The 72,089-nt window shown below is 36.6% G+C and overlaps 4 protein-coding genes across 4 annotated transcripts in view; all 4 read left to right on the top strand.

Annotated features, from left to right (window-relative positions):
- Positions 1–9,130, top strand: part of LOC117323032 (neuronal PAS domain-containing protein 4B-like) — a 10,596-nt gene extending 1,466 nt beyond the window's left edge. Inside the window, exons 2-10 of the mRNA XM_033878023.1 lie at positions 1–92; positions 477–526; positions 1,961–2,050; positions 2,268–2,447; positions 4,904–5,091; positions 5,336–5,442; positions 5,660–5,816; positions 5,943–7,411; positions 7,726–9,130. The exon at positions 1–92 is cut by the window's left edge and continues 75 nt beyond it. Coding sequence (XP_033733914.1) covers positions 1–92; positions 477–526; positions 1,961–2,050; positions 2,268–2,447; positions 4,904–5,091; positions 5,336–5,442; positions 5,660–5,816; positions 5,943–7,411; positions 7,726–7,757 — 2,365 coding nt within the window. The 3' untranslated portion in view covers positions 7,758–9,130. The remainder of the gene's footprint in view (positions 93–476; positions 527–1,960; positions 2,051–2,267; positions 2,448–4,903; positions 5,092–5,335; positions 5,443–5,659; positions 5,817–5,942; positions 7,412–7,725) is intronic.
- Positions 9,131–46,012: 36,882 nt separating this feature from the next.
- LOC117323031 (perlucin-like) lies at positions 46,013–53,751 on the top strand. Its single transcript, XM_033878022.1, has 5 exons — positions 46,013–46,434; positions 47,161–47,249; positions 49,061–49,154; positions 49,792–50,011; positions 53,593–53,751. The coding sequence occupies exons 1-5, from the start codon at positions 46,395–46,397 to the stop codon at positions 53,663–53,665; spliced, it is 516 nt and encodes a 171-aa protein (XP_033733913.1). The 5' UTR covers positions 46,013–46,394; the 3' UTR covers positions 53,666–53,751.
- Positions 53,752–55,944: 2,193 nt separating this feature from the next.
- LOC117322828 lies at positions 55,945–59,344 on the top strand. Its single transcript, XM_033877771.1, has 4 exons — positions 55,945–56,071; positions 56,815–57,042; positions 58,693–58,775; positions 59,238–59,344. Exons 1-4 carry the CDS (start codon positions 56,023–56,025, stop codon positions 59,283–59,285), a joined length of 408 nt encoding a protein of 135 aa, XP_033733662.1. The 5' UTR covers positions 55,945–56,022; the 3' UTR covers positions 59,286–59,344.
- A 1,795-nt stretch (positions 59,345–61,139) lies between these two features.
- On the top strand, positions 61,140–63,445 carry LOC117322826. The gene is made up of 4 exons (XM_033877770.1): positions 61,140–61,276; positions 61,735–61,950; positions 62,516–62,598; positions 63,316–63,445. Exons 1-4 carry the CDS (start codon positions 61,192–61,194, stop codon positions 63,361–63,363), a joined length of 432 nt encoding a protein of 143 aa, XP_033733661.1. The 5' UTR covers positions 61,140–61,191; the 3' UTR covers positions 63,364–63,445.
- The last annotated feature ends 8,644 nt before the right edge of the window (positions 63,446–72,089 follow it).

Raw genomic sequence — 72,089 nt, 5'->3', positions numbered from 1 at the left:
CCTTCCCGAGAGTTCACGACAGAGGTTGTCCCAACTTCAGGTCATGTCTTTGAGTTGTGTATTCATCAGGAAATGTAACATTCTCCAGAAAAGTAAGTTATATTCTTTTTCAGTTTACTTTTCCAAATGAGAATAGGGACATGGATAATTAAGTTTTTATTAACAAAGCTATTTAGATTTCCTTATTTATGTTGAAGTTTAAATATAATTGAACTTGATTATTTTGAACCGTTTTACCGCCAATATTGTTAACACATGTCATTCTATATTGGATCTTCCTGTTCTGTTCTTTAATTTTTACTATTTTTTTTCCCTTATATATGATAAATTCAGGATTTTCCAGTGTTTTTGATACTTCCCTGTACGTAAATGGAATATCCGGTTTTTAAGGGTAAAAACACCATGAATAATTCGTAGCTCATATACCTCATGTCCACTTAGACAGACTTTTTCAATGATTTAAATTCATTTTTCAGTGATACAATCACAGGCCTGTCCTAACGATGCCCCATGCGAGTTTTCTCAGGTAAGAAACACATGATATGTACAGTGTAACTCATGAAAAACAGCTTTAGGTATGCTGATCACGCGAGTGTCGAGTGATCGGGGTCACCAGTGACGTAAGAAAAAGGTCATGTTTGTTCAGCGGTCTAGATCAGTTTCCCGTATTTACTTACTGTTCCGCTCTATTGACTCCGGTGACCTTATTTCAACTGAACAGTTTATGAGATGTCTTATTTAAGTGATGTTCGTATGTCATTTAAATGTCATTTCACCCAGGAGTTCTCAAATAAAATATTCAAATGAACGTTATGAATATACATTTAAAGGGCGCCTTTGTTATAAAGCTTTTACACACTGTGTAGTTCTCACTTGAACTTGAGGTTAAATTTAGAAATAGATTGACGTCATCTAGTACTTCATTTATTGTGTACCGTGGTTTAAAGGCGATTTAATACCATGTTTGAATAGCTGATTGTCATAGGTCGCGAGCCGATATGCCATTGTTTATGTATGCTTTGGTGACGGAATCAAAACGATCTGTCCTCGCATTACCTCAGTGCTACCAGTACTTAGTCAACTTTAGTCGATATCTAAGTAGTCATTATTATAATCGCTTAGGTCAGAAAACAGAACTGTTTTATAATTCTTTGGGTGAGAATATAGGACATGAATTGACGGCAAAGTTTAACCCATTATGCCATTTGCGCTATTGCCGTTTCTTGAGAAAAAAAATTAATGGAAAGCTCAAGTAGATCTTGCCACTGAATAAACATTTTCTTCTGACATGAGCACGTGATTGCATGCTGTATACATGAGAGAATGCTTTTACTGTTGCTTTGAGTGTGTGAGATAACACTTGTTACAGACGCAATGTATTTCTGTAGTATGTAACCCACATCGAGGGAGAGTCCTGGGAAGGCGCCAATTTTTATGTTGCAGGCGAGTGTGTTCTGTCGGGAGGGTTAAATACAGGTCTGTCCCAGACATTAAACTGTAGGAACACTACCCTAGTTTAGACTAACGAGAAAAGGTTCTATTAAGATATTGGCAGATTTCGGAGTTTCTTTACTTTTTATTAGAGAAAAGTCGGCCACATTTGCTCATTAGTATAGTCCTTATGACTCCTTCTACGATAGCACTGCCAAAATGTGAACTCGTATAAAACAATGATAACATAGCAATGGTAGACTGCATGTCTTCGGTGAGAGAGTGGTAGAGAGTATGGGTGGGAACACGTGCATGTACCTACTGTGCCCCTGGTATCAGTGTGTGTACTTATCTCTCTGATACAATGTCTGACCTGTAACCCAGGCATACCAAAATAAATGTGTAATGTAAGTGAATGCGCTGTATTATGTCGTTGCGTATCTTTTAGATGACATGTTTATGATCCTTATTGGCAGTGAGCGTCACACCCTGGACAACTTGCTTGATAAACTCCTTTTTATTGTTACAGTCCCTTACTGGGTTTCTTCTCGTGACAACCCGAGATGGCAAGCTGGTCTACATCTCAGAAAATGTTACAGAGTACCTGGGGCACTCAATGGTAGGTTTTACGGTGTTATCAGCTTTTAAGCAGAATTAATCAAAGAAAATCAAAAATCAAAAAGGAGACTGTTAAAATAAAGATATATTGTTTGCATCGCCGTTATAATTATCTTTTTTGGATTTTAGAAAATATTATTTTCATTCCAAGTGAAAGACTTTGGCATGCATAACACGTGGGCGCGTGATACTAATTTCACCATTTCATATAATTTTAGGTTGATATGAAGACGCAAGGGGACAGTTTATTTGACATCGTGGACAAACGGGACCATGGCACTGTGCAGGCGCAGTTGATGCATGGAGGAGAAGCCGACAAGAAACAGCCAATCAGCTTCTTCTGTCGGATGAACATGTCAAGAACTCTCAAACGTCAAGCTGGCTTCGGTGATGTCAAGGTAGGCACAGTTCTTTACCTCTGTTTCTGGGTTAGTTTTGTGTTCTTGTGACCTTCTATGCAGGGTGAGGGAGTGTTCAACAAGTGTTTATTTGAACATGTTTCTCAGGTTAAGGTGATTCAGGAAACTGGACTTGGCTAAATGTAAACAAACCCGCACAAAAACCGATAAGAAGTTGATCTAGTTTGGTCAGTATCGCGGAAATTGCTGTTACCTAAAGTACCACATCCGGGCAGGAGATTAGAACACATATTGTTATTTCCACAAGTATGATATATCTCAAACACAAACACCCAATACGCATTAAAATTCATGAGGGGATGAAATTTGATCTGGCCTTTTGGATCAAAGAACTTAAATTTTAATATGATCCATTAGGAAACGATATATCATCTTTTTGAATCGGATTATATAAATGGATTTCAAGATTTTGAGCCATAATAAATTAATCAAAACTAAAAAGTTTTATTGATATAATATATTATTTTTACGATAATAGGAGTAGCATGTGAAAATAAACCGAAATCATAGGAAACATTACGAATTGCTCATCAATTTAATCGGAAATATCACCTGTGTAAGTTTAATCAATAGATAATAGATATTTACACCAAAACCAGAATCAATATCTGGCTGTGAAATGATACGAGCGAATACAATATACAATAGACAATAATTGATGAAACTATTGGATCTTTCGTAGACGCTATTTCCTCTGGATCACTTATTGAGAACATTAGCGATTGCCATTTTACCTGAGCTTGGCAGAGTGCCAATTAGCTGTGATTCTATTCGGTGGTCGACTGGTGTACATTGACATAGCGCAGACATTGATGGATAGCCTCTTCCTGACGAAATCCATTACTCATATCAACTGACATATTAATTCTTGTTCGGCGCTGGAGTACTTTGTCAAGAGCTATTGAAACGCTTAATGAGGATACATTCAGGTCAAATTACCGACAATAACACTTTACCTGGTTAAGGTTTACAAATGAAAGGCTCATTTTTCTGAAATGTCTTTCGGAAGCTATAACTTCTGTCAAATAATGCATGCGAAGCCTTCCAATTTATTGAAAACTAAATAGAATTTTAGACGGGAATTATTTTCTTAGCAAATAGCAAATGATTAACCTACCGGGTCTTGTCTGCTTTTTTTTTTTTTTTTTTTTAAATAACAGTCATTGAGTACTCTTCATAAATTTGATTGATTTATAGCTTTTCATAAAACAATGTAATTTAGTATTGAAACAATTGATCAATGTTATTTGTATATAATGTGCTATGGCGATCAGTAGCAGGTTATGCAAAGGGTGTATTTATTTAGATAACTAGACCTTAGTTCGGGCTTTTATTCATATATGATTATCTAAAGACCAACTCGGAGAAAAAGCCACAAAGGTATCGCATACTGCTATTCCGCAATCCGGTCGCGATAGGACTTACATACCGTATATCAGACCTACACTGAGTGAGCCTGAGGCAGTGACTTCATGCTTGGGTGATTTCCCATAATGGAGTCATTGTTGTGTTGGATGATAGGCATCTGTAGGGCTGAATCATCACCGAGTGTCTACATACTGTGTATGACGTATATAACTGGCGGAAATAAAGGCGCAATAGCCTGGTTAAACATATATATTTTGTATAAAGTACACTACCATATTAGAACCTACTTAGCGTGTTGACTCTAATTTATAAATACACGTGACATCTGTGTAGCAGTTTTATGTTACATATATTTCGCAATATCAAGCTCCTTTCTTTATTAAAAACATTATGTTAACGGAAAGGTTCTCGACCATATAATATTAGAAATTCATTTATATTTAGAAATTTAAAGTGCAACGGAATATCAGAATTTAAGATATGAAAAAAACACGCATGCCAGCCAACACTGGGCTGTATAAGAATTACAATTCTCACGGTAGACATCCGAGGCAAAGTTATGAAATACTTTACAAGCTTATCAGCGACTGCCCTGCTAGCTATCTACACTGGTGAGGTCGACATCAAACTCACTTTATAGCCTAAACACCAGCCACATCCTCGCCCACAGTTATTCTATACTGTCTCTCCCGCGCTGGGAAAGTGCCCAGGGAATGTATGCGGGCTGATTTGATAAGTAATGTGTTTCTCTATCACAAACACATAAAAGTTAAATGTGTTTGGCCAAAATAAAAACATTTCCCTTTAAATTGTTTTACTGACAATTTGATATGTGTCTTAATGCACGACTGATGACAAAATGTACATTTCCATAATTTATTCGGTAAAGTACTTCTTGAAATTACTATTTTGAAACAAATTATTTCTTTTTAAATTTAGGTTTTGTTAAACATTAAAAGAATTGTCCTTTTGATATGTTTTTGGTGTAAAAGAGGGAAACGAAATATGATATATAATCCACAGGTTTAAATTGCTTTCTTACCTTTTCTCTATCTTGTCTGTTTTAGGTGATGCACGTGCGTGGGCACTTTGTGTCGGTACCAGGGCAGGACTCTGGTAGCGAACAACAGGTCTTCATTTCCGTGTGCTCGCCTCTGATCACCCCGGACGTAAAAGAAACGCTTATTCAGAACAACACCATGGTATTCAAAAGCATCCATCATCTCGACATGAATTTCCTGGAAATTTCTCAAAAGTAAGTATCTTACGTTTTTATCGGAATTGTAGGATCATGTAATATTGAAATATAAAACTGTAGTTTCAGATAATATTCATAGTTGTAATGAGAATTTGCCAAACAAGGGTCTGGGAAATGATCTGACAATGACCCACTTAAGTATTGACATAGTTTGACTGACTGCCTGGTTACCCAGCTGGCCAACAGTTATTGATTGAATATTTCTTGTTACACACTTTAACTAATTACCTTTTATTTGTAGTGGCGAACATCACCTTGGTCTCACGACTGATGCAATTAAGGGGAAATCCTGGTACTCCTGTCTGCATCCAGAGGATATTCACGAGGCCAGAGAGAAACACATCCAATGTAAGTTTTTTACTTACATAAACAAGTATTTAGATGCTACATAGCCAGTAGCTTATACACAGTTTTTCACAAACAGGCATAAAGTGGCACCCGCGGCATAGACATGTATATAATCGACGCCACATATACGTTCCATTATCACGAGTCTTCCGAAATATTTTGTTTAATTTGTCAGGGATCTTATTCACGGTAATAATGCTACCTTTCTATTATCTAGTGGTGAAATCAAGACATGAGATGGGTTCTATGATGACGGTACGCATGCTCACTGAAGACAATCAGGTCATCTGGGTCAACATCGTGATGCACGTGCGTCAAGCTTTGCTTTCCAACAGTGACGAGCCCGTGATTTTCTGCATCAATCAAGTTATCAGGTAAGGATTCATGGTAGACTGAGAATCTTTGTAACTTTTGTTAGTAGTTCTTCAATATTCTTCGTTATTGTTTTATCTCTTCAATTACTGTACATGTACTTAATAGCAAAACATTTTGTCTTACAGTGAACAGGAAGCCTACCAATTCAAGATCCAGGGTCAACTTTTCGCTCTCTACGCAACTCGTGCTTCTGACTTCTTCTTTGGATCTGCATTTTGCGCACCAGTCTCACAAGCCTTGGAGGCCGGGATGATTTCTCAGCAACAGCAAAGTTCTACAAACAACTTTGCTCCGTCGACATTTTTCGCAGGACAAACAGTTTTCGATACACCGACTCCCACGTCACAAGGGTTTAGCCCACCCCCGATGTTTTCCTCACAGACAAACTTGTGCATGAGAAACAATGTCCCCGGTCAGGCTATAGGACGCCAAGGTCAAGGACATACAAATACACTGAAAGCATTGAAAAGAAAGTTACAAGAGAACTTCAGCTCCACATGTAAGCCTGTCAAAGTCGCGAGAATGGTTCAAGACAGATCTTCCGGAAACGGCTTCATTGTTTCTGGTGGAACACCTCTGCCATCATCGTTTGAAAGCAACTCGTATCGCAATGCCCTCGGAGCTAGCTTAGCCCCTCAGCATGCGGTTACTACTGGGCCTGTGCAAATGATGTACTGCCTCAACAGCAACAGCAACCCGATCAACACCAAACAGAAGTCGATTGTGTCCGACCCCTTGTCACCATTTGTAGAGTCGAAGAGGCTGATGCAAAAGAATGCACCACTGGAACAAGTAGTTCCTGAATTATCAATTCCCGCCTGCTACCCTACACCAGAACCATCCCCAGTATCATCTCCTCAACCGCAGATGAAACAGGAACCAGTCATTGGTGGTGTAGACCCGATCCTTGTCGCAAAGCATCTATGTGTCATCCGACAGAAGCACGATTCTGCGTCGCAACAATGCACCAAGATATCGAATCCAGAACCCCAAAAGAAACTGTTACCTAGCTTGGACGTGTCGTTTGTTGACTCTTTCTTTGACGAAATTGGAACTGTGAACGGTCAGCCAATGTCTATCAAAGGGCTTCTCCAACGTGTGAAACAGGAACCCGTAGACAACACCGACTACAACTGCCTTCAAACTCAAGAAAAACAACAGATTCCTGAATTTGAACAGTTCGACATCGATGAGTTGTTCGAGGCAAGTGGAGTGCAATTGAACAACACTTGCAACAACTTCATGGGCATGAAGATGGAAATGGAGGACCAACGGCTTCCAATATGTGAAAGCCAACCGAGTCCAACACCTTCATCTCCTCGCTCGACTACCGAAGACAAGCTTTCCTGTGACGATATCATGTCAAGCGTGGTGCTGACTCCAGAGTCTGACTTCGATACGGATCCATGCGATGATCTGGACCCTGACTCTTGGATGCTGGAGACGTGTAATATTGATATGTCAACCAAAGGTCTCGACTTGTTTGCCGAACCAAAGCTCCAAACTGACTTTTGTCTGAAACAGGCTGGTCCTTGCTCAGATGAAACCGGGTTGTATCAACTCAAACAACTTATTTCGTCATGGACGCCAAGTGGTAAGCATACATTCAGATATGAAGATACATATTTCAATAAAAAATAAGTGTACTATTCTTAGTTTTGAAAATGATACAGAGATCAATATAGAAAATAATATAAAAGATGCTGAAAGACCGATGGTATGAAGTTCTTAGTAAAAAAAATCCATCCTTTTCCAATCACATTTTTTACTGGAGGATAGAATAAATTTGATCACATAGAAACAAGTATCAAGAAAGCAGGATACTATTAATAAATGGCAAGCGAACAAACATATTACAAACTTAAATAAATAAAACTAATGTTTCTCTCTCTTTCTTGTGTTTTCCAGGTGTCTCTGAATTAACCGAAGAATCCCAGTAGGCCGACGTGTAAGTTTCGACTTACGATTTATCAACTGTATGGCATATTGCCATTGGGACGGTTCCTTCGCTCAACCGCTGGACGGATGGACAGAAGGACGTCTTCATATCTCCCGCTGGTCGGGGGAAACTGTTTTTCTACATTTAGAAATGTTTAATCTTATTATATTCATGACCCGTTTTATATAAAATCCAACGTGCTTTATCCCCCAAGTTCCGCTGGTCGGACTTTGTTTTGGATAACAAACATCGGTTCCGGAGGTACTTCCGGTTCCGTTGTGTACGACGTCTTACTGGCTAAGACTTGTACTTATCCATACATGTATATATATTTTCGGATTTTGAAAGAAACTTTGTGACGTTATATATATATAGATATGTGATGAATTATAGATTTCTATATTTTCATTGATGTTGGTTATAGTAACAAGAGTGTTTATCTGTTATGCAACGCCTTCGAAACATATGCTATTGATAAAGTTTTTTTCCTTATCTCGTACCATGTCTTTAGATAGAGCTATGGTTTTCATTTCTTGAATGTCTTTTGTTTTTCATTAACACATCAAACGTATCTCGCTGGTCGAGAACGTATTCACCTTAACTATATAAGATAGGAAACTTGTTCTCGGAATGAAGGAAGAAAAGTAGGCTGAAACTCGTTGATCGGGAATCCATCCTTCATTATTTTAATATATTTACACAATTTCATTATTCTTTACTTATCTTCCAATACACACCGTCAACATTTTTTCTCTGATCAGTACGATCAAAGCGAGGCTAGTCCTCGAACATCATCATTCATTAATTTTCATAACGAGGCTGGCCCTTGTTCGCACAAATAGTTTCCATGATAATGAAATTGTCGTAAATATTATTTGTGTACTTTTTGTCGCTTTTGGGCTTAAAATGAACGTCATAGGTAGAGAGTTATAAGACAAGTTAAATTTCTTGCAAATGTCTATGCAAGGAGGAATACTAGTAGTAGCAAAATACCTTAAATCGCGAAGGCAGCAATGTCACGTTGCACGCCATGTGGCTGTTCACGTGACTATGAGAATAGATTAATTATCTGATATACAGGTGACACGGACTATCCAGCAGTACAGGTAAATGTGCTTTAGTCTGATCCTTATGTCAGTCCGGTTTTAGCAAGAAGGTGACGTTTATTTCATAACCGTTGTTAAATTTCATACACTTTGTACCTTGTTATTATATAAAATGAACTTGTTGTCATGACGATCATTCCTCACCCGCTGGTCGGTAGATAGGTATTGTCATTACAATGATTTTGTATCCATGGTGACCGTTGAGAGGTTAACCCTGTATGACTAAGCTTCTCAGTTGTGTTATTATAATAAACGAAAGAAAAAAAAAAAGTATTGTTTGTGTTTTCCATTGTTTGTCATTTCATATTACCCAACCGATCGATCAATCGGAGTGATGGTTCGTATAGCAGATCGTTATCTATCAAACATCTAGTTCTTCCGGAAATTAATTTACCAGGAAGGTAATAGGTTTATTGTAGCAATTATTGCCAAAAAATATACATAGAAAAGCTATGTTTTGAACGAGGCATGAACATCACACGATTACTGAAAATCACTCATTTTTGCGATGTTAATGGGTTTTTTTTTTATGATGGTCCGCATAATGAAATATCTCGATGGAAACGTATTTATTTCTTCACACGAATATTTTATATGTGTATATAAGATCATTTCAATTGATACACTGATCGAAGCGAACTAAAATGTTTTATTATAAATTATCAGTGAAACAGACACATTTTATTTTATATTACTAAACACTAACTATCAACAATGATAGCAGGCAGCAACATATGAAAAGGAATAACTAGGTTTAAATTCACAGCATTTACTGAATATACAAAACTCGTTATGATAAATAGACAAGACATCATCTTTTTTATATTAATGGATTTAAGCAGTAGCTAATTTTACTCTTTAATTAATTAGTAAATGGCTGGATGCCTGCTGTTTCTCCTCGGTTCTTGTCGCCCCGTCTTGATGTCACACTAAGTAATGAGGGGTTCGTGCTATTTTTAGAATATTAATGTAAATTCTTGGTTATGTAATTCTTATGAGATGGATGAAAGGCGTTTCAAACCTATGTTTTACCTAGACAAGTGTACCTTGCAGATGGACAGGTACACCTTTTGGTAATTACCTGTCAGCTGGACAAGTCTGCATTACATTTGAGCAGTACAAATCTCAGTGCAATATCAGACAGTAACGAAGTGAGGATATCTTACTCATTACACAGATATTTCTGGGCAACTTCAACAAAATGTATTCCTTCCTTTAAAACGGGAAGCCCTGTAAATAGTAAGTATATCAGTAAATCTATACCGTAAATAAATTAACAGTGTAAAATCGTTCACATGAAAATCACATCACAAATGTTCATTTAAAATAATTATTGCTTCCTTTAATGCGGGAAACCCTGCAAATAGTATATCAGTAAATTTATACCGTAAAGAAATCACCAGTGTAAAATCGTTCACATGGAAATCATATTACAAATGTTTACCAGTATAATGTAGAACACAAGGCAGTTATAATGGACGCGGACATATCTTCTGGTCCTTCCCATTCGTAGTTTACGTGGGCCGCAAACATCTTCACTCCTTTTTCATGGGCGCTTTTTGTGATATATTTGAAACTCTGTTGTTGCGTAATATGTTTCTGTCTATATACTTAAGTCTGGCAGACGATGATGTACTTGTTGTACATGTACGAAATACCCTATGACAATAGAGCAGGTGATCACATGTCATCATAGCGTGTTGTCGAGACGAACCCTATAACCATAGTGAAATATAACTCTGGCATTTACGGGTATATTGAATGTCGGTTGAGTCATCGCTTAGGCGTGGCCACACCTGAAATTTAAATGTTCTTATTTAAGACATGACAACACTCTAGTAAACGTGGTGAATTTGTCTTAAAATATAATTAGGGAGTCTTATTGATTTTATATCATTTAAAACTATAGTCATGTGGAGTCACAGCTTCATACTTATGGACAATCACGTAACGATGTCATGATTCAAACATTTACAGGACTATAAATGCCATTCAACGCGCGTTCGTTATGACCTTGCAATTGTAGCCATGGGTATGTCAAAATGGTTTTCCCATCGAAAGGATTCCCATGACGGTGATGATAACTTGTTCCATGTAATGATTGATAAACTCTACAAACGACAGCAAAGGAACTGTACATATGGAATTAATATTTAGGTACGATGGAATGATAGCCTGCAAATATCTGTCTGTCTGTGTGTCTGTCTGTGTGTCTCTGTGTCAGTCTGTATGTCTGTCTCTGTATCTGTGTGTCTGTCTGACTGACTGTCTGTGTGTCTGTCTGTGTGTGTGTGTCTGTGTGAGAGTGTGTGTGTGTGTGTCTGTCTGTCTCTGTATGTCTCTGTATGTCTCTGTATGTCTGTCTGGTTGTCCTTGCCTGTCTGTCTGTTTGTCTCCGTATGTCTGTCTGTCTGCCTTTGTCTCTCTCTGTCTCTCTGTCTCTCTGTCTCTCTATCTCTCTCTCTCTCTCTCTCTCTCTCGCACACAACGACGACAACAAGGACGACGACAAGGACGACGTCAAGAACGGCGACCCCTGAGGCGCCGACGACGAAATCATTTCACTTTTCAGATGGATGTTTTCATGTGGAAATCGCTTAATTATAACTTAATTACGCATTCATATTGTTTACACATGGGATTTAACATTGTCGTATGCTGATTTTAATTATAATGATATACATCAACAACAACAAACAAACGAGACATATTAATTTTATTCATACCTCCTAGTAACAGGATGTAATTACAGCCTGCGTACAATATATACACAGGGGAAGCAACTTGTTATTAAATCATGTTTTGTGTCAATGTTAAATTAAATTCTACAGTCCACCGGGAAAATCTATAGTAATATGTATTGTCGGTAAGATACGTTTACTTGTCGACATAATGCATTGTTGAGCTTTGACAATAGCGCTGACGTAGTTCGAGGACAAGGAAGTCTCGAGGTGACGATGACAATACCAGTTACTGACGGTGATGGTATTGGTACCAATCGCACCGCACATCTCCGCTTACCGCTCTGCAGGCTTTGATTACATTCGAGCTAATTAGACACCCACATGGTAATTAATTTTGCATGTGGTTTTCAACCACTGTCAGGACTGTTACAAACACACACATTATAGATACTATCGATATGCATGGTCTGCTTGATAGGATTCCCGTATGTAATAAAAGAAGTCATTTAAAATTAATTAAATCTGGATACAAATACAGTAAGGATTGTCATATTACAACCAGGAAACAAAGCGGTTATCGAGGTATGCTTGCTATGCCTTCATTTTCCTGGTAGTTGACGGAGTGTATGAAGCCGATCAGAATAACTTTGATTGTATTTCCCTTCCTCTTTGAAAGGCATCTAGTTGTTTTCCAGTTTGTTTCCGCGTTCTTTTTCTTCCTGGCGTTTTCTGTTATATCAACTGTGATTATCCTCGCTTTCTCTTGATTTTTTTCCCTTTCTTCCCGTTTTTCATGATCAGAATAACTTTGATTGTATTTCCCTTCCTCTTTGAAAGGCATCTAGTTGTTTTCCAGTTAGTTTCCGCGTTGTTTCTCTTCCTAGCGTTTTCTGTTATATCAACTGTGATTGCTTATCATCGCTTTCTCTTTATTTTTTTCCCCATTTCTTCCCGTTTTGCATGGTCAGAATAACATTGATTACGTTTCCCTTCCTCTTTGAAAGGCATCTAGTTGTTTTCCAGTTTGTTTCCGCGTTGCTTTTCTTCCCAGCGTTTTGTTTTCTATTATATTAACTGTGATTGTTTTCTCTTTCCTTTTTTTTCATTTCTTCCCGTTTCGCATATTACTTATATGATTCTAATCCCTGCAAGAAGCAAATCTGTTCAGAGCATTATTGCAATCAAAACACGTCAAAATAACATCAAAAGTAGCCGCTTACCCTGCCTACACATTGTTTCATTATAAATGTTCTTATTATATTCCGGTGTAACCTTACTTTCTTTTGCTTAATAAATGAATGCATTTTTTTGTTATTCAACACGGCAGGTTTCATGCCTTAGCTAATAGGTATATATATCGCAAATTAGGCTAGTTTGTATCTAATGATGATTGAGTTCGAAATTTGGTTACAGTAATCTTCTGCTTTTTTTATGGAATGAAACTTATATAAAAAAAAAATGATTTAGATAATTAGTTTTCTTGATAGTGCATCTTGCTTTTCGTAATTCTGAATTTTGCCTCCCTTTAAATTCGTCCATTGTGTAAACATTCACATTATCATCAACAAATGTGATGGCACGAAAGCATTAACGCATATTTGATAAACATGGGTTGTCCTGTCGGTAAGGCATAGACATTGCTGTCCACATCAACTTTTTCTCTTCTTTTCTTTTCTTTTTCTTTTCAATATCTCCCCTTACGCAACCTCACATTTGACCATCGTTTAAGCTATCACCAATGGGGTAATGACATGTTTTTTTTGTTTCCTGGCTGACAGCAGAAACATTTTTTTTATCTTAGATATTGTCCGATTTTCAACAATTCTCACTGGCTAAAACATGGTCACACGGAGGTTGATATTTTGAGATATTACTATGATGTTTTTACAGACACCGCGGGTCAATATTGTGTTTATGACATAATTAGCATTGTGAAGTCACAAATCCTCAATGTAGACTTCTTGTTATCCAGGTAAATATAATGCAATAATTCTAACCTTTTGCAAACATATTTCATACCTAATATGAAAGTTAGATACCTGTTAATATGGCGTTTTCTAACATAGTTAAATCTAAACTATTGGCCTTTGCCTTCGGCCTCAATCAATATTTGATTATACCAGGTTGACATAACTCCATCGTGACATCACCAAGATGCAGGTGTTTGTAAATGTATACTTAGGACCAGTCGGAATATGTATATATGGACTTAGGACCAGTCGAAATATGTATGTGTGTACCTAGGACCAGTAAATGTGTGTATATGTGTACCTAGGACCAGTAAGTATATGTATAGGTGTACTAAGGACCAGTAAGTGTGTGTATATGTGTACTTAGGACCAGTAAGTGTGTGTATATGTGTACTTATGACCGGTAAGTATATGTATATGTGTACTTAGGACCAGTAAGTATATGTATATGTGTATCTAGGACCAGTAAGTATATTTATATGTGTACTTAGGACCAGTAATTTATAAGTGTGTATGTGTACTTAGGACCAGTAAGTGTGTGTATATGTGTACTAAGGACCAGTAAGTGTGTATATGTGTACTAAGGACCAGTAAGTGTGTGTATATGTGTACTAAGGACCAGTAAGTGTGTGTATATGTGTACTTAGGACCAGTAAGTGTGTATATGTGTTCCTAGGACCAGTAAGTGTGTATATGTATACTTATGACCGGTTAGTGTGTGTAAATGTGTACTTAGGACCAGTAAGTGTGTGTATATGTGTACTAAGGACCAGTAAGTGTGTGTATATGTGTACTTAGGACCAGTAAGTGTGTATATGTGTTCCTAGGACCAGTAAGTGTGTATATGTATACTTATGACCGGTTAGTGTGTAAATGTGTACTTAGGACCAGTAAGTGTGTGTATATGTGTACTTAGGACCAGTAAGTGTGTGTAGATGTGTATCTAGGACCTGTAAGTGTGTGTATATGTGTACTTAGGACCAGTAAGTGTATGTATATGTGTACCTAGGACCAGTAAGTGTGTGTATATGTGTACTTAGGACCAGTAAGTGTGTGTATATGTGTACTTAGGACCAGTAAGTATATGTATATGTGTAGTTAGGACCAGTAAGTGTATGTATATGTGTACTTAGGACCAGTAAGTATATGTATATGTGTACTTAGGACCAGTATGTGTGTGTATATGTGTACTTAGGACCAGTAAGTGTATGTATATGTGTACTAAGGACCAGTAAGTGTGTGTATATGTGTACTAAGGACCAGTAAATGTATGTATATGTGTACTTAGGACCAGTAAGTATATGTATATGTGTACTTAGGACCAGTAAGTATATGTATATGTGTACCTAGGACCAGTAAGTGTGTGTAGATGTGTACCTATGACCGGTAAGTATATGTATATGTGTACTTAGGACCAGTAAGTGTGTGTAGATGTGTACTTAGGACCAGTAAGTATATGTATATGTGTACTTAGGACCAGTAAGTGTGTGTGTATGTGTACCTAGGACCAGTAAGTGTGTGTAGATGTGTACCTATGACCGGTAAGTGTGTGCATATGTGTACTTATGGCCAGTAAGTGTGTATATATGTGTACTTAGGACCAGTAAGTGTGTATATATGTGTACTTATGACCGATTAGTGTGTGTATATGTGTTCCTAGGCGCAGTATAATATATACGTGAATATGTTGTTTCTGTCTCCTGTAAATTGTAATGTTAGACTTTAGATGTAAAGTATCAGATATATTTTAATGTGATAAGGAACACCGAGACTTTCTTGATATAAAACAGACTCGCACAACGTTTAGTGAAAGATTACGTGACATCTGGACTAGGAGTCCTCATCATGCAGTTTAATCTGGACAGGAATTGAAATTGATTACTGAAATATGATTACACGGATTTCTACATAGTAAAGATATAGCTATACAGACGTTTATCTATCCAGAATTTGTCTCAAATCTTAAGCTTCTAGTTTACAATGGTGGGTGTAGAACCGTGATAAAAAATCACCTGGTTCTCGAGAAGACCTTATATAAATAAATAACGCAGAGACGACGAAGATTAAGTGTTTAAGAATACATAATGAAGCTCATAGCAATTTTTACATGGGAATGACGTCATACCTTGACATTTGCTATTTTAGTGATGTATCGGGGTCGTTTCTTTCTCCACAAGGTTAAACTAACGAAAGTAAAAATAAATTTTGAAATGATCATTTATCTGAATTCCTAGAATATTGTAATGATGATTATTCGTGACTTCAAGTCGCTGATACACTCCCTTTATCATCTATTTAAACGAAATGTAGTGGTTTTTTTTTGCGACCAGCCTTGAAAACGTCATGCAGTTTGAATAATGCTAGTTTATATAATAATATTACATATATAAAGAACAGGGAAAAAAATCAACAGCTAGACATGTAGCCAAATTTTCTTAATAAATATACATCTATATATATAATGTTACAAACGTTTTAGATTTTTTACAATATTAGTCGCAGAAGAGTGGGCGAAAGTATTACTGTCGCTACAAGAACGTCAATACAGGTAGCAAATGTTATAACCTCCTGTGTGACCATAATTCATTCCTCAAATTCGTCGGCTGTCTGTATATGAACCAACGTGATGCGGGTGACTAATCCAGATGTTAAGTAATCATTCAGTAAAGTGATACAAAAACAATGTCATTTTAGTGTATTTCACCATGTCTTCAATTTTCTCGGATGTAATGCTTCGTTCAAATGTTCCTATTACGACCATATAGCACCTGTGACGTTTTAGGCATTGTTTATTGACGTATTGTGAAAGTGATATCTTTGTCAACATCATCTGCCTGATGTAATGGAATCAAGATCGGTAGCTTCTTTGTTTTTGTTCGTCAGGTAATGCTTTTGTTGGTTGGTTGGAAAGTTAGACTTAATAACGTCCTTTTAGCCGGAAAGATTGTGGCCAACAGGATGATTTTACAGTGTTGTCTCACCGAAATACCTTGCATGTCTGGAGGTCCATTATATCGGTATCCTATTAACACGGCTAGATCACAAGATAGTGTCTACCTAAAATATGACCAAATAAAAGGGTGATTGTATACTGTCGTCTCGCTGAAATTATTCATCATCATCATCATCATCATCATCGTCATCATCATCATCGTCGTCGTCGTCGTCGTCGTCATCATCATCATCATCAGTGCTGAACATCAAGCTCGGACCAAAGAACATTCTATATTAAGACAGAATTCACAGCCTTAATAACAAAGGCGAATACTCAACCAATCCATGTGTACAACTGAACGAAAAGAAGAAACAAGATTCACGATTTAGTCATTTTTTGCGAATCATGCAACGAGGACAGCATGTACATTTTACACTCAGTCCAAATCTACAGTATAGTAGATATAGAATATGTGTTAGTCCTTTATCCGTCAAGTTGATTAATTTGCAGACATCCTCTTAAGAATGTTTTCATCATTTTTTGAAAACCAGAATAGGCTGTTATATATATATATAAAAAAAAAAAAAAAAGTTACATTCTTTAAGCCATTGTCGCTCTCCAAGAGTCCATGCTTCTCTTCAATCCCTTTTTTCCGATGAAATTTTATTCATCTTTACCTCTAAAACCAGTAAGTAACCCTCGGTCATAAAAACTATCTAACTTTAGGTCATTATTATCATAATTTTCTATTTTCATTGTTAATTTGGTCACTATTATCATAATGTTTTTAATTTGTTAGTGTTAATTGTGTCACTATCGTCATAATTTTCTATTTGTTAGTGTTAATTAGGTCACAGTTATTTTTTTGTTAAGTGTTAATTAGGTCACTGATATCATTATTTTTTTTATTTGTTAGTATTAATTAGGTCACTATCATTAATATTTTTTATTTGTTAGTGTGAATTAGGTCACTGTTATTATCTTGTTTTATTTTCTAGTGTTTATTAGGTCACTGTTGTTATGTTTTATTTGTTAGTGTTTATTAGGTCACTATTATTAATATTTTCTCTTTGTTCGTGGTAATTAGGTCACTGTTTTTATAATTTTTACTTGTTAGTACCAATCAGATATACATTTGTACAATGTATTTATATAGATCGGGTGCCATTTTATGCATTTTTAAAGCGAGTAGTGAATATGCTGTCTGCGGTGTAGTCTTTTTAAGCTGTGTAACATTGGTTCCACCTAACAATCCATTGTGAATGTGCATGATTTGCAACAAAGAAAGCAGATACCCTCTTTTATCTAGATATCAGGCCATAATGACGTACACAAGATAACATCAATCCTATGGAATTTCAATACAGATACCTGGAATACACGGATATTGTATTACTATGAAAAACCAAACTTTGAAATCTACCTTTTTATTACATAAAGGAATGTCTCTGGTAGGTGTCAAAATACCATCCTATTTGAAGCATATTAATACATATTTTATGCAGTCACATTAAATGAATTAATATTGTTTACAACATTTTTGTAAGGGATGAGTAAATTCAAACGCCCCATATGACTAAAAAAACATGGATATTGTATTAACTGGTTTATTTAATGCGAAACTACATCATTTACCCTCTAATAACCTAAAATTACGTGCTGTAGGGTTTTAAATGATCACCATCAAATTGAAGTATCTTAAAACCTGTTTTGTGTATTTCCATTAAATGATCTGATTTTAATTATTAAAGCATCGTTATAAGTAATATTGTCCGTGCCAGGGTGTGTTACGTATTACAGAAATATCAGTAAGAAATATAGCACGTGCTTATATAATACCTCTCAGCATGATCGACGTTAGTGCAGCGTGAAGACAAAACCCATGTACACCACTCTCCCGACATGCTATTTCAGTGTTTTGTGTGGGCGTTTTATGTGTTTGTATTGTTTGTCAAAATATATCGGTATGGTTGGGATTATGGCTGTTCAAATCGGATCTTCATCTTCCCTATGCGACCTTCAGACATTACTAGTGAGAATGCTTTTAACTCCAAATTTACTGTGTTACTGTAAAAAAAATAATATCATACATAGATACAATTGGAAGAATACTTAAATGTTTGTAGTATATTCATTTTGACATTTTCGTATTATTTCATTCACTGTATCAATTTACAGAGCAATAGGAGAAAAGAGTTCCACTGGGAAATAGCAGTGTGAGTGCGTTTTGAACTTCGACCTAGGATTTGATAACGAGGCGGTGACGTGAGTTTCCCGGCTCAGGCGGTGATGGAGATAGTGTGTATGTATGTCGCAATGTACTGCGCGACCCAAAGGCGCTTTGTGGTGGTTCGGAAGGCTGTATGATGATTTTTCAATTAAACACAGAAATACTAAAGCATGTATAATTGTTAGATGTAGCAACACAGAGTGTAATTCGGGGTACCGCTTGAGAGTCATAAACAAACACCAAACACAGCTCACGTTAAAGGCACGCGATATCAAAACGGAAAATGTCTTTTGATTGGACTAGTATTAATTTTGATATATTAGCTGTACCGGTGTAAGCTTGATATATAAATGGTATATGTTATATATAGTAATATATCACTACCTGGTGTAATTACAACAGTTCAGACTGATAGTTTATGTCATCTCCTTGAGTGTAGACAACCTGACAGTGTTGTGTAATTCCTAAAATCACGCCATTAGCTGTGACTCGCCATGTAGTACAACCCACTGTTAATCCGGAAGTGGGTTTAAAATAGGAAAATCCGAACATAGAGGGAAAACCATTCAATAAATGGCTGAGAGAGCATAATTTTACATATCAATAGAACATTTCTTATAAAGGATAGTGATCCCGGACTCAAACAACTGATTTGCAACCGTAATAAAACCCGAAATGTTTGCTGACTTCATGACGGATGTCAAAATGCACCTGTCTGTATTTAAACCACCATGTACTTGATTCAGACGCGTTACCCAGATGTCTTCTAGATATTCTATATTCATGGGAGAATTATGATAAAATATGTGACTTTTAATTGTGCATGGTATATTTATGTAATCCGAGAACAATAGATATTAATATAATGTATTCACAGCAGTAAGATCTGGGCTAAATTTAGATACAATGTATGTCGTGGAATGAATTCGAATATGAATGATACATATGTTTAGTTTTTATATTACCCATCGGTGTTGATAGAGATCAAAGGGACATCCACCAGGGAAATAAGACAGAAACACTTGCCCTGTTTATTTAAGCGTTATTTTGGAGGCATGATGGTCTAATGATAGGACATAGGGCTAAGTGACCGAGGGATCGCTAGTTCGAGTCCTAGCAGGGCGCCGTGTTGTATCCTTGAACTACATACTTTATCAAGTTGTGTTCTAGTCAACTCAGCTGTAACTGAGTATGCGGTAGTGCAATACAAGAAATGTACTCCGTAAGCTGCTGGCGTCAAAATGGCAGCTCCGGCTGCATTTAATATTTCAACAATTGCAAAACAAGTGTTATCAACTTATATTGGTCACGCTTGTTTGACCGGAAGGTAGCGCGCGATGGGTCTTAGTAGGGGAGGAAACCCCCGTGGTCGGTCAGGTGACCCCTAACATTTTCACGTCCAATCGGGGTATCGAACCCTGGACATCTAGATGAAATGCAAGGATGTTTTCACTGTGCCACCCTACCACCCGACTGCATATTCCTCAGGGAGTGGAGAAAGACTTTGGCTGGTTGCTATAGGCCCAATAACCACGGATACTAAATCCTGAACCTGTCTGAGACGGCTATGTTACTGTGATATACATGTAGCAGTACAGTATATAAAACTCCAAATTATCTAAATTATCATTACAATGGTTCATATAAGCATATTTATCATTTATAATTCTGAAATCCATTGCAGTGTCTCCGACCGCAGGGAAGTGATAGAAATTCCTGACCCACAATAATACATGTATTATTTATCACACACAATAAAATAATATGGGCTGCATGTAGGGACTTTTGCCAAGTCCCTGTGCGTACGACCACGTGCAATCCTAAATCACAAACCATTTCAACCTAAACAGCACATGTTTGGATTATTCTCCGACAAAAATGTGTTCGGTTTACGTACCAAGTCGCATACCTGTGGCGTTATCGCTTCATATGCCTGAATCCTCTTTATTCCAGGACAACATTTAAATCATTACTTTTATTTTAAATGATACAATTTCGAACATTTACCTAATGGCCTGAATCAGATCTTCTATGGTTACATTTGTTAAGGCCCATTTGGTTTCCTTTTGTCTCCGAGCATCATATATGACTTTGGAAGGACCAAACATTTTCATGACACAGTTATATATTCTTTGCTAGTTTGTAAAAATGAAATATAATATTACTGAAAGGAGTGTCTAGGGACTAAATAAAAATAAAAATAAAAGTTGGCTTATTGCCAAATGATGAAAGGATTTGAAAAAAAGGATTAGAAAATATTCGCAAATATGTTAGTGAGAGTAGATACAATGGCATCAACACCGGGGATTATCAACGGTTCCTCGGTGTTTCTTCACCTTCTCGAGGATTTTGTATTGTTGAACCGTTCTGCCCACGGACGTTTAAAGTACAAAAGGATAATATCCTACGTTTTTCTCGTTGACCATTTCACCAACTTTAACAAAAAAAAAAAAAAAAAAAAAAAAATTAATCATCACAAGCCCAACAGTAACTGAAAACAATGATATATATATGCTTGAACTAAGTTCACTTGCACTATATATTACTTTTAGTAATCGGCATTATATAGATATTAGTTTGTACACTTCCCCTGTTTTCAATCACGATGATCCTTAACTACGTTACACCTAAACGCTAATTAAAATCATATTCGCGAACTCTTTGACGACAAATTATTAATCAAATCAGAAATATCTTTCACAGTGAACAAAGTACACCTGAACTATTAGTTACGTCATCGATATCACACTCCAATACTTCCGGTTAACAGCCGGAAGTAGTTCATTAACAATGACCGTTATTCGGTACTAAGCTTACCACTTACTGCTAACTTCGTATAACCCTGTGGCTATCATATAGATATGATTTATAACGTATTCGCGTTTTTTTTTTTTAAATATAAGCTACGTAAAACAACAATACTGACGTTTACACGAATTAATCCTAACACGAAAATGAGTATGACGGATTTGCTCACGAAATCGCAATCCTATCTAAAAAAATCGCTAAAACGAGAGAAAAAAGATAAAGATTTATTCGCAACCCCCCCCCCCCCCCAAAAAAAGAAAACAACAACAAAAAACAAAAACAAAAAGGTTACCAACAACACGTGTTCCGGAAGTGAAAGCGTCGTCAGCTACTTTGAAGAATCCCGCTATATACATTTAAGTTAGATTAAGATATATGATGTAGTTTGGTTATTTCTTTACTCAACTATACATCTGACTCTCAACATAGCTAATATAAACACAATGACTTAGGTTAAATACATCATCATTTTACCAGAATGGTAGCACGATAGTTACACAATGATCTGGCGCATGCGCATGCGCATATTTTGAATATAGAAATAATAAACAGTAGTTGTGATTTGTGTCGTTATAATTTAGCGCAAAAGGCCCAAGAACGAAAATCGCGAAAACAAAAGAGAAAACTTTCGTGACATATCAACATTTTCAGTATTCACGTACATTAATCATGATATTCGTCACTTATGGCTGTTGAGTGCAAAACTGGATATAATCGCAGTTTATATGACAACATATTAGCCCTAAAACCTACCATACAGTAAATCTGCAGTGGGATACTTAGCTTTAGATTACACAGGAAATTGTACAGAATTTTATCTATGTTAATAATGCTTGATTGTTGTTTGATCTTCGCACAAACAATCTGAAAATCAGATGAGAAATCAGATTTGGAAGTTTATGTTTTATATAAAACTGAAGGGAATTTACTGATAGAAGAGATCATATACCCGCGGTATTTGGAAAATTTAGCTCCTACGCAGTAGGTTTTCCCAGGTCTAGAATATTGGATGATTGTCATAAAATTAGAGATTTCGTTAAAGATTTGAAAGTGTTAATATTTTCTTGCCGACTTTCCAACCACTTTACGCCACATCAATAAATGTTACCGTTGCTAATGCAAATAATCAACATATGTTTCCTGCAGTTAATGAAAAAAAGAAAGAGGGAGAGAGGGAGAGAGAAAGGAAAAGAAAGACAGACATATTATAAAATATGGTACTGATTCCGTGGTCATTTTCCGTGTAGTTGCTCACAACATTTGAAATCAAGCAGACATGATTGTGTGATTTTTAATTTTTTTTTTTCTACCATAAATCTATACTCTCCCATTCACCATTTCAACTTAAGGAACGCCTTCGTTCTCTCGTCATGAGAGCTTTCTTTTCAAGAAAGGCGAACAATGTTACACATACGTAGCTCGGGACCAGTAGTAGAGAGTATTTCATTAAACGTACAACTAAGGGCGTTATAAAATACACTGAGTATTAGACAGTTATCACGTTGTTATCTTCGCTTTGTGTTTAGTGATACGATCTTCTGACATGCTATTGATTTAACCATAGAAACAGACCGTGAAAGTCTCTCTGCCAAATTGTTTTTTTCTTTCCATAAGACGGACCTTTCAAAGCCCTTCAATATAACCTATATATATATATATATATATATATATTGCCGGTGTGTTGAAAGTAAATAAAACTTAATTGGCCAAGTCAATCAGATAATCCTTAAATAATCTGATATCAAAGACACCACCGACTTTTCCACATTAGCAGCTTACCTCAATCTTTTAATTTTCCACTGATTTTTTCCCCATCTCTAGATAGTAGCATTACTGCTTTCCCAACCTACGGCGTTAACATGTCCCAACTGGTTAAATATTTAAGAGCTTATTTCCATGGTCACGCAATCATATACGTTTTGATGTTCTGTATATAGTATTCGGTAGACATTCTATTTTGACCCATTGCCGGGGTGAGTATCCTTAAAAGCTAGGTAATGCTGGACGGAAATGCGTCACGGGAAAGTGTGCACGAGCTGAGCTGTTCACGGCAACATACATGGTTCCTTTGTTGTGTGTACCCGGTATGGATCTACCGACATATTGCGGCATGTGTTGGCACAGACTACAGACTTTGCATGGCGGGAGTTAAAAGCTATTGAATGAATCAGGACCAGACAGGATGATCCCTCTCCTAGCCCACTCCTTATTAGGACCGACCAGGACATCGTATGCACGTTTGGGGTCAAGATCAGCAAGGATCGACCGAGGGTCGGCGACTGTCACTGTGAAACTGTAAAACATAGTGGCGACTGTCGTGTCTTAGCCACCAGTGATGTCAATACACAGGGTTATTAATGCAAGTTTTTGCTTGAGTTGACTATGTGGGTTCTGGATCATGCTACACTGGCTAAGGATTGAGCTGTATTGGCTCTGGATGGAGCTGTAGCACCATATGGAGGCTGTTTCTAGGAAATTTCTTGTTTAGCATTTTGTGAGGATGTATAGACAATTTACCAAACTAGGTATCATTCAATGGGATCGCGGAAGACGCTTTCCCTCCAGAACATCTGGTCCAATATGATTTACTCCTTTTCAAGCGTCCTCAAGCTGTTCATTCTTCCCCATCGTTTAATTGATTTTGAGTTAGAATCGAGTGTATGTTTGGATATCTGTAGCCCCTGCTCTAAAAGAATATGTCACCAGCAAAATTTTTAATGACATTATTTGCCATGATCAAAAGCAATGCTTTACTTATATAACCAAGAGGATACGTGCTGGATGCTTAACCATTCGAAAGGTGGTATTACGAACGTGCGTTATGAAAACACAGCTGCCAACACACTTACGAAATTGTCTCTGTATGTCAAAACCTCATCAGACCTTTGGTATCAACCTACGTCATAGAGAACAACCTATCTCGATAACAAGGTCACCTCCTGTGGCTTTGGCGGGAAAACTAATCAGAGATTAATGAATGTGGTCGATGCCTCGTTGTGGTTTACGTAGGTATGTTCGCAGGTTTCAGTCCATTTTATGTAAATGTAACGGCAAAGTGACAAGGAGTACATAACAAAAATCTTTGTTAGCATGTTTTGTTGTTTTTCTGACATCCCCATAACAGCTTGGTCAGATAGAGACGACCCTCTGCAAAAAAATATTTCCTGTAGTCACCGAGAATGATATTTGATTTTAAGATGTGAATACATGTAAATCGCCCATTTGAATTGAATTGTGTTATTGTCTTCTATTTTTTTCATACATTTTCTCACTCCCAGCAACTCCTATTGTAATATAAAAAAAAAAAAAAAATACACAAACAAGACGCCATGGTAAGGAAACGTTGCACAGAACAAATAAACATTACTTAAATTCAAATGATTAGATTTATGATTGTTTTTCAATAGACATCATGGCATCATTTCCAATTGTTTTATTTCTTTATGCGATATGAAGTCAAATTAATTCTTTGCTTGTTTCTATGTCAAGTGGTTCTATTAACACCTAAATATCTTGAAAAATGTTACTAAACCCGGATTTGACCTTTATTTGTATGGCGTGTGTCGCCGACTTGACCTAGATTAATCAGGCGTGTGTCGCCGACTTGACCTAGATAAATAAGGCGTGTGTCGCCGACTTGACCTAGAATTATCTGGTGGGTATCGTCAATTTGACCTAGATTTATCTGGTTGATGTCGTCGACTTGACCTAGATTTATCAGGCGGGTGCCATCAATTTGACCTAATTTTGTCAAGCGGTCGTAGTAGATTTGACTTAGATCTATATGGCGAGTGTGGTCAATTTGACCTAGATTAATCAGGCAGGTGTCGTCGATTTGACCTACATTTGTATGGCGGGTGTCGTCGATTTGACCTAGATTTATCTTGCGGGTGTCGTCGACTTGACCTAGATTTATTAAGCGGGTGTCGTCGACTTGACCTTGATTTGTAAGGCGAGTGTCGTCGACATGACCTTGATTTGCAAGGCGGGTGTCGTCGATTTGACCTAGATTTGTATGGCGGGTGTCGTCGATTCGACCTAGACTTGCAAGGCGGATGTCGTCGATTTGACCTAGATTTGTATGGCAGGTGTCGTCGATTTGACCTAGATTTGTAAGGCGGGTGTCGCGACTTGAACTAGATTTATCTAGCGGGTGTCGTCGTCTAGACCTAGATTTTATTTGGTGGGTGTCGTAGATAAAGTAGAAGACGCTTACTCAGTAAGAACACCTGGTCTGATTCTTCTTGCTCTTTTTAAATCGCCTCCATGCAAATATTTTTTTTTTTCATATGAGCATAAGAGTTTTGTTATTATGTAATATTTGTGAATTTTTCATAATCAGAACGGCACATTTTCTTCACTGTACATTCGGATAACAGATTTTCTACTTACAAGTAGACGAGTAATGAAACTCCAAATTATTTTTACTCACAAATATATCTAGCACAGAGCTTCGATAGATTACTTGAAAAATGAAAACTACTGATGGTTCGTTTGAAATAGTGTTTACACTTTTAAAGGATTAGACTCACGAACGAAAACCTGTTGATCTAATGTGTCGTATGGCATACCACTTCAGTAGAGATGGTATACATGAACCTTTAATGACGTTTCAAATTCCGCTGAACATTTCAGCGGTGTTGAAGTCTCAGGTGTCAATCACATCACGTTAAAAATTGGAAATATTCCAATTTTCGTTCTCTCTGTCTCTGTCTGTGTCTCTGACTCTGTGTCTCTGTCTCTCTGACTCTTTCTCTCTGACTCTGTGTCTCTGACTCTGACTCTGTGTCTCTGACTCTGTCTCTGTTCCTCTTGTTGTCTGTCTGTCTGTCTGTCTGTCTGTCTGTCTGTCTCTCTCTCTCTCTCTCTCTCTCTCTCTCTCTCTCTCTCTCTCTCTCTCTCTCTCTCTCTCTCTATCTGACTCTATCTCTCTCTCTCTCTGTTTCTGTCTCTAACTTTGTCTCTGTTTCTAACTGTCTCTCTCTGTCTCTCTCTGTCTCTATCTCTCTTTCTCTCTGTCTCTGTCTGTCTGTCTGTTGTCTCTCTCTCTTTCTCTCTGTTTCTCTCTGTCTGTCCGTTTGTCACTTTCTCCATTAGGATTCCTGATTTATCATTCTAATACATGCCTGGTTCATTCATGTTCACATACATTGTAGCACAATGCATTTGATTACATTGACGAGGGCTTCAAGACTTTGGTAAATTCAACGAGAGAAATATAACTAACTAGATCTGAATCAAACAAATAATTTCGAAGCCATTCTTGGTAAGACTGGAGTTAATGAATAGAGCATTGCAACGTAAATGAGTGTGCGATTCGCTCAAGGTAGCGGATTAAAGATAAGCACATGTTTCGCCAGAACAATTTAAATTCTACAGTAAATTCTTGGCGTTCCCTACCGATAGCGTCATCACATAGCCATCCAAGTGTGCTAAAACATTTGGTTAATCATGTTGGGATCATAATGTTTAAGCTTGATCAGTGATGCTTCGAATACCTTAGGTTTCCATCCAACACAATTAAGGCGTCTCAATCAAGTTGTGACGTGTCGAATTAAAAGATGCACACGTATGAAATCTTTCAGATGACAAGTTTAGGTCTGATTTCTGAACGTATGATTCCAGGGCTTGGTACCAATGCATGTACAATAGGTGAAATGTGACTGAGTGCTGACTGGAAAATCACTCATTTTAGAGAGCAGGTAGATGAGTCGTTTCATGATCTTCATTATGATCTCTATTTGAAATATAACATCTTTCGATATACAGATTTTAAAACATGTTGGGTGATCGGTAATATCTTAAATTCTCTTATCTTCGTCAATTTTGGCAACCACGTTTCTGATTTTGAAAGCGTGATATCAGACTATTTGCTCTAGGTAGCAGTGTACAGTAAAAATGCAAAATTCTAAAAAATATGGCACATGTTTTAGATATGTAAACATTGCAAGTAAACCTTACATATAACCTCTAATAAAGCATATATATTTGAAATCTGTACAAAATTTGCAATTTTAATAGAGCTCTGAAGGATCAGTAAACTGATATTTTCTGTGAGTTTAAGAGCTGTGAATACCATGGTAACAGCTTAAAAAATTCTCAAAAATTGCAATATATATATAAAGGTAAGGCTGTAGTGTATATAGGTAAGGCTGTAGTGTATATAGGTAAGGCTGTAGTATATATAGGTAAGGCTGTAGTGTATATAGGTAAGGCTGTAGTGTATATAGGTAAGGCTGTAGTGTATATAGGTAAGGCTGTAGTGTATATAGGTAAGGCTGTATTGTATATAGATAAGGCCAGTAGTGTATATATATAAGGCTTCATTCTATATAGGTACAAATGTAAGTCTGTGTCGTGGTCTTTGATAGCAATTTTTAGTTTAGTTATTTTTTTATTGTGCTGCTGTTTATATTTCTGTAGCATTCCCATCGATGTTGCAGAAACTTTGGAGTATTTTCTTGATTTTTTGGGTGAAATTCATCAGGAATCGATCTTTTCGACGTAATTTTGAATAAATGTAATAGAAATTTTTACATCAATTTTTATTCCAAGATTGCAGCTGTTTATATTGTCAAAAAACAACCAGTACTTCTAACGCGATACAACTAACTGTATGAGTCATTTGTCTTGCATAATAAAGGTAAAGGTGTTTTTTGCGCTTTGTTTGTGCTTACATAGGAGTGTTCTGACGGATAGATCATTGACTAGTTTATGGTCTGTAACGTACATTATGTATTCGACAAATACATGACCTATGTACTGTTAGAGGCTATAACTTATGGCGTAACGGTTAATATCAAAGACAATAACAAGATAAATCAGTGTTCATCTCAAACCAGCTTCAGTCGTGTCCACTTTTCCGGATTCGATTCACGTTTAAAATGTAGTTTTCGCCGGAAGGAACCAGCCCGCCATGACGAAAGGAGGGCAGGCTGCACAAAAAGAAATTTAAATGTAGATTATTCACGGTTTTTGAATTTAATAATTATTGACATTTCTATGGAGTAAAACAATGTTACAGATTCGTTTCTATACATTTCCATCGAAATATAATGTCATCAAAATGTAAACAGATGCAATTTTATATCAATTTGGAAACTGCTCAACAATTAAACCCTTTTTATCATTTCACATGTCATTGGCTAATGATGAGGAATATTTTGTTTGATTAACATGAAGTCTTACAGTAATGCTGGATAGTGATGTGCTGTTTTCAAACTGATTAAAATAGTGTTAAATGTACCAAGTCAGTATCTATCGGTAGTATGGTGTCTAGTATCACGTGACCTTTATAGCCGAGTGGCTATATGACGTACACTGTTTATCATACTTTTAGGAACCATACACTGTTTAACCTAACTTTAAGAACTATTCACTTTTCAACCTAATTTTAAGAACCATTCACTGTTCAACCTAATTTTAAGAACTATTCACTTTTCAACCTAATTTTAAGAACCATTCACTGTTCAACCTAATTTTAAGAACCATTCACTGTTCAAACTAATTTTAAGAACCATTCCCTATTCAACCTAATTTTAAGAACCATTTACTGTTCAACCTAATTTTAAGAACCATTCACTGTTCAACCTAATTTTAAGAACCATTTACTGTTCAACCTAATTTTAAGAACCATTCACTGTTCAAACTAATTTTAAGAACCATTCCCTATTCAACCTAATTTTAAGAACCATTCACTGTTCAAACTAATTTTAAGAACCATTCACTGTTCAACCTAATTTTAAGAACCATTCACTGTTCAACCTAATTTTAGGAACCATACACTATTCAACCTAATTTTAAGAACCATTCCCTATTCAACCTAATTTTAAGAACCATTCCCTATTCAACCTAATTTTAAGAACCATTCACTGTTCAACCTAATTTTAAGAACCATTCACTGTTCAACCTAATTTTAAGAACCATTCACTGTTCAACCTAATTTTAAGAACCATTCACTGTTCAACCTAATTTTAAGAACCATTCACTGTTCAACCTAATTTTAAGAACCATTCACTGTTCAACCTAATTTTAAGAACCATTTACTGTTCAGCCTAATTATAAGAACCATTCACTGTTCAACCTAATTTTAAGAACCATTCATTGTTCAACCTAATTTTAAGAACCATTTACTGTTCAACCTAATTTTAAGAACCATTCACTGTTCAAACTAATTTTAAGAACCATTCCCTATTCAACCTAATTTTAAGAACCATTCACTGTTCAAACTAATTTTAAGAACCATTCACTGTTCAACCTAATTTTAAGAACCATTCACTGTTCAACCTAATTTTAGGAACCATACACTATTCAACCTAATTTTAAGAACCATTCCCTATTCAACCTAATTTTAAGAACCATTCACTGTTCAACCTAATTTTAAGAACCATTCATTGTTCAACCTAATTTTAAGAACCATTCACTGTTCAACCTAATTTTAAGAACCATTCACTGTTCAACCTAATTTTAAGAACCATTCACTGTTCAACCTAATTTTAAGAACCATTTACTGTTCAACCTAATTTTAAGAACCATTCACTGTTCAACCTAATTTTAAGAACCATTCACTGTTCAACCTAATTTTAAGAACCATTCACTGTTCAACCTAATTTTAAGAACCATTCACTGTTCAACCTAATTTTAAGAACCATTTACTGTTCAACCTAATTTCAGGAACCATTCACTGTTCAACCTAATTTTAAGAACCATTCATTGTTCAACCTAATTTTAAGAACCATTCACTGTTCAACCTAATTTTAAGAACCATTCAATTTTCAACCTAATTTTTGGAACCATTCACTGTTCATCGTACTTGTAGGAAACATTTACTGTTTATAAATACCATTAGAAATGCCCCAGAAATGAGGAGTTGTATAATACATGCATGTTTGTCTGCTGGACGTTGATGTCTCTTGACTGATATCGGTTGTTGAAAAAGAAGGTAAACCACGGGCTTTATCAAGTATAGCCAAGCTATTCTCAATATCATTACTTAAAGGTCGAAGCATACCATTTCAGAGGAAATTGAAAAGTTGCTTTCACCAATCCGAGAGATCAATTACGGCAGGGCAAAGGAACTTCACATAGAGCCCCAAAACAGGCTTGTTCAGAAGGTGACATCGATATCCTCGAGGTGGTCCTATAGGCTCAGTCAAAACCCAGACCTTGGAACGTTCACATATACCTTCCCGTTTTATCTAAATATATGAATTTGCTAACCGCTTGATGATTGTTTGTTTTTTTCTCTCGTCTTTTTAATATTTTCCAGTGATAAGTATTATCTCAGCGAATACGTAGATATATATACAGTTATGACGTATATAAATGAAACAGTGTTTCGACATAGGAGAGTTATTTATATACCTGTGGCGGTGACGATCTAGAACGATGCTGAATGACGTAGGGCATTAAGATCGCTGTCTAGAGTTACCGTTGATCAAAAACTTCAAGGTAAGGCCACAGGTATGGTATACCTGGGTGGTTAGTGGACCGTGACTGTTTACGTATGTTGTAAACATTTTAAGTATGTCATGGTTCGTGTAATGCCGGATATGACAAGTGAAAACAACCTGGTTTTCTGGGAAGATTATAAAGAAATATTTATGTGAATACAACACAAAGATCGGTGACACATAAAAACAATGGATAGTGTATTGTTCATGAATGATAAATTAATTTCTATTTTTACTTTGATTTCCTTAGATAGCACTTTTTTTGACAAGCATCTCTTTCCTATTTAGAATGTTTCGAATACAACTTGTTTAATTTAAACATCCAATAAACCATATATGAAGAAAGCAATGTGAAAGATAAAAAAATCGGGCGACGGGGAGATGTGATGTCAATTATGGAAAAATAAGTTGGGATGGGAAATGGTCAGAATGTGTTGAATGGTAAAACGTCGGGGAGGGGGAGGGGACTGACTGAAAATATGTAGGAAAGAAATAGAATGGTCCTTGGCGTATGGAGGTGACAAGATATCGGGGAGGGTTGCTCCAAAATGATTATAGGATAAAAAAGAAAAACAGCTTTCATCAACGATGTTTTACATATGACTATGATCGAGGTCATTGGTGTATGACGATGACAAGATATCGAGGAGGGTTACTCCATAATGATTTTAGGGGAAAATACATCAACAGTTTACATCAGCGGTGTTTTGACACATGACGCTATGATAGAGGTCATAGGTGTATTAAAATGACAAGATATCGGGGAGGATTGCTACAAAATAAACTGACATAAAGTGACACAATCTGACCAGCGTAGATAAACATCTTGCACCAGCAATGATTTGACATATACGGCATGCTATGTGTTATTGGTGTATGTTCTCAGATCAGAGAAAAAGGGTTGGTAAGACGAAAGTGAAATATGGAACAATACACGCAGAAATATTCTACGTCATATATGACGCTTAACATGTTATTGTAAGACAAATCCGTGAAATGTCACGTTCTCAAAAAGAGAAACAGGGTGATGATGGAACCACAAGATGTGTTATAAACACCAACACGCCAAATAGAAACATTCATCTTTCATGAACATCTTGATGATGTTAACAAGCCCTAGATTATCGAATCCAACAATGTCATGTATAAATCGTAAGGTGGAGAAGCAAGAATATTACTGTTTAGAAATCAGACATTTCCAAAAGGCATACTACATGTAAAATCATTATTTGTAACTGGTGAAATGATTCAGTTAATTACGTTGTAAAAACAAAATTGGAAGAAGAAAAAAAAAATGAAATTTATATCCGATCAAAATGGTCGAGGGTGAAATTGACCTTATTGGCGAAGTCATTCTTTCCCTTTCTGACACAACTCGGGGACAAGTTCAGCCTCTTGTGAAAAACAAGAGATGAGCCCGATGAGTTTGCCATTAAGCTGAATTAAGTAACACAAGCCTAGCTATTGACTAGCAGAATGATTTCATCCTATGTGCATTTAATCTCGACCTTAGCTTTCTGTTCCTGAAAAGAAACCCGCTTCATTGCAGTTCGTTACAATAAACATGTTCTTGCATACGATATCTGTCAAACGAGTAGAGAGGTTAGGCGTTCCTGAAGTTTGGAATGATTTTGCACAGAGTGGTAATATTGACTGTTTTTTCCTTTTTTTCCAGGTTAGATTTTATGACAATATATAAAGAAAGGTTTCCTCTGTTTTTTAACAGGAGATATTTTCAACAAACATAAGAAATGCTAGTTCTCTTTGGCATGAATCAAGTTAATTAATGCTTCATCGGCAGGACTGCCCTGCAGGTAGGGCGTACGAATTGTACCTGCTGCCCAAATTGCATGATCGTAAGAGGCGACTAAATTTGGGATCTTATCTTTTCTCTTCTTTCTTAACAACTTTCTTCTTCCTAATGTCTCTCTAGACAATGCCTCACTTTTGACCTTTAGTTGAGCGTTCGCCCCTGTGAGGAAGGTTTTGGGTTCTGTCCCCTAGCCGAGACTTACCAGAGTCTTGAAAATAGTAGTTGCTACTCCTGCTTAGCGCTCAGCATATTAGGAGTGGGAAGACTGGTTAGCCCGTTGTCAGTATAATGTGACCGGGTCGGGTGTGCTGCTGGGTGTCTTTGGCAGTATGCTTCAGTGAGGTAGCACTATAAATCGGCAAAAATTCCGGCCTATCTCAAGGAAACATTACACACACATACCGCAGCCTCCCAAAACACACATACGCACTCATCACACTCATGCATATCGTACGCACGGGATGCCGTCCTTAAATGACCTTGGCTGTTAATAGGACGTTAAACAGATAAAACCAAACAAATCATTGGCAGGAAGGGCTTCGTACATGTACATATCATACTGAACGTAGTGTGGGGTTTTGTTTGAAATTCTTCAATAATATATAAAAAGAGAATATTGTGCAATATACATTTCTAGATTAGGTTCAATTAAACAATATAAAAATTAACTATCGGGAGCAATGGAGATGTAATTATAGATAATAGAAAATAATATAGATTGTGTTGATTTGGGATTGGTTTGAAATTGAGCAAGTTTTTCATGAACATTTAAACAACCAATAGAGTTTTAAGATATAATCATATAAGCATAAATGCTATTGTGTTGATATAAGTTACGTCCCTTTAATTATTTATAGTAGTTTAAGATAAGGTATTATGGGATGGAGAAGGTCAGTAAGGATTGTATAATCTATAGATCTACAATAAACTCCACAAATAAACTATTATCATTTTACAAGACGTTTACACCCTCATTCACACTATCGGCTCCTTCACTTTCAAAAGATATTGAGAATTTTAAAAAAGTTTAATGATAATTCAAGTGCACAAAATTGAAAAAAACAGGTAGAAGAGATTTTCTTAATGAGCTCATTTTCTTAGGAATTTCGAAGTAGATAAATTCTTCTTTTGTATATATAAAGTGTAGTAGTATTTCAGTCCTATTAAAACCGTTCTAGCGAGGGAACTTTTTTGTTTAGTCTATGTTTGCACCAGTAGAATTTTGCCAATATTATTAACAGGTATTCATTTATTTTGTGTTCAACAAATGATAAAGTTACACTTTCATAATTTAGTCTGAGGGGGTCTACCGTTTCTTTTTAATTTTATCCATGCAGTCAGATCTTTAAAAAAAAATCGTCCACATTTCCTAAATAAATGAATGATTGCTTCTATATTTCTCTCACAGAATGGGCAAATTGGGGGAATTAGTAACTTCATATTGAGGCCTTTACTTGTACCTAGGATCCTTTGAATGATTCTGTATTGAAACCATCTGAGTTTGGAGTCCGAATGAGGCCTCAACAGCTACTTTTTTTTGTCCACATGTACATGTACTGTCACTGACCAAATCAAGAGACCATTTATCTGGGTATTTATCATTGACATTGAAATCTTAGATTTTATCAATCCCTCTGGGTAAATATGGCATGTTCATGGGGAAGTATTTAAGTCGGCATAATTGAAGATAGAATTACTATCAGGTTCAGTAAATCAACAATGGTATTTATGCTATTATTAGAACATTGCGTAAAGCAAAACGATTAAGTATTGACTTTTATTTATTTCGGGGTTGAACCATGAAAGCTCGTATAAAATACCAAAGTCGTTACTTGGAAGATTATAAAAGCTATACAAGTCAGCTAAAACCTCCTTTCAGAAGAGATATTTTTGATAGATTTTGATTTGAGCTTTGAAGAATCATTCTCGGCCACCGTCAGCTGTCGAGCTATCGCTAGGAGTGAAACGAGAGGGAAGTAACTCCGATAGATCAGAATGTGAATAATTTGCGGTAATTATAATCAGATTAGTATTTTTTTCCCCTTCAGGGACATTTTCGAATAACAACGTCGATGTCTTATCTGTTTTCAATCATCTTTGGACCCATAACAGATTCATAGAATTTGTAAAAACCTCGATATCCTTCATCTTAAAGCACCGTCTTGATATTGCTTAGCAATTTGGTTTCAACATAACCTGTCTTACAACCCCATAAACAATTGTAGAGGTTTTCTCAATGGAGGTTAAGAATTTGTTGTTGGGCTTGGTTGTATAAATAAAAAGAAGATTTAATTTGCAGAATAGGATATTTTCACTGCCGTTATTTTATCCAACTGGACCTCAGGTGTATGGAGAAGTGGAATATAAAAACAAAGTACTGAAAGATGAATTCTTTGTAGATCATTCAAAGTATTGCTTTCATGCAATCGTAAAACAAGCTTGGGGTAACTGAAATAAACGACAAGGGTACCATTGTATCGTAAGTAGCATGGTTCATATCAAATATGTAAGATTGACAGTTTTGTGATGGTATTTTGACTTTCATAGCGTTTGAGCTGTATTTTGGGTGAAAACCGGAACCAAGTCCCGGCTTCATCAACGTTTCTTAACTGAAAGAATTTATTCTTTTGAAAAGCATTACAGAATTAAAGGGGGGAGTCTTTGTTGGCGAACCTTCCTTCAGTTAAGTAATATTGATGAAACAAGCACCAGTCGTTTGGTTTGTTTGTTTGTTTTGTTTAAAGTCCTATTAACAGCCAGGTTTTGGAGGTGGAGGAAAGCCGGAGTACCCGGAGAAAAACCACCGGCCTACGGTCAGTACCTGGCAACTGCCCAAGGTAGGTTTCGCACTCGTAACATAGAGTTGGGGGGCTAGTGATGAAGTGTTCGGGACACGTTAACCACTCGGTCCACCGCGGCCCCTGCAGGACCAGTCACTTTATCTATATCACACAACAGTATCAACTGATGTACAGTGTACTTAGCGTTGTGTAATAATCCTCTCTAAACTACGGACACTCACAGGCAATGTAGCGGAGTTTTCCCTCTTCATTAGTTGTCGTTACTGCCCTTTCATTTCACCAAATATATTCAACCACTCGAAATGCACTCAATACCAAACTCGATAATGAAAGTTTTACAATAAATGGCTGAGAGCAAATTCTTAGAACATTAATTTTGTGTGATTCTTGTGTGCAATCGAAGCATTTTATACTCTTCTATCTTCAGAACCACATTAAGAACTTATTGTATTCTAAAAATCAGACGTCTTTGAAACATAAAAGAAATATTTTGAAAAGTTTATATTTGAACGAGAGAGTGAAAAGTTCCATATAAATATCAGTGTTTTGGACGACATTGGTAATATCCGAGTTGAAAAGATAGAGAAAAAATATAACACCAATAAGAAAACGATTCGTTTCTTTCCGTCCTTTCGAAAATTGATTTGTGTCTTTCCGTTCAAGCGGGGAAAATCGTGTCCTTTCGTTCTATCAGAAATGGTTCGTATGTATCCGTCCTCTCAGAAATGGTTCATGTGTTTCCGTCCTATCGGAAATGGTTCGTGTGTTTCCGTCCTATCGGAAATGGTTCGTGTTTTTCCGTCCTATCGGAAAAGGTTCGTGTCTTTCCGTTCAATTAGAAACAATTCGTGTCCTCCGCCATAATGTAAGACTCGTCGAGTAGTCATAATGGCTTGGCGCTGAAACTCAAAGGACATTCACAAATGCTTAATTAGTATTATAAAAAGAGATTTGCAAACAAGTAGTCAATCTTTTCCGGTAAAAATGATCGTTCTTTGTAAAGAACATTGATACCGGGGGAATAAAAAACAATCAATTGCAGAGCTATTTGGACTCAGTCGGTAATAAACAAAGCTTTCATTTTGGATCTGATCAGAACAAGCTTCCATGGGACTTGGATTAAGTACATGCCACTTCTAAGCCGCCATATTTTTTTCTGTTGTTTTGCTGTAATCTGTAACTTTATCACGGCCGATTACGGTGATTTTACAGTTTCTGTAATTACATATCCTGTGTACACTGTGGCCGCTATGCGTTAAACTGTGTATATTGTTACAGGCGATGCACGAGCCCGCATGCTTCGCACTAGTCATTAACTTGTGGGCGTTGTAACGTAAAAACGAGAATCTCCATATTTCCTGCTAAATAACGTGTTTCTTAGTTTACTTTTCACAAGTAAGATATGTAAGTATTAGTACGTGGCAACGAGCGTTATAACACATTTGATAATCATGAATCCGATTAAATATCTCCTGTTGATATTTCCAATTAATGGACAACCGGCCCCACCCCAATCCCTCACCCTACCCCATTATATTTTTCTTTCGCTTCTTCTTTAATTAACATTTCTTTCCCTTTTCTGTATATGTGTAACCTCTGTCATTGTATATTGTATCGTTGACAGAGGAATTATTTAGTTTAAAGATCTTGTGCCTGATTTCTCTTGTTTATCGTAATACCAGAATCTCAAAATGGTAGTCGCTACCCCTGCAAAATGCTCACCATTTTGGGAGTAGAAGACTGGTTCACCCGTTGCCAGTACATTGTGGGGGCCGCGGTGGCCGAGTGGTTAGGTGTCCCGAAACTTGATCACTAGCCCTCCACCTCTGGGTTGCGAGTTCGAAACCTACGTGGGGCAGTTGCAGCTGACCGTAGGCCGATGGTTTTTCTCCGGGTACTCCGGCTTTCCTCCACCTCCGAAACCTGGCACGTCCCTAAATGACCCTGGCTGTTAATAGGACTTTAAACAAAACAAACAAACAGTCAGTACATTGTGATCGGGTGGTGAGTCCTGCTGGATATCTTCGGCATCTGTTCCGCACCTTAACAAGAAGGCAAACACGAGCATACCACAGCGTCCCAACATAAAGATACATTCACCTCGCGCATGCACCCCACACACAATGATGCCGTCCTGAAAAAAAAACATAGCCGTTCCTTAAACATTAAACAATACTTAGTCAAACCAACCCAAACTCATCTTCAATAAGAATGATTGAATAATTCTACGGGCGATAGATCGACAATATCGTTCTATATCTAAATAGTTAGAGGCAGTAACTATTGCATTATGTACATTAGCAACAACTCGGCGGATTCCGTCAAGAGTCGGTTTATCGTATTTACGGACTTGACCGGGATTTTCCGATCGGCATTGTGTATGCAATTTCTTTTCGACATGCGACCTCATTCGTTGAATCATTTTCCGGGAAACCCCTTGTATATCATTTACTTGTGTTTTATCCTCAAATAATATATGCGTAGCCAGGTGTTAATTCAACATTCAAATCAACGCAAGTATCGCCAGTGTCAGGAATGTAAGAATGTACATTTGTATGTATGTGCACGTGCAGCACGGACCACCCGTCCAATACCAGTCGCGGCAGTGTGACCTACTTCCCTCTCACCTATTTACTCGGCGGTAACGGAACCGTCGAGAACAAGGTCCTGTCACTACTTTACTCTGATTGGGTAATCACAATCATTCGTTTTACGCATCATTGTATGGCTATTATCTTAGGGCGTGAGTGATGTGAGTGATAATGTGCGTTTATCTATATCAAAGGTTTTCTAGTCAGCGATTATGAATAAATACGCAACCATCAAATACTGAACTCCTTTTGTGTGATGTACCTAAGAACTTACACTACATATGAAATAAAATGGAAATATGAAATGTGAAAAAAAATGCTGTCATTTTTGTTGTTGTCGTGGCTGACAGGACTATGTCACTTTAATAAGTGACAAGCCACCAATATAACGCACATTCTGATTGGCTGATGGGTCGTTACAGCTTATCCATTTCCATCTGATATAAAAATCTGCCAAAATATGAAGGGAAGCAATATCCGTGTTGTGGGCGGAGGTTTGATAAGTTCAGTAGAATATACCCTGGAAGAAGTTCAGGTGAAAACATAGTAAACTTGGTCTTATGATGATTTACACATGATATATAGACTCTAGAACTATCAGTATGTACCGGTAATTTAATTTTAATACTTTAAACTAGGCATGTTGATTATATTTCTCGATTCATGCTGTTATTTATTACTTACATACTTCCGTTATACATTTTGTCTCCAGATCAACACGTTAAAAAAATGTTTATATACCAATAACACCGATACCACATGGATGCTTTGCATTCGGATACTCTTCGGGTTTTTCCTTTAAACTGGCTTTGTGTCGCCTATTACAGTACCCCGATTTTCGAATGTTTTAATGGAAGATTGCCGCCCTTTCGACCAAAAACCACAGATAAAATAACACTGCGTCACAAATACTGGTGTTCCTCCATTAGAGAATGACATGGAATCGCATTGCTACAAAATTAAGGCAATAAAGCAATAAAAACAAGCCTTTTTGATAGTTGTTTAAAATAAACGCATTCTAATATATAACCTACGTTTCCATAAGGACTGATGTCCCTAATCCCTTGCGTCAACACTCTGTGAGATCAAACTACGGTGATAGTGCAACGGAAATGACGTCAATAAGGTCAAGTAGTCACAGTAGAATCGGCCGGACGGAAGTTAGACTAACTTCCGCACTGCAACTAATATACAATTGATTTAGTTTCCGGTACAATGGGTTTTGAAATAAATAAATCTGTTAATGATTATAGTTGTCAACCATTTTTAACATTACTTAGGAGATTGTCTTTTTCTAAATCTGTTTTATCTGTATCACGACACGCGGCTTATCACGTGACTTTTGTGTAAACAAACAGATAAACAAATCTATGTATCGCTAAGTGTCTGTTTTGAAATGCATAAAAGGTTACAACACCCACGACATTTTCCAGACATCCGGGTCATTTAGAATGAACGTCTTCCGATAAAAATTGTACCGAATCCCACAAGCCTCGAGGAATATATCCAGACCATATCGATATTGTTTATGACCTGATATTGGCGACAGCCCCCACAAACACAACTTATCACTTATTTCAATCAACCACAACAATGAGTCGAAAGTGGTTCAGAGTTGACCGAGTTTAAACAGTGTTAATATATACAAATCAACCAACCGTAACGAATCAAAATACGGCGTAGTGTACTGACACAAAATTTTCGACCCCATCAATCACTTACAAACTAACTAACCGTTGGATTGAAAATTAAGGCCATGTCCCTGTAATGTATATTTTACGTAAATTGATGAGGTATGCTGTTTTTGGGTACCTATCTTCAGGATATGCCTTCACTCAGTTTTCCACAGCATCTCATTGGAGCGTTTGTATTTGCATCTGTTAGGTAAATACATTACCTTATTTTTCGATTGGCGTCATATCGTTATTAAAACTAAACCTTTTAAAGCTAGTAATTTTATTTAAAAGTATCACTATCATGCTATATACAAAATTTGACTCATATTTCTGTAAGAAATATTTAATTCAACGTTTTATTAAGGAAGCTAAATCGCCGATAGTGTATACACTATTTCTCTCAAAAATGCTTAAAATGCATAGAAAGCGGAATAGAAATGTATCTAATCAACACACACAAAAAATAAATAAAAAATAAATAAAAATGAAATAAAGAAAAAATTACAACAATAGCGCCCTAATAATACTTGCTTAACAGACCAAAAGTTCTATACATTATAAAGAGACGTGTCGAGGTAGACACTTTTTCGGGGTGCAATTAATTATTTGCCCTTTTTAAATTTGAAAAAGCTCAAACTTTTGGAAGTTGGTAAAAGCGTGAAGCATAATTATTATGTAACTTTGTGTGCTGTATAAAAATATACAACTCATTATTCTTTTCATTGATTTATTGTACTTTTTGTAGGAGATTTAGCGTATTTAAACCTTTTAAAAGTGTTATGTTCTTGGCTTTTGGTCCTGAAGAATTATGGGCTTTAGTTGGTTCAAGTAACCTTCAAAAGAACCGAAATGCATTCACGTTTCCGGGAATATTTCAATCAATAAACACGTGCACCTATTCCACGTCAAACCTTTACGTAATTTGATTTTTCAAATATCATTAGCAGTGAGTTATACATAAAAAAAACCGAAACATAACCGTCCAACTGGCGATCCCTAACTGAGATAATTGAGTAAGTGTATACATAATGTCGCTAAGGTTCATGAAAAATAATCGCATTTGAGCCGCTCAAGTTCCGGAAAAATAGATACAGCATTGTTGATAGCGTGATGTATTTAGGGGAATGTTTGGACATGGATGCTATAATCAGGCAAATCTATCAGACAGCCGCTGTATACATGGAACAACTAGGTACTTGTAGACAATTCCCATCAAGTGGTTTTTCAGTTTGTATCCGGTCGCAAGCATTTTGTTTAGTGCAAATCATCAATGACCGCATTCATGTGGGGTTTCGGATACGTCGGTTTATATAAATGTTGAATTGATCCCTTAGGCTAATCGTATTTATATTCTCTTCAGAAACAAATACAATAAGATTATGGCATTTCAGTTCAAAATGTGACGTAAATCTATTTTGTTATTCGAAAAACTGGTATGATTACAGATTAAAAATTTAAAGAAAATTCATTTGTTTGATTTCTAAATCTGTAATGCACCCCGATAACTGTTTATAATGTGTGAACTAAGCCTAAGTTGTTTTTAGTGGTGCCGGACTCTTGTTTAAAAGGTCAAAATGTAGAACAAAATGCAGAGATGCAAGTTCTATTAAAACAGAAAAAGGGGAAGAGTGGGGGTTGGGAATCTTCAACCCCTCCCATCTCTTAAACACTTGCATCCATTTTAGATTCTGTGTACATTCTTTCCTAATTCAAGTACCAAGATACCTGAAGAGGATACATAGAATACCAAACCCGACACGGGATGCGCGTGCATGCACGTGCTCGCGTAACGATAAAAAACGCCTCACATTATCCGGACATGGAGTATAAGCAATTATCAGCCGTGTCAGTTTAAATACGATACACGTTTAATTTCACTTCAATCATAACAGTGCATTGCCGCTAAAAAACATTACGCAGTGAAAAAAGGATGAATTGTACTTTTAATCCGACACCCACAGAGTTAAATAAACACCGAGGCAATCCGAACAGAGAAGGACTGTAGTGAATATCGAGGCTATCCGAAAAGTACAGAATATTGATATGGCCTTAATTTCTCACAGAAGTCTAAATACGTTCCTTGAATTATGTACCGAGACACATTCTACCGGGAGACGTTCGATAAAATCTAAACCACTAAAATTGAGTATGCCATTGGCAAATTACAGTGGATTGTGATAAAAAAAACCCACTGCAGTTTATATATACTTGCGCAGAAATTGATTTCGAAAATATAATGTTAAGATATATTTAATGTAAAATATTGTTTCTTTCATTTTTTTTGGACTAAACAGCAGTATGTAAGCATATAACATTTCGAAAGTAGGTTATTTGTACGATTTTCTGATATATTCAAATCAACACGTCATTCTTCTCGTTGAAAACCAAATGTCATTGAAGTGTTTAATTTTTTAAAAATTGCAAATCATGTCATAAAGAAGGAAGGCAGCCGTTTGCACGCGGAATTAACTCGGCAGTTCGAAATTATATCTTTTAATTGAAATACAGATGTACCTCGTGTGTTTTTTTTTTTTATATCTCTTCTACTCTCCATATACATGTACATGTACACAAGGGAGGTGCGTTTTAAAATATAAACATATACAGGTAAACATAATCAGTAATAAAAGAAATACTTCAGGACACTACATGTACCTGTTGCTTGCGTTCATTGAACTATTCTGTTGAGTAAGGTTTAATTATTTTACAGATCATATTCATGCGCGCTGTTATTTAACAAATTGACTATTAACCATAACATTGATTCGATCCGCATGTAGCAGGAAAAAATATCCCCCAGATCCTAAAGTGAGAAGTACCTAAAGACCGGGTTCCTGATGGCGTACAAGACTTAACGACGACAATGCACGAAACGTTTGTGTAAGAGGAAGCTGGGGGAGTGGGAAATTGGAAAAATCACAATAAACATTTCACTTCCAATAACATATATAAAGTACATGTATATAACCGTCCTTGACCGACATATATCTTAACACATGTGAAAACTTTGTTTAATAGGCGATAATCACAGACTTTAATGACGTGACCGCGTGTTGCAGTGTGTGTTGTAGACAGTTATCTCTCGGGGTGCGTTCGATAACAGATGACGGTGTACTGGGTATAATCAGGGGAGGTAATAAGCTTCCTTTGATTACTAGGTCATTGGGTACGTAATGTGTACACAGCACAAGAACGTCCGTCTGTTAACCTCGGTTTGTGTAAACATGTTTTGGTGTATATCACTCATCCTGCTGTTGTCATGTGTACAGTATGTAACATATATATGTAATATTTATCACTCATAAACACTATGGAGGCACGTGCACCACACATGCTTGGGTTTCCCAAATAACAGGATTGAAAAATGTGTGTGTGTGAGTAAAATCTGCCTTCTCAAATCTAGTACTCATTTGTACCATGACATAGCTCGACAAAATATGAACCTTTTATATGGCCTTCAAATTTGACGGAAGTATTATTGTACCGCTTCATCAGTCGGTCCGTCCTTCCGTCCGGGGTCAACTTTTGTTTGTCCAGAGATTTTCTACATTTTTTTTATCAATTTCTACGAAACTTAATCTGCTCTATAACCATGTGTAGTTGTGTTTCCTTGAATGGCATTTTGGTTCGACTAAAGTTTATTTCAATATTTGAATTTTTTCCTGGATTTTTTTCTACCGAATTCTTTGAAACAAGCTTTATAATCAAAGTATCAAGTTATATTTTATCATTAACTTATTCCTCAGACTGTTAATGAAAATGAACATTCATCTCAGATATTTTAACAATACAGGAAAAAAATCATCACGTACGACACGTGTCGCATTTTAATTTTTTTTACGGTTACTTAATCTGATTAAAATAACTCTTGATCTGGGATCCCGTCCGTAAATACACTCCACTTCGTCAAGGTCATCGCTGCTTATTAACTTGGCTTAGGGGAAAGTGAAGTTTACTGAACGAGGTGGAGATCAAGATATGATTTTAATCAGATGGTATTAATACTTTATCAGTTAGCCGCAATTGTCCCCCTCCAGGTGTCAGCACTATACCATCAACAGGTTGTGTAGTTGTGTTGTAGGATTCTGTGACCCCCGTCTCGATATGATGCATCCAATAATGATTACATTTTCGATATAAAAATGATTGTTAAAATGCTGGATTATTTTTGTCGTTGTTTTATCACGATGTAGTATAACGTTTTGTTTGGTTTATATCGTTTAACGTCAACTTCAATAGTCATTTTGACCTCATTATGATAACGCAGAACTGATGCTGAAGTTATAGTGTTACCTCACTGAAATATACAGCAGAAGCCATCCAGCAGGACAACCACCTGGTCACATGATATTGACAACGGACTGTGAAGCAAGAGCAGTATGTCTCGGCTAAGGGACAGAACACAAATCCTTCCTCGCCAAGGCAACCGCTCAACTAAAGGGTAACATTTAAATGGTGACAAGAAGACAAACAGAGGAAAGATGACATCCCAGATTTAGTCGTATTCTTCGATCATGCAGTGGAGTCAACGTGAATCATACTTGTACAGAGCACGTTTTGTCATGTGTTATATATATCGTATGTATATATATCATTTATAACTTTCCACGTGTGTACATGTCTCCCTTTTTGGAACTCTCCTGAAAAAAAAAAGTAAAAGTTTGCAAAGAAAACAAGATGGTTGTTTTTTCTCCTCTCACTACCAAGCACATAGATATAACGATGCTTCCCCAAGCCGTCATGCCTTAAGCCGCTACACATGGGAGGTAAATAGATACAATTTAAGAAGGATGGAACACAAAAGACGCAAGTGTGTTGCACGTGCTCCCGACGCAGGGCACACACACGCACAACACACGTCAGACGACAGTTGGCAAAGTATGGTCATTGTGTCCAATGCGTTAATGAGAAGAGGACCAACGATTAAAACATTTTATTGAACTTGATGAATAGAAGTGATCTAAACAGAACGTGACAAAACGTGATAGTATATCGTGATGATCGTAAGAGAGCTGGAGAGAACGTATCAAAATCGTGGTGATCGTAAGAGAGCTGGAAAGAACGTAGCAAAATCATGATGATCGTCAGAGAGCTCGAGAGAACTTACGAAAATCGTGGCAGATCTTGAACAGGGTCGTGTTGGTTTCGTAAGAAAACGCTCCGGTAGTAACAGACCGTATTGAGACCTTAGGAAAACGAGTAAAACGAGAAAAACATGCAATTGAAAAAGTGTAAACGCACTATTTGTTGGGTGTTTTTACTGTATAGGGTTTTAATGCAAAATACAAAAAGGAAGTATGATGATAGTTGTGATTGCAAGGAGATGCCATTTTATATTTAAAAAGAACACATGTTTTCGGATGATAGATTCATTATGTAAATTGTAGGTTAAAATTGAACGAAACAATTGCACATTTACAAGTTATATGCTTTCAAAAGCTTAATACAGATTTTGTCTAGACATTCACATAACGTTGAAAACAAAACTGTATGAGGTAGAAGGGAGATAAATCTTATATTTCGAAAAGGAGAATCATAAAAATTTGTCCTATGGGAGGTAACTCCTTTGGAATTGTACATCAATGCTCCATGATATTTAAGAAACGATTTTTTTTACCATCTGGCGACCCTATGACGTCACAAAATTATTGAAGTCATAGGTTTTTTAGCCAATTAAAGATATGCCACGCCCTGGTTCTGTTGTCTTCAACTTATTTTATTTAAATATTATCTGAACATTTCTGCATATAAGTACACATTATATTTGCCTTACTAGCACACCTTCATTTTTATGATAAGCAATATAAGTATATATATGATAATATGAAATTGAATAAAGTTTTGTGGATGTAATTTTAAACGAAAATGATGTTTTATTGTTTGTTTGATTGATTGATTGATTGATTAATTTTCAGTCAATAGTTGAAACTTTTTCACTCAATTCGTGCATCAGCTTTAGCTGATCTTGCAATTTTTTACATCACCCGGGTTAATGAAGTTTCATTTTTAAACCAAATTAAAAAAAAAAAAAAAAAAAAGAAGCTAAACAAATTTTAATTGACCACTGAAATTAACATATATTTGACTATAACGCGCAAACAGGCTTTAAAAAAGAAAGAAAAAAAAAAAGAAAAAGAAAAGTGGTTTGTATATTACATGTACATTATAGTTTTGAAGATCACTATCTACACTTCGTGCTATGTTTAACTTTATACTGTCTATAATTATACGCTTCTGATAAAGTTTAGGAAGTCAGCCGAAATGTAGGCCAAGTGTCTTATCTTTGATATATATTTCGGCTAATAATTCGGCCAGTAAACAATAAAACAACAATAAAAAAGTGAGAAAATACTTTAAACAATTGGTATTCTGCAGCAACTGATGCCCGGTCACTTTCTCATCTTTTCCGATAGCATTCAGCCTGTCGGCGAACTCATTTTAATGACTTATTTCATTCGTACATCCTCGGCTAAGTTCGCAACAGCACGATTTTATTTCCGAGACTTTACGGATTTGACCGAGAAGTAACGATTACATGTAACGGTTACACCTCACACAGAACAGCTGCTAAAATGTACTGCTTAGGTCTGTTGATTCTGACGCTGGGCCAAGGTGAGTTCTCAAATCAACAAAACAATTTTCTTAATCAGATTAACAATATATATATATTTATAAATTTATTAATTCAGAGGGGAAAGTGAACAATGCTCTATCTTGATGTTAACATGCTCTCATGATACGATCCATTTTTTATATTCTTACACAAGTACTAGTTGTGTGACTTATGGTTCTATTCTTTACCGGTACGCACTTTGAGAACGTTGACATTCAACTTGGACTTGTTGGTACAGTACATTCCCATCAGTCCATCAGATGATTGAAATTGTTGCAATTTCTTGAAGTCGACAACTAATTCCGAATTGAAAATTACAAACATAAATCCCTCCTTAAAATAAGCTAGGGGAGTGCCAAAATAGGGTACATTTTCAAAAATGTTAAAGTATTTATAATTTTTATGTCGTTTGTACAGGACCATATGGTTTTTCTGCCGAAACTAAATCCTCCAAAATTATTTTCTTTACTTGAAACAACACTGTTAATTTATCAAATTTCTAGACGACACATTATTGAAACAAAAAACAAAAAAACAACGTAAGATGTGGATTTTATCGTAAAATAATTCATATACAATACTATAAATATTAGGATAACACGTTATCAAAAAGAAATCGAAATCTTTTAAAAGATAAAATATTGAATCTGAAAAGTGTTTTGGGGCCTGTGGAGAACAGTGTACATGTACAGTCAGACTTGTGAGCTTTTTATGTTTGTATCTAGCTCTGGCCAGCTGTCCACATGGATGGACTCCCAACGCAGAATCGTGTTACCACGTCAGCAGAGACGATGCGACCTGGGCAGAGGCTCAGGTAGGCGGCGATAGCACTAGTTACTCTTCCTACGGTAGGGTGACAAAGGGTGACGGTTGATTTCGGGCACAGGAACTTGGCACAAATCACCAATCCCATGGTTCATCTATTGCTGAATAGTGGGACAACCAGATTAGTGGTGACTGGATAGTGGGACAACCATATTAGTGGTGACTGGATAGTGGGACAACCAGATTTTAGTGGTGACTGGATATAGTGGGGCAGTTAGATTAGTGGTGACTGGATAGTGGGACAACCAGATTAGTGGTGACTGGATAGTGCGACAACATGATTATTGGTGACTGGATAGTGCGACAACAGGATTAGTGGTGACTGGATATTGGGACAACATGATTAGTGGTGACAGGATACGGTCGGACAACAGGATTAGTGGTAACTGGATAGTGAGACAACCAGATTAGTGGTGACAGGATAGTGGGACAACCAAGTTAGTGGTGACTGGAATGTGGGACAACAAGATTAGTGGTGGCTGGAATGTGGGACAACAAGATTAGTGGTGACTGGATAGTGGGACAACAAGATTAGTGGTGACAGGATAGTGGGACAACAAGATTAGTGGTAACTGGATAGTGAGACAACCAGATTAGTGGTGACAGGATAGTGGGACAACAAGATTAGTGGTGACTGGATAGTGGGACAATCAGATTAGTGGTGACTGGATAGTGGGACAACAAGATTAGTGGTGACTGGATAGTGGGACAACCAGATTAGTGGTGACTGGATAGTGGGACAACCAGATTAGTGGTGACAGGATAGTGGGACAACAAGATTAGTGGTAACTGGATAGTGGGACAACCATATTGGTGGTGACAGGATAGTGGGACAACCAGATTGGTGGTGACTGGATAGTGGGAAAACCATATTGGTGGTGACAGGATAGTGGGACAACAAGATTAGTGGTGACAGGATAGTGGGACAACAAGATTAGTGGTGACTGGATTGTGGGACAACCAGATTAGTGGTGACAGGATAGTGGGACAACAAGATTAGTGGTGACTGGATTGTGGGACAACCAGATTAGTGGTGACAGGATAGTGGGACAACAAGATTAGTGGTGACTGGAAAGTTGGACAATCAGATTAGTGGTGACTGGATAGTGGGAAAACCATATTGGTGGTGACAGGATAGTGGGACAACAAGATTAGTGGTGACAGGATAGTGGGACAACAAGATTAGTGGTGACTGGATTGTGGGACAACCAGATTAGTGGTGACAGGATAGTGGGACAACAAGATTAGTGGTGACTGGATTGTGGGACAACCAGATTAGTGGTGACAGGATAGTGGGACAACCAGATTAGTGGTGACAGGATAGTGGGACAACCAGATTAGTGGTGACAGGATAGTGGGACAACCAGATTAGTGGTGACAGGATAGTGGGACAACCAGATTAGTGGTGACTGGATAGTGGGACAACAAGATTAGTGGTGACTGGAAAGTTGGACAACCAGATTAGTGGTGACAGGATAGTGGGACAACCAGATTAGTGGTGACTGGATAGTGGGACAATCAGATTAGTGGTGACTGGAAAGTGGGACAACCAGATTAGTGGTGACAGGATAGTGGGACAACAAGATTAGTGGTGACAGGATAGTGGGACAACAAGATTAGTGGTAACTGGATAGTGGGCAACCATATTGGTGGTGACAGGATAGTGGGACAACCAGATTAACGGTAATTCAATAGAGGGACTACTTCCCCAAATCATGATTGTTGGTCACGAGAATTGTAGTTATAATGAAGTTTGTCTGTATACAATGCTACATAAGATGAATGTGTTTATTTTAACAGAAAATGTGTGAAAGTCATCATGGTTCGCACCTGGCTAGAATAGAAACGGAACCCGAAGAAAAATTCATTGAGTCAATGCTTCGGGATTATCACCGTAAGTAAAACAATGAAATATCTCCACACACTTTCTTGTATAAACTGAACATTGAGTCTTTACAATTCAACATAAATAACAGTGACAATGATGTAAACTGATACAGTGCAAGTACATTTAAATGCCGTAGTTTATTGTATTGATTGAATTGTATATATTATATCGTAGTAGAAATAATGAAATCAACACGGCATTTTCGCTAACGTTTTCAGGCCTTGCTGGCCATCTTCAGGCGATTTGTTTATTCTTGCTTAGTTACAAATACAATACAATATATCGTATATATTGTATTGTATTTGTTTTATATATAACATTGTATATATTGTATTTGTTGTATATATTGCATTGTATATATTGCATATAGTATATTGTGTATATAATGTTATATATATATTATATTGTATTAAATTATATTGTATTTTATTGTATCTATCGTATTGTATTTATTATATATATATCATAGTATATTTATTGTTTTGATTGTATTTCATTGTATTATACATTTACCATAATAATAATGCAATCATTCCTCTTCGAGATGTTTTCTGGCACAAGGACAATGGGGAATTGGTATTTTAATCACTTCCCCAATAAATGAAATATGTTTTTAATTTTTGTTGAATGTTCATATTCCCAGACGAACACGAATATTGGCTAGGCGCTTCTGATTGGACGGTTGAGGGTGAATGGATGTGGGAACCAGAGGGAACAGCAAGCTTCATGTACACCAACTGGAAGCCTGGCCAGCCCGATAACCACGGAGGCGATGACAACTGCCTCTTAATAGAGGGAAGGTCCCTCTTTTATTGGAAAGACGAAGACTGCCATGATAGAAACTTATACGTGTGTGAGAAACTGTGAGTAGCTTGACGTCATACAAAGTCTCAGGGTTTTTTTCCACACTATGGTCATCGTCGATATGCACGTGATATGTTCTCGCTAGCTACGATTTATCCTGTGTGGACACTGTATAAAAGGTCTCGTATTCATGAATTATTATTCTGGAACCAAATCCAGTAACCTGATTGGTTCCGTTGCAAATGGTTTAAAAAATCTGACCAATCAGAAACGTCGTTTTATGTGCTCTAGGCAAGATAACAGATAACACAAAATATGAAGTCACATGGACGCGGCCATCTTGGTATATCAATTATATTTTTAGAACACCTGATCCGTCCGTAAACTTTTCCTTTAAAACACTACTCCTCTTAAAAACATGAGTGGATTTCAACCAAATTAAGTCTGATGCATTATTTAGGGAAGGAAGTCGTTTCTTCAATAAAATAGACTGATCTTGTCACAGTGGACACGGGCGCGAAGCTGAAAAGAGGAAATTCAAATTTGCTTTAAAACGCTAAAACTCATATTCCTGTCTGAATTTAGCTGTGGTTTTAAAACGCTTCATTTCTGTTCTGATAGAGTGGATTACAACCAAATTTGGTGTGAAACAGTTTATACAAATCAGGCAAGTTTGCCCCTGAAGACAGAAGGGGTCAATGGGGAAACTAAAAAACTGTCTCGACCAGATTTAGAATGAAATTTGCCACTGAATGAAAGAGGGATGTCATTTCCGAAATAAGTAAGGTTAATTTGACCTGCTAGTGACAAAGTGGAGGGGTCCCAAACTGAGGAACTATTACGTGCTATAAGATTGTTGCAAATAATTTAAAAATCAAATTATGATTTGGAACATTTGTATATATATAAATTGTTTTTGACCTAGATTTGTTTTTTTCAAGTCTGACTTGTAAATCTGTCTGTTGCTCATCTGTTCCCTTTAATTTATCAATTTTGTTCGGAATTATTGTTTATATCAAGGTATAAGAGTTATTTCCCTTTAAATAGTAAAAAGGACGATTCTTCCATTTTCAGTCTTCATTAAAGTTTTAATCTTTTTTTCCCCCCAAATGTAAAGAAAATTGGAGTACAAGCATAGGACCGTTATTTCAACGTGCTATCTAAACAAGTTTGTAGTCTTTATGCATTTTAGTTTAAAACTAATTTCTTCATTAAATCGGAATGTGGTAGCCTCCACAAGTTCAAATATACATGTATGCATTCTCAATAGTAGTAGCTGTTGTAGTTGTTGTTGTAGTAGTAGTAGTAGTAGTAGTAGTAGTGGTGGTAGTAGTAGTAGTAGTAGTAGTAGTAGTGGTAGTAGTAGTAGTAGTAGTATGTAGTAGAAGTAGTAGTAGTAGTAGTAGTGGTGGTAGTAGTAGTAGTAGTAGTAGTAGTGGTAGTAGTAGTAAGAGAAGTAGTAGTAGTGGTAGTAGTAATAGAAGTAGTAGTAGTAGTGGTAGTAGTGGTCGTGGTCGTCGAGTCTTGTAGTCGTGGTAGTGGTACGTGGTAGTGCGTCGTAGTCGTGTCGTAGGTCGTGTCTAGCGATTCGTGTAGTTGTAGTCAGTAGTCGTAGTGTAGTTGTGTAGTAGTCTGTCGTCGTCGTGTAGTAGTCGTCTCGTAGGTGTAGTGGTGTGTCGTCTTCGTAGTCGTAGTCGTAGTAGTGTCGTGTAGTAGTGTCGTCGATCGGCGTAGTGTCGTCGTGGGTGTCGTCGTGTCGTCGTTGTGTAGTCGTGTCGTGAGTGTGGGTGTGGTGTGTAGTGTGTATCTTGTAGTTGTAGTAGTGTAGTCAGTGTAGTGGTAGTGTACGTAGTTAGAGTAGGTAGTAGTAGTAGTGTATGTGTAGTGGTGTAGTGGGGTGTGGTGGTGGTGTGGTGTAGTGTAGTCGTAGTAGTAGTGTGGTGGTAGTAGTGTAGTAGTCGTAGTGTAGTAGTAGTAGGTAGTAGGGTGGGTAGTGTAGTAGTAGTAGTGTAGGTGTCGTGTATGTGGTGTGTGTGTGGTGGTAGGTGTAGTATAGTAGTGGTAGTTTGTAGTAGTCGTTAGTCAGTGTGTAGTGTCGTGTGGTGGATGGTGTGGTGGTGGGGTGCGTGGCGAGGGTGTCGTGTGTAGGGTGTAGTAGTAGGTGTAGTGTTGTAGTGTCTTAGTGTAGTCGTAGTAGTAGTAGTGTGAGGTGAGTGTGGTGGTGTGTCGTGTCGTGGTGTGGTGTGGTGTAGTGAGTGGTGTGTTGTGGTAGTAGTGTAGTCGTAGTGTCGGTGGTGTGTGTGTCGTCGGTCGGTGTGGTGGGTGGGTGTAGTGGTGTGGTAGGTAGGGTCGTGTGTAGTTCAGTGGGTCGTGTGTGTCGTCAGTAGTGGTGTGTGGTGGTGGGTGGGTGGTCTTGGTAGGTGGCGTGGTTGGTGGGTAGTAGTAGTGTAGTGTGTAGTAGTGTTTGGTGTGGTGGTGGTGGTGGGTGGTGTGCGTGTGTGTCGTCGTCGTATCTAGTGTGTGTAGTAGTAGTGTAGTTAGTGTAGGTTGTGTTGGTGGTGGTGGCGTCAGTGAGTCGTGTGGGAGTGGTGGTGGGTGGTGTGGTGGTGGGGTGGGTGGTCGTAGGGGAGTAGTAGTAGGTGTAGTAGTGGGTAGCTAGTTAGTCGTCGTGTGCGTGTGGTTGTGTGGTGGTCGTCGTGGTCGTGGGTGTGTGGTGTGGTGTAGTGTCGTGTCTGTAGTAGTGTGTGGTGTGTGGTGGGGTGGTGTGTGGAGTGGTAGTAGTAGTAGTAGTAGTAGTAGTAGTAGTAGTAGTAGTAGTAGTAGTGTAGTGGTGGTAGTAGTAGTAGTAGTAGTAGTAGTAGTAGTAGTAGTAGTAGTAGTAGTAGTAGTAGTAGTAGTAGTAGTAGTAGTAGTAGTAGTAGTAGTAGTAGTAGTAGTAGTAGTAGTAGTAGTAGTAGTAGTAGTGGTAGTAGTAGTAGTAGTAGTAGTAGTAGTAGTAGTAGTAGTAGTAGTAGTAGTAGTAGTAGTAGTAGTAGTAGTAGTAGTAGTAGTAGTAGTAGTAGTAGTAGTAGTAGTAGTAGTAGTAGTAGTAGTAGTAGTAGTAGTAGTAGTAGTAGTAGTAGTAGTAGTAGTAGTAGTAGTAGTAGTAGTAGTAGTAGTAGTAGTAGTGGTAGTAGTAGTAGTAGTAGTAGTAGTAGTAGTAGTAGTAGTAGTAGTAGTAGTAGTAGTAGTAGTAGTGGTAGTAGTAGTAGTAGTAGTAGTAGTAGTAGTAGTAGTAGTAGTAGTAGTAGTGGTGGTAGTAGTAGTGGTAGTAGTAGTAGGTAGTAGTAGTAGTAGTAGTAGTAGTAGTAGTAGTGGTGGTGGTAGTAGTAGTAGTAGTGGTAGTAGTAGTAGGTAGTAGTAGTAGTAGTAGTAGTAGTAGTAGTAGTAGTAGTAGTAGTAGTAGTAGTAGTAGTGTAGTAGTGGTAGTAGTATTAGTAGTAGTAGTAGTAGTAGTGTAGTAGTAGTAGTAGTAGTAGTAGTAGTAGTAGTAGTAGTAGTAGTAGTCAGTAGTAGTAGTAGTAGTAGCAGTGGTAATAGTAGTAGTAGTAGTAGTTGTTGTTGTTGTTGTTGTTTTACGTAATATGTTTGTTATTTTCAGTGCGGACACTGATCCCATCATAGCTAATATGACAGCGCCGCCGGTGTTTCAGACTGTTGTCAGCATTGTCTGATTGTAGGACACGCTGGACATCAGATACACCGTCGTGTTTATGACTCGATAGTTGTCGTAATAAAAAATACTTTTGAATTCATAAAATTGTGTATTTCATTATTATTGATATTACTGCAATTTGACATTTTACTTAGTTGTCTGTGGACGTTTACTTATGATTTTTAAACTTTATTTCAGCGTACAACAAATATATAAACAACAAACAAACATCATTTATTTGTATTCCCCGCATGTTCATTTGAATATCATCAATAAAATTATTAATCGGAGTATATAACTTAACCGGTGAAAAAGGAAGGTACTTTATCTCGATAGACAAACATAAATTTGGGTTATACAAGTATCAGTAAGTATATATACGATGACAAATTAACAGTTAACAGCCTCATAATAGTGGTTTTTTTTTCTGTTTTTTGTTTTTTGTTTGTCTTATAAGGGCTCGTCTGTGACACCAAGGATTGCCATAATGAAACTCCATACTTACATATGTACATGTAGGACATACAGCGGGATTATCAGGACGATCCAATATAATGGTTTATAATGCTAAGACATCAAAGATCCTAAAATAGTACTGCATGTGAACCTAAAGCACTGGTAGTCATTCGGCTCTGTATGATTTAATATTATACGCAGAACAATGTAGACACAACCACTATGTAGGTCAATCATTTAACACGTCTTCCATAGGCCTTCTCGTCCACATAAATTGTAAATATTTCTATAGCATGAGGATATTTCGTCCACAGTTTTTGTAAGTTTTCATCCATTAGGACTTTTCGTCCACATAAATTGTAAACATTTCTATAGCACGAGGACATTTCGTCCATAGTAATTGTAATTTTTCAACCATTAGGACTTTTCGTCCACATAAATTGTAAACATTTCTATGGCTTGAGGACATTTCGTCCACAGTTATTGTGAGTTTTCAATCATTAGGACTTTTCGTCCACATAAATTTTAAACATTTCTATAGCATGAGGACATTTCGTCCACAGTTATGGTAAGTTAACATACCATTAGGATATTTCGTCCTAAACAAAGTAAGTATCTCCTTATATCACAGGAACATTTCGTCCACAACAAAGTGAAGCATTTCATACCATAGGGACATTTCGTCCAAATACCAAGTTAACTCTTGACTTTATAGGAAACTTTCAAGGGATGATTTTAATGGTATTCACAAAGATCACATTAAAACATTCTGTTTCACCATGCGATGCAATTGATTGACGTGTTCGATGTATTCGTTGACACAGGGACTTGGCAGTAATTCCCAACGCACGGTCCACATACATACGATACATTAATATGGATTTTGTATATGCCTGATTGTTCTCAATATCCGGTTCTCTCTTTAAGAACGTGGCATTACCTGGCGGTAATGACGGTTCAATTTATAATGCAATACAGTGAAATACAATAAAATAAATATTGCATAGTATTGTCTTGGTTTAGGACGCATCGAGACAACACTTGTTTTATTTAAGTGATAAATATCGATATCAGTTGGAAAACAAAAGAAGATTTTACATAAATGTTAACGCCTTTTCAATATGAAAACATAAAATAACGAAATACAGCCAGATTTGCCTTCTGACACTAAAGACATTGTTGCATCTTAAAATGGATAAAAACAGTTGACACATGATGTCGGATTTTGCTTAGTCATTGTAACACTTGCTTAGATTGCAACGGCTACGATCTTTGAAGTACTGTTCCGTCAATACACCTGTAGTTTCCATGACGACAGAACCCATTCACAGAACGCGTGCATAGACGGAAATCAACTAAATAGTTATTTCCAGAAACGACATGATATTTCAAACTTATAAAGAAAATTTTCTATAGAATTGTACTTTATATACATGTTTATATATATTTAAAAAAAAAAACCCGTTAAGTAACCAATTTTAAAACGTGTTGATACGCGACATCGCCGCTTGTCGCTCAGATTTAATGAACACTAATGTAGTATCATTGTTTCAATATTTGCACGGTGCCAAAGGCCACTCAGCTTTCAACCAGTAAACAAAGCCCTGTTACCGATTATACATAGCTATACAGACCATCGCCATGTCAGTGGTCACCCGACATGGTAACACGGGAAACACACTACTACAGAACATTATTGCTGACAATGGATCTATTGTCTAATTATATCACAAATAACTCAGAGCTGTTGTTATTTGAACTCTCTAGATCCTGTTTTTGATTTTTCCCCTTTATCGCAAGCAATTGCCGATAATTCCTAATAAAGTTATTATATATACTTATTGTAATTATGTCCTATTAATGCCGTATAAAGCTAGCTGGTAACGAGTTGTCGTTACACTGGGTCCAGCGGCTGCAGAGATGATGAGGCTGTTGTTGGTACTGTTTGGGACACTGTCCCTCACCATGGGTAAGTAAATACTTTTACCAGTAGCTAAAATTATCAATGTCTGTACTGTAAAACATGGTTTCTTCTGGTTTAGGACTCTGTCCCGGTCAATGGGTGCATATTCTGCAGAATCTTTTTTTTTTTTTTATAATCAATAAATATGAACTCCGAATCCGGTGTATACTGTGTGAGGGTTGCTCACTAGTTTGAGTTAAGCGGAATAAACAAGTACTGCATTATACACATACAATACACATACAATACACATAATATCTGCACGAATTTACTTGGAAAACTTCCATGACCTTACATAGGCAATACTTAAAAAAATCAGATTTTGTATCTTCCTCTGGGATGACTATAAAGGACTACTGATACTTTTAGCATTAGTTAAGTTTCCTTCTCTGTGTCGTACCAGGCTCTCATTTCGTTCAGGATTTTCCAGGTATCGCCTCTAGGTTGACAGCCGGTACAAAAGGGTTGATCCCAGGCCTCGGGTTAATTACAGTTTCTATAATCTTAAGTAAATCCCAAACTAAAATGCTCTTGTATGGAAGTTTAAAATTATGAAACTGGGACATGATTTTTATTATTATTATTTTTTTTTAAATTTTAAATCCGTTTATACCTCTCTAACAGGATCTTTAAACATAAAATCAAATATGTTTGGTATGAGGCATTATTTAGGAGTTGGCTACTGAATCTCGAGACGGAAGACCATTTTGCCCCCGGATGTAAACAAAATATGATTTATCTGCTTCCAGGGAGAACGCAATCTTCTCGCCGATATATGACGATCCCTGCCGGAAGTACTAAATATTACGGTAATATGGCGTCAACGTATCTGCATGGTGACGTCGAGGTGCCTAAACTCAACCAACTGAAACATGACGTCATAATTGACATAGCACTCTTCGACCAAATTACTATAGAAGAAAATGCCCTTTTTGAGGTCTATAACGAACCGGAGGGGGAGGCGTCGGTTGTGACAGGTGAGTGTAAATAGATACTAACATGTGTTTGTAGTAGATGGAGGCTATCTCACTGAACATCCATAGCCGAGGTCTAGACTCCCAGGACGCCCACTTGGATTCTACGAAAAGATTGTTGGAATCTTTTTTTCCGTATAAGACAACTTTACATGTATGTACTTGTAATTATTAGGATGAAATTCATCTTTGATATTTTTCATATAATTATTTTAGAATTCTATCGTGTTTTGAAATATGCAAATTCCAATAATAAGGACGGTTTTAACTTTTTAGTAAATTTAGAAAGGCCTTACTGAAGCATTCTGCCGAATACATCCAGCAGGACACCCCACCCAGTCACATTATACTGAAATCGAGCGAACTAGTCGTCCCACTGCAAAAATGCTGAGCCATAAGCAGGAGTAGCAACTACCATTAAAAAAACTCTGGTATGTCTCGGCTAGGGGACAGAACCCAAAGCCTTCCTCACAAGGGCGAACGCTCAACTAAAGGCCAAAATTGACGCATTTTTGATGGAGACATTTGGAAGAATAAAGTTGCTGAAAGAAGGAAAAACAGATAATATCTCAAATTTAGTCGCCTCTTACAATCATGCAATGTGAGTAGGTACAATTCTTACGCCCTACCGACCGAGCTTTAATAGAGAGGAATGTAATGACACAGCGAAGTTTTATGAAACTGGGTCTGTTTTGAGTCAGAATAAGATAGTGTGATCAAGAGAATGCATAGGGCTTAGTTGTCAATATATATTTTTTTTTTCAAGCGAGATATCGCATAAGGCAGGATTTCTAAAAAAAAACAAAAAAAAACCCAAAATAAAAAGTAAACATTTACTCATGTTCTTATGGAAATTGTTCTTCTCAATTTACAATGTAAACAAATGTATGGTGTTTAATTTGTAGGAATTCTTTATAGATCTATCTAGATTTGATTTACAAACACACAACAGGTTGCGTTGTATGAGTAAAATATCGGTATTTATTATACAATTGACTTGAATTAGGCCGAACGAAACAATGAAATTGCAATTCCAGCGGAAATTTGAAGCGAAAAAAAATAGATTACCCAATACTTTGCTTGCAATCTATGATCCAGTGAGCCAATCCCCGACACTCTATAATTAGACAGTCTAATTAATTTTATAATGACCGGGGTAGTCCATCAATTTCGCATGTTAATACTAGACACGAGACTATTTGATGATGACAACAGATTTAAATGTAATTATAAAGAATTCTTGAAATGTACAGAAACAACAGAAATACAAAATATGCGGAATACCCTTAAAACATCATCAGCTTATAGACCCGTTTCCATAGAAACCTTATCCTAACGAGACCAATGATAGCGGTAATATTATTATGCTCGGTTGACAAAAATATGGATAATAATTTCACGGTTAGTTTGTCGTAATCAGAAATAAAATGATCGCATTCCTCTGAAGGAAATTAATGAAAATGAATCATGTAATGTTGTAAAAATATTATTAACGTATGTTAGATAATCATAATTGAACCCTTACACCCAAAATCTCAAACAGCAAATGAACAGCAATAATGACACATACAATATATTCTATGTTGCATTGAGACGCCATATTGCAGTTGAGAATTAACTTATTCCTGAATGTTTTCTGTGTTTCCTGAACAGGTGACAAGGTTCTGATGTGGGTATACAACCCGGCCACTCTACAGTTCCGTAACGTGATGTCAGTCATGTTTACAAACGACTCAGTAAGTTTAGAGTTACTGCTGGCCCTGGGGTCATCAACATTTCTTAAGAAACTTCATTTACATAAAAAAAAATCCATAGGGAAGCATGATTGAATTAAAGATAAAAATTATCAGGCCAGGAATTATCCTAAAATTCAGTAATTCTTTCCTATAGAAAATGTATTGTTAGTTAAGAAATTTTCTTTTGTTAAGGGATGCTGATAAGACAATGACCTGGTATTAGTGTTGAATTGTTTCCTATTGAAAATGACATATTATGTTTCGAGATGATGCCGGAACATCCATATTTTTCAAGAGTGTGAATATCCTACATATTTATCTGTTAATTACTCTTTCAAGTCACGGGTCATGACCACAGTGAGAGCTATTATTTATATCATGATGTCATAATATAAAATACAAAAATTCAGTATATATTTCTATATGAAATCAGCAGTAAATATATTTTTCGTTCTGTTTTAGAGTTTCCGGGTATTCATGAGATTGCTGCAACAGTACGTGAACAGCTGATAGCCCAAACAAGTGGCAAAGGAACTTTTACACGTAATAAAACTGTTATAATATTTGAAGTGCGTCTTTTTTTTTTAATTTCAAATCCCTGCCAAACTTTAAGTCTGGAAGCAAAAAGAAAAGATACAAATTCAAGAACACAATCATGATCATGCATTTTTGTTTCAGGAGTTAAGAATGAGTCCAAAACTAATTTAGTAGTGATGGAAGGAGATAAATCTAAATGCTTCGCAGGTGTTTATTGACGCTATAGAACAACACATCACCTGTGCAAATACATCATATTTTGATTTTATCTATTCAAGAAGAATTTCGAAACAAGGTATGCCAACTTTTTGCTTTACTCTTGTTGACCCGGATAGAAGCTTAAGTGATCTATTCAGCAATCAATATAATTAATATCAATGAATAAAAGATGTTAGACAAAAATGATTCAATATTATTGTAAATGTAAGGAAGGATCACAGAGTTCCTCAATCATTCATTATACTGCATCAAATGTACCGAGGGGAAAGAGAATGAATCTAATGTAAAAAGGCAGATAATAATACCCACTACATACAGTCCCGATCACTCAGATACTGCGCAATCTAATTAAAATCTAGATGGTCATCCTCACTACGTTACATGAACATCTAACAACATCCCATAAGGGGTCACGTTCTGTTGACCTCTGAGATGTGTGTATTTCACTTTCAGGGCGAATTGGCAATTTGTCGATGTCATCGAAGCAAAACATTTCGTCACAGCATGCATCTGAAGCAAACCATTTCGGCACAGTATATAGCTATATGCTTTATGGGACGAAATGACCTGAAACAAATTGACAGATTATACAAGCTATGCACTCTAGTCATGCTAATTCGGACATATAAAATTCACTTCCAAGATTCTGGAAGTAGTCATTTGATTGGCTTATCCAAAAGGTCACCCTGACGTGACCCCTGATGGGATGTTGTTAGATGTTCATGTAACGTAGTGATAATGACCATCTAGATTTTAATTAGATTGTGTTTGGCGACTCATCTCAAGGATGCCACACATATTATATCTTTTTTATCCCTCAAGTAAATTTCCATGAATTTGATTGGTCAAGAGACAGCTTGACAAAAGATGCTGTCTCCATTCTGAAATACATTGATGTGAATGGGGAAGGGTGGCATTGTCATGAGACATTGAAAAATGTCTCATGCGCAGAAAGCTGCGTACCACTTTAATATCATCTCGAAAACCCATTGCCTCGGGATGACAATATCCACTGTCATATGCTCAAGAATGTAATAGTTATATAATGACGCTTTACTAACATTATTACAAGAAATATTATCGTTTAAAGCAAAGGCATTGATTTAGCGGACACATCTTGCTTTCATCTTACTAGTTTCACCAACAATGCATGAACGTTTATAATTAACATTATATGGTTGGTATAATGCATGAAGAATCATTCAAGGCTCTAATACATTAAATATGTTTACTTACATACAATGCACTTCCTACATGTATGTGGCCTTCGTGAAACACCACACAAGCATCAATTAAAAAATAATTTTCATTTTTTACATTCCTGTAATTAAAATCTTTGAGAATGCAATGACTTGCTAGAAAGAGGTGAAATTTACAACAAATAACATCGTCCTGTCAATAATAGAAATATCCTTTCGTGTAAAACCAGCAGCTTGTTGGTTAATGAAGCTGATACTGACATTTAACTACCATAGTTGCTTTGTGAAAGGTTTAGTGTGAAATTTATATATCCTAAATGGTATTAAATATACTTTCAAATGTCAAAAGCAAAATTGTGAATGTCAATTGTTGTATTTTATGTAGAACACTTTCACACATCCCCTGCCCTGGGTTATCCGGGGTTTGAGATACGAACACACTGTTTTCTAGATCGGTCAGTATGTATGTTTATAATTATCTACTTTTTGGAGTGTTCTTCTGTGTCCTATCAGATCTAGAAGGAACGGTCACTGAACAGTCGCCAGGTACGTAAGTGTGTCCATGGAATGCTGTCACGATGTTGATATTTATTTTGGTATATTGGTATTATTTAGGCCCCCATGTTTAACAGTTTATCTCAATTTCTTTACAAACATAGATGGTGAACACTATAATTTATAAATATACAATTATAGAGAATAGTACAGTAATCACAAACACAAAAAGGTAAAAGGTCAATTAGGACATCTTCGAGGTTTATTTATGGTACACTCCGTTTTTCTGTGTTATACCTCCATAACATAAAAATATCTCAAACTAATCCTTAAATAGTAGAATTAAAAAAAAGTTGACATAGTAAATGTATCAATATCCTTTTTGACGACAGCATTTGTCAAAGATAGAACATGATAGATTTTCAGTTATTTTTTTTCTACTTTTTCCCCTTTTAAACCCCAAAACGTTTTTCAATTTAACACATACATGACGTTATAATATGGTAAAGGAGGCCATTTTGCTGTGACGCGGAAGTTCATTTCCGTCAGTGCTGGAGACGACACCTACTTCGGGGATTTGTCTTTAAGTTCAAGAAGGTTCACACCCGTGTTACGTAGATTGGAAAGTGATATGATGTTTGACGTGTCCCTCTACGACCGAATCACTATCGAGGAGAATAAAGAGTTCGAGGTTTATGACGAGGGAGCAACCAACGTGGTGTCAGGTACGCGTTTACGTCAACTTTACAGTTAAGTTTTGTGAGATGATATATGAAGTCGAAATTTTCTAAAATAAATAAATAAAGACTTTTTTTTTTTTTTTGAGTAAATAAATATAAAAATAGAAAAGATTAGTGATGTGTTTTGATGTGACTGTTCCATGTCTCTGATGCCACGTTATATATATTGGTAATAATCGACGAGTTGATACGCATACAAAATCATACCGTTTTAAATTGACTAACTATCCAAAAATATGAATTTGATCAAATTGTGCTGTAAGCGAACCGCATCTTCTTCGTCTGTGTGTTTTGTCCTTTCTTGTCCTATAAGGACAACCCAGCTGTATGATATCTTTTTATAGATGCATTGATCATTCGACAAATATTGTACCTGTTCCTGTATGGCATTTGTTCATATATTAGGGGTATGTAGAGTGACCAACGATGACAAACGACATACGTTTATGATGTTTTTATTTGAATCTGATTACCGTGAACTATCTGTTCACTGGCTTTTACCGAACATGATATATTTTAAATAACAACGTCAAGATTTCTATTCATACAGGAAATAAGGTTCTACTGTGGGTCTTCGATCATTCATCTGTTCAATTCCGTAACGCCATGTCCTTGATGTTTGGTAATGAACAGGTACGTAATAAAAAAACAACAACAACAAAAACACACACACACAAACAAAAACGAAGGGATACATTTTACATTTTTTATTTGCAATATGATGGAAAGGCATATTCAAACTGAATATATGCCATATAGTATGGATATCGTTTGATGTAACGCACCCCAGTTGTGTTCCTAGGTCGATACATATTTTACGTTTGGGCTTGGTCATATATCTTGTTAGATATACAAAAAATGTCGGGTTTAGATATATACGTTAATTATTATGTAAAAATCTTTTGATGTCAGATTTGCAGTTATTTATGATTCTTGATAGCATAGCTTCCTTTGCTCGCATTTAGGTGTACAAGTGAATGATAATTTATACACGCTTTATATTCAAAATAGGTATGTATTCGGGGGCCATACTTATTCTGTATGGTCATTAAGAAAAAGAATCATTCCCTAAATTTGTTTCATATTTCAACAATCTGGAAAAAAACCTGATATAATGAAACTGGCGTTATTTTTAAACTTACCACCAACGATCATTTAGAATATGAAACGAGTAAATATTTTTAAAACACCCTGAAAGTCAAATAAAGGTTGTATTATTTGACACTTAGAAAACAAAGGGGAATACAAGATCTTTGATTTGTACATGAAGATTGCCGAAATTGTGATTTGTACATGAATATTAACGAACTTTTATTCGTACATTAAGATTGCCGAACTTCTATTTTACAGGATTTTTCGAGGTTCATGCATTCTTTGCATCAGTACACGGGCAGTTGAAAAAAGTCGAGACCAATTAAATTTTGTCTTTAATGAGTGACTTCTTGCTCCTATTTCTGTAATAAACATTTCCCCTTAATTATTTAAGTTTTTGGTAGTTGTGTTTGAAATGGGAAAAAATATGTTTATGAGATCATTCTGTAAGACATGCCTGTTTCGAGTAGAGTGTTGGACTGGTCAGACAACTAAATCACCAGGGAAAACCTCACGACATTTATGAAGCTGTAAAAATGCCAAAAGGTCTGTATGTAATTCAATTAAACAAGGCAATTGGTAACATCAGGTTTAACAAGTGAATTTTCAGGGCATTAATAACACAATTGACAGATATTATTCTAATAGAGTACTATGTAAGTTACTCGAATTTCTTCAACTGACCAGACAGCCAAATCACCAGAGGAAAACTCATTGCGTTTATGAAACTGTATAAATGCCAAAAGGTCGGTTTAATTCAATTTGAGAATTTAATTGGTAACGTTAGTTTCAACAAGTGAATTTGAGCGCATAAATAGCATATTTGAGAGGTTATATTCTAATAGAGCCCATATGTACTATGTTCCTCGAATTTCTGCTGTACGATACTTCGACATGTGTGCTTCACTTTGACTACTTTACACACCCAACCTCTGATATGAAGTATTTTGATTTGATAAATTAAACAAAAAAATCAAATTTATGAAAATTCAATTAACGATTTCATCCTTTTGATTTAAACATATATTTGTCAATCAACATTGAGCAAGGGATTTGAAACACGTTATTATCAACTTATCTTCTCCTAATATACACACAGAACACTATCATTACAATGAAAACATGCATATTTCTAAAATAACTTTAAGAAATCAATATCTGTTTCTGGATTTGATATAGTATTTTGAGTTGTAATTATTTTGAAACGATTTTAGCATTTTGTCATTTATGAGGTTTAACAACCTTTAATCATTATTACATACATTTGAACTGATATGAGAAAATATGAATAAAATGCATGCCACTAATTTATGAAAAGGATTGCAATAAAGACACACAGAATATTATCACCATTCAATATAAAATTCAGAGTTAGATGAAGTAGAGAAAAAAATCAATCAAACTTCATCATACAGCTATTTCATCTTTCTATTTAGCCCGAGTTTCCTTTGGCCCTGACACAATGTCTGGTGTAGGGCCAGAGCGCACTACTATATAAAAACTTGGAATTCTCAGACACCGTTTGGTGTCGCAAAGATTTTGGTGCAAGCACGATAAAATCGGGCGTGACATAACACCTACCTTTTATATATATGGATAAATGATATGTTTATTTACCCCAGAACACTCATTTAGTCCCTTATCAGTGTTATATTCCGTCCGTATACACCCTCGATTTACGTTATGTTGTCAAGGCCACAGAAAACTCGGACTACCTTCCTATGGAATCTGGTGTTAATATGTTATGTTCTCAAAGACATCGTCAAGTGATGTACTGATGTCATATTCCTTGTTTAAACTAACACTTAAGTTTGTCCTGCTTTGAATTTATTACCATGGGAATGTATCTTTACACGTAAGTGTATGTATATAAGAGGCGTGTCGATATCAAATATAGGTATCAACACCGGAGACAACACTTAATAACACAAAGACTTACCAACAAAGTAAAGTTAGAGTTATTTAGGAATAACGAATAACTCACTAATTATACTTCTCGAAGTTCACCAGCTTATGAACTGCCAACTGAAATTTGAATTTGAAAATTTCAAAAAAAATCGCACGACAAATAAAAAATCGCAGATGGTAAATATAAGCATTGAACGGCTTTCAGTTGGCATTCCTTGCGCGCTTCATGTAATTTGCCTCTGTCCAGTTGGCATTCATATTGACTATGAATGCCAACTGAAAGCCGTTCAATGCTTGAATGTCGTTATACATATATGGCACAGCTTCAGGTCAGAGATATACCAACCTGAAGCTTGGTTTTACATAACATAACCATTATCAAATAGAAGACAACTCAAACAAATAACATCAAACAAAAAAATACACAAAATACAAAATACCCCCCCCCCCCCCCCCCCCCCCAAAAAAACCCCCAAAACAAATCATAGCAGATACTTACCAATACTATTTGATTTGAAATCAAAGTCAAAGTCTATGAAACATGTAGCAATGTAGCAGCAATCGGTTGTGTAAGAGAAACTCAGCCAAATAGCTAATACTTCCATATTGGAGTTACCTCTCTTCCCATTCCAGTCACGATTCATCCCTTCTCCTACAACCAGTTAACAATCGTTCAGACAATGAAAACAACCCTATGGAATTTACCCATTATTGTATTGTTACCTGTATGTATATTCGACTAAAAAGGAATATGCATTTAGCGAAATTTTGTGATTTGATGATTCTTCTATCAGATCAGTTCACTAAAATATCTGCGGTTTCAATGATACTCGCTGTGAACTACTTCATTGTTTACATTTTTGTATATTTTTCATTATTCCTGTGACTCCTGGCTAACTGGACTTACGCCCGATCGAATAATCTTAAAGTTGCTCATAGCCGAGTCTGTAAGAAGATAGAATTTACGGGGGTTACAATATGAAAAAATTGATATTTGAAGTTTTTTTTTTTTTTTTTTTCTAGAAATCTTAATTTTACTCTGCCTCATAGAATAATATACAATGTTTGCCCTTCTTTTGTTCGGGTTTCGTTTTTTTTATTTGTTTGCTGGGTATATTGCCCCGCGACACTCCAGGGTAATATTTCGGCGGTGTCGGTTTTTAGTAGCTGGTGACTACTTCACTAAACAATGTACAGGAGATCCGTCGCATGCCATCAAGAACAGTTAGGTTAAAGTGTCTTGCCCAAGGACACGGTCATGACAGAAAGACCGGCCCGTTTCTGAGCTTCCAGTGAAACACAAACTATCACGTGTAGAAAGCGTCGAACCACAGACCTCGGACCTTCACATGAGTGTACAGGGCCGGCGGTCTAACCGACTGAGCTATTTTCGCCTCTTTCCCAATGCTTTTTTCATTTGTTTTTCATTCCATCAACGTTACGATTAACCAAGGCAAAGGAAAGTTCATGTAAATAGCATATCCAGGGATATTTTAAGAGCATATAAATCACTTCTCTGGTGCTATTGAACAAAAATGAATTGATCAGTTGTTAGTATGTATCATGACTAGCCATTGGTTTTGCTGTTGAAATGCAACGAATTTGCGAAGGTGCTTTTTAATTTCCGCATGCGTAAAAATGCAAGTTTTAGGAGAATCAGTAAGCTAATTTTATTCACATATGGCTGTTAATAGGACGTTAAACAAAAACAAACAAAAACAAACAAAAAAAATCACGTATACCCTGCCGTTATGATCATAGGTGTCTATAACAGGTAGTAGGGGCATTCATTTGACTGGGTTTTAATTTATAAAAACATAAACATTGATTCACTTTTGTTCATGAACTACAAATATGTGTGTTGTGAATAGCACACACATATGGTATACAGGGACCTGGGGTGGCATTTCAAATATCAAAAAAAGATCTTCTTAGATACCACGAAAAACGGTGAACATAGCAAGAAGACTGTTCTGGAAAAATACTGAGTTAGAGGTACATTGTACATGTAAAATAGGTAGATTGATGATAATAGTCCACTGTTTAATTCTTTGTCTCGAAAACATCCATCATACTATGCTCAAATGTCTTAATAGTATCTCATAGAGACATTTTTATTAATTGAATTTTTACACATGTTTCGCTGAAAATAAACCAGCAGCTCAACAAATTACATGCCAACAGTAAGACTCGTGGTTAGTCAAGGTACATAGTATATAACATTTGATCAAGTTCCATTGCACCAGAACCGTGATTCATAGCCTTGTAAGATATCGCTGGATTTGCTATTTAGATGAACCTCAACACTGTCTTATACTGTAAAAATGCATGTGTTCAAGGGAACTCGGACCAGATGTGCAAGAAGGGAGAGAGTTGCTTTTTTGATGGATCCTCTTAAATGTTATTCGAGACATAATACAAATATCGTTACATTCCCATCTTCGTCAATCAATATGTACATAAATGTCGTATCTATAGGTCGTTAATTTCACAACAAACTCTTTGATGATATCAGTTATACTAACTGTTACTCGCTCACTACAGGGAATGCTTATTTCTCTCCAATCTACTTCCTTCAAGACGATTTCAATTCATGATTGAGTCAATCCACGTTTATTTATCAAATAAGATAAATTGAATTGCTACCTGAAAGTGTTTTATGAAGAAAAAAAACAACAACAACAACAGCGATAAGTAGGCACATCTTTCAGTTCGGAGGAGTGATAAGCTATCCCTACAAAATTCATTTTGTAAGTAAACTTCTAGAGGATTGGTTGACGCGGATAAATATATGTGTATTGATTTTAATTTAAGTTCATCGAGTATATACTATATTATGGCGTCCATTTTTATGGGTTTTTTTTCTCAAAAAGACGACATGTCGTCTACATATCTCGCAATATTCAATGTCTTGGGAAATCAATTTAACGATACCACTTCGTCTATCGATGAAAAAATTCGACTCATTGGTTTTCATTCAAATCAATTTAGGTAACAGAACGTCTTCCAGTCTGGCGCGAATCGCCTGAAGTATTTAAGGATACATTTTGTTTATAAGGCACTTTATAGCATGCGTAAGTAGTCCAGTGAAATGAAGTATACACCCACTGTTAGTTTCGTCCTTCTAGGACTTTTCAGTGATGTCAGGGACTTCATCAAGCTGTTCCATCCTTCTAGTATTTTTTACTGATGCTAGGGATATCATACAGCGGTTCGTCCTTCTAAGACTCGTCATTGATGTTAGGGACATCATACAGCTGATTCGTCCTTCTGGAACTCATCAGTGATGTAAGGGACATCATACAGCCGCTCCGTCCTACAAGGGGAACCTTTACTGATGCTAGGGATATCATACAGCTGTTTGAGATGCTAGCACTCTTCAGTGATGTTAGGGACATCATACAGCTGTTTCATCCTTCTAGGACTCGTCAGTGATGTTAGGGGCAACATACAGCTGTTTCATCCTTCTAGGACTCGTCAGTGATGTTAGGGGCAACATACAGCTGTTTCATCCTTCTAGGACTCGTCAGTGATGTTAGGGGCAACATACTGTTGTTTCATCTTTCTAGGACTCATCAGTGATGTTAGGGGCACCAGACAAATGTTTCATCTTTCTAGGACTCATCATTGGTGCTAGGAGGACAACAGTACGATGATAGTCTGATAGATTAGCCAACACTACCAGATTGCTTAAACGTTATACAACTACCACGATCACATATTCTTAATCCCTCTGGTATGCCGTTCCAACAAATTAAGATTTTGACACGTTAGAGTCCAAATAAATGAGACAGCTGTTTCGTCCTTTAGGACTCGTCAATGATGTTAAGTACCTAATATTTTGATGAAGGAGGCGACCAAACACGCAAAATAGATCACAAGATGCCAAAGCATGAAGGGGGTTGACCTTTAATATAATATTGAGTAGTAGGAACTTATCATTATCATAATTTGTAATTACTAATTTGATGTACTTTAATTTGTAGATGTCTTGATGGCTATAAATCACCTTAGAATACTGTAAAGTTATTTACTTTCGCAGGTGTCACTGTGGAAAATTATTCGCGGGTTTTAAATTTCGCGCCACAAATTTTTGCAATACACAGGTTAACACGATTAGATATTAGTGTTCAACATTATTCGAGAGATGTACATTTTAGCTACGGTGCTCAATGACCGCTGTATAGCGAAATAAATTACCCCACGAATATTACCAGCTTTACATAAACAAGTTGATGAAGATGTTATCAGATTAATGGGCACTGGTTAACGAATAAAGTAATGTGAAAGCAATGCATTTGAATATGTCGTTGAACAGGAAGATGATAATTTTCAATAACTGTAATTATATCTTTATGTTAGCGTATTCGTTAATAAACCAAAACTACAATTCGATATATTATTTAACAAATACTTACAGCTAACATTTTACTTTAGGCATACAATAAAATCCATTCATATTGATCTCAAAATGCAGAGAAAGGGGTCATTGACAATGAACACGCAAACATGTCATGATCTGTTTATCTAAGATCATATGTCAGTGCGCATGCACCGGAAATATCTCATACATGTACATGTACATGTCAAGCGATATCAGTATAGAAAAAAAAATCGATCATTTGAAAGATAGCCATACGCTTAATAACGATTAATACCACTTAACACATTTAACCCAAAGTTGGACACGCACTGATTCAAATCTCACGATATCCATTGATCACGCTCTCATCTTCGAGAGTATCTCCAGTTCCCCATTTCCGTTTTTTCAGTCTGTTTACTTCCGGTTAATCGAAGCTGTCGTTAGGAGATTGGTAATTAAATAACCTAACATTACCGGTTACCTAAAAACAGGTTTAACCTAAAACGGTAAGTACCAACTTTCTGGACCTCTCTTACGTCTTCGTTTACTTACGTCATTGACCCGAGAACAGCAACTAGTACTTCCGGTTGGTGAATCAGTTACAGTGGGAAGAGAGTGGTGGCTTTGGTCTTTGGCATAATTTTATATAGAAACATCCGAAGCTAGATACAAAATAGACTATTACATTGATTGCTAAACTAATTATACTATACTTGTAGGTGATTTCGCTCGTAAAATAAGTGCGATTGCATCCATGAAATAATCTTATTACACAAGGTCCCTCCTTAAACGGAGTTCTGTTGCAAAACGTTTGGGAAACTGTTCATTTATAAAATTATCTGGTGTAAACATCAAATTTCATTGTTTTCTTGGTAGAACGATTTTATCAGACAGATGGGGAGCTTTACACTTTATGGTATCTGTTATCTGTTTTTCCCTGTTTGCTGTAGGAGGTTACTGGCATTGAATATGCTCGTCTTTTTATGTTAAATGTTAGCTCATACTTTACACGTGTTGTGACGTTGTCCTCTGGAAAAATAAAGGTATCAGCGGGTGAAACATCATAAATGAGACATCCTTCCACTTCCTCAGTCCTATACCAGGAAGAATCCAATAGGAATATGTATGGTCATACTACAATACCTGTCAAAAGCGGCCCTTGTCTTATCCGGATCCCTATATATTCCGGCTTTATTGTTGGCCCCGGCATTTTCCCTCTAAAATTATAGTTGTTACAACCTTTATAATCTGGAACCTGTCTATTCTGTTAAAACCTGTATAATCTGGAACCTGTCTATAATGAAAACCGGCGTTGTTTTACTGATCATGTTATAATTATTCTTCTAAAAACAAGTAATAATCAAAACGAACACTTCGAAGACCTTTACACTTGCCGAATATTCAGTTGTTAATGCCATGTCGCTGATTGAAGTGCTCACGGATGTGATTTACCTGCAATTGTATTTGACATCTCGCGGTGATTAACGACTATTCACCACTCCGAAAGGATTATCGTCACATATTGTGAATACTTTTCAAAATGTATTCTTTGAAATAAAGCACACTGGTGCCTTTCGAGCGTCCAGCTGACACAGACCTAAAATGCCCGGATGTTGATTCTCAGGACGACCCAGAATAACAGTTTTAAATGTTACGTGTTCTTAGCGAGACAGTGATAGAAGCTGGGCTGGCTACTCGGGTAACTAGGGAAACGATTTGGACAGTGACTAATTAGATGGTATAATCCATGAGGAAAAAATAATGACAACGGCGGCATTGCCGATTTAACACCGGAAAAATCCGAGAATGTGTTTTCTCAGGCTAATTTAAAATGTGTTATTCTCGTTTGCAATGAATAAAGAAATTGGTACTGACGATCTGTATCGGACTTAAAAATCTGCTTCTTACACACTGAAAACAATAACGGATATGTTTTGACAAAAGTTTTCTTAATCAGCAATTAGCTTGTAAAAAAACATCAAGATCGTGAAACGTCCAACTTTCCCCCTGTTGAAGTAAACGATTGAATAGCTGAGATGTCTATTTTTTCAGGTTTAAGTTAAAATCAATTTCTCAGCCGTTTATTATTACCGATCTCTATAAGCTGGATACATTGATAAACCGGCAAAATTTTCTAGCCTCCGATGACATCCGGTTTAGACAGATTATACTGTAGTATTCTGTAATTGAAATGCGTGACTTTTATCAATAGTGTAAGGTATACTCCTTTATCAGGTTCGTACCAATTGTACCAAATAGGTACGGTGTCATATCAAGCGAGTTTCCAAGATGGCGGCCGTCGGTCGCTTCAAACATATAAATATATCATTTTTAGTTTTTACAACGTAACGGATGTATAATCAACACCTGAATTGTTAATTTCGTCAACATTGGCTTATATTATTTGTAAATATTCATCGCAAATAGAGAGTCCCTGTCTCGTGTTAGACAAACAGTACTTTTGCAAGACAAATGAAAAATCACAGTTCCGCCATCTTGGATCCAGGTGGTACGTTTGAAACAACGATCCAGGAGAATCGATTCGGTTCTGATGGTACAGCGTGTTCCCTTATGAGTACAGCAGACTCGAACCGGTACAACTAGTACGAAACCGATAAAGGAACGCACGGTAAAGTTGGTTTAAGCACCCATAAGGGTATATATTGGCATTCGAGTGTGTTTATTAGCATAAAACATGACAAAGTTTGTATATGTACGTGCTACTTAGGCCTTATTGTGTAAGTGATGCTAAAAATGTCAC

The sequence above is a fragment of the Pecten maximus genome, chromosome 3 (genome assembly GCF_902652985.1).
Source record: "Pecten maximus chromosome 3, xPecMax1.1, whole genome shotgun sequence".
Taxonomy (NCBI): Eukaryota; Metazoa; Mollusca; class Bivalvia; order Pectinida; family Pectinidae; genus Pecten; species Pecten maximus.
The sequence above is the reverse complement of the archived record's forward strand: the minus strand, read 5'-3'. Positions and strand labels throughout refer to the sequence as shown.

Bases quoted from the DNA above. Each gene is read 5' to 3' on its own strand.
- LOC117322828 (XM_033877771.1), top strand. From the start codon at position 56,023: ATGATGAGGCTGTTGTTGGTACTGTTTGGGACACTGTCCCTCACCATG. The intron at 56,072-56,814 runs GTAAGTAAATAC...ATCTGCTTCCAG, and splicing joins GACACTGTCCCTCACCATGG to GGAGAACGCAATCTTCTCGC. The intron at 57,043-58,692 runs GTGAGTGTAAAT...TTTCCTGAACAG, and splicing joins GGAGGCGTCGGTTGTGACAG to GTGACAAGGTTCTGATGTGG.
- LOC117322826 (XM_033877770.1), top strand. From the start codon at position 61,192: ATGTATGTTTATAATTATCTACTTTTTGGAGTGTTCTTCTGTGTCCTA. The intron at 61,277-61,734 runs GTACGTAAGTGT...AATATGGTAAAG, and splicing joins GGTCACTGAACAGTCGCCAG to GAGGCCATTTTGCTGTGACG. The intron at 62,599-63,315 runs GTACGTAATAAA...TCTATTTTACAG, and splicing joins TGATGTTTGGTAATGAACAG to GATTTTTCGAGGTTCATGCA.
- LOC117323031 (XM_033878022.1), top strand. From the start codon at position 46,395: ATGTACTGCTTAGGTCTGTTGATTCTGACGCTGGGCCAAG. The intron at 46,435-47,160 runs GTGAGTTCTCAA...GTTTGTATCTAG, and splicing joins GATTCTGACGCTGGGCCAAG to CTCTGGCCAGCTGTCCACAT. The intron at 49,155-49,791 runs GTAAGTAAAACA...TCATATTCCCAG, and splicing joins AATGCTTCGGGATTATCACC to ACGAACACGAATATTGGCTA.